Raw genomic sequence first — 72,089 nt, forward strand, 5'->3', positions numbered from 1 at the left:
CCTGTGTGCCGACTTCTTACATACCGCACCCACAGTGATCCAGGGAGCTGAGATATAGGGACACATGGGGAGCCATCTAGGAGCGTGTGACCTACCATTCATGGAGCCCAAATAATGCCAGTGCTCCTATTATATGGACAGGTCATATATATAGCGGTCATATGGGCTCCGATACGGCAAGTAACATGACTGTATATGAGAGTGATATCCGGCCTCCGTCACTATACTTTAAAGAATTTGTGGTCCTATAAATTATGAATTATGTGTCCTTATTATGTGGGTACTATTTAGCAATAATTTCTGGACAGTGGGCAGTGTATGGCGCTATTAGTGGGTTACTATCAGGTACTATTATTTGGTTAACAGATGACACTATTATTTATTATTATTATAAGGCAATATCACTTGTGTATGGCACTATTATTAGTTACTGTGTAGAAATATTATTTATTACAGTATAACGCCATTATTTGATTACTGTACAGCACTATTATTTATTACTGTATGGTACTAATATTTGTTACTGTACAGCACTATTATTTATTACTGAATGGTACTAATATTTGTTACTGTACAGCACTATTATTTAACACTGTATGGTAGTAATATTTGTTACTGTATAGCACTATTATTTATTACTGTATGGTACTAATATTTGTTACTGTACAGCACTATTATTTATTACTGTATGGTACTAATTTGTGTTACTGTGTAGCACTATTATTTATTACTGAATGGTACTAATATTTGTTACTCTACAGCACTATTATTTATTACTGTATGGTACTAATATTTGTTACTGTACAGCACTATTATTTAACACTGCATGTTACTAATATTTGTAACTGTATAGCACTATTATTTATTACTGAATGGTACTAATATTTGTTACTGTACAGCACTATTATTTAACACTGTATGGTAGTAATATTTGTTACTGTATAGCACCAATGTTTATCACTGTATGGTACCAATATTTATAACTTTACAGCACTTTTATGTATCACTGTATGGTAGTAATATTTATAACTTTACAGCACTATTATGTATCACTCTATGGTACTAATATTTATAACTGTACAGCACTATTGTTTATCACTGTATGGTACTAATATTTTTTACTGTGTAGCACCATTGTTTATTACTGTATGGTACTAATATTTGTTACTGTATAGCACTATTATTTATCACTGTATGGTACTAATATTTGTTACTGTATAGCACTATTATTTATCGCTGTATGGTACCAATATTTATAACTGTATAGCACTATTATGTATCACTGTATGGTACTAATATTTATTACTGTACAGCACTATTATTTATCACTGAATAGTACCGATATTTGTTACTGTACAGCACTATTATTTATCACTGAATAGTACCGATATTTGTTACTGTACAGCACTATTATTTATCGCTTTATGGTACTAATATTTGTTACTGTACAGCACTAGTATTTATCGCTGTATGGTACCAACATTTGTTACTGTACTATTACTTATCACTGTACGGTAATAATATTTTTTACTGTATAGCACTATTATTTATCACTGTATGGTACTAATATTTGTTACTGTACAGCACTATTATTTGGTTACTCAACAGCACTATTAATTATTGCTATATAGTACTTACATTTGTTACTGCACAACACTATTATTCGGTTAGTGTATGGCGGCATTATTTGGTTACTCTACAACACTATTTGTTACTGTATAGCACTATCGCTTGATTACTATACAGCATTATTAATATTATTATTTGCTATACAGAACTATTATTTGCTACTGTTTGGCCGTATTATTCATTCCTGAATGGCAGTATTATTTTTCATTATATGGCACTATTATTTATTACAGTATAACACCATTATTTGGTTACTGTAGAGCACCATTATTTATTACTGCATGGTACTATTATTTCTTACTGTATGGCACTATAATCTGGTTATTGTATTGCACAAATTTTTGGCTGCCATGTGGACATATTAAAATAGTAAAATTCTAAAGGATTTTATCAAATAAAAGCAAAAAGTTTGGGAAAGGAGTTGAATGTTCCTACTTGTGTCAACCTGTTTTGTGAGTCAGGACAATGAGTATGTACGTTCTCCTATAGGCAGGGGGTGTAGGTGTTATTCTGCCCAGTAACTAACATGTTCAGGACAATGGTCGGGGTTCCTTTTATGGTCCCCGGGGCTGATTGGATAACACAGAATAATAACCTGTTTTTTTTTAGCTTCTCCTGTTATTGAGAACACAGAATTTCCAGAGCTGCAGTTTCATGGTCTCTATTGTTGCAGCGGACAGCGAGGTTTCATCATACGGTATTGTGTCCTCCTGTAAACACATGAAGGATGTAAATCACATGGCACGAAACCAGAGTCTAAGGCCGCGTTCACACTGTGTTTTCGTGTCCGTTTAATGTATATATTTATACACTTGAAAAGGAAAAAAAAAAGAATACGTAAACGGATGCGGCTTTAGGGTATGTTCACGGTGCGGAATCGGAGAGGAATTTACTCGAGTGATTCCGCTCGCTTATTCCTCTCCAATTCAGTCAGCAGTGGAATATCCAATAGAGTTTAAAGGGGTTATCCAGGAAAAAACTTTTTTATATATATATCAACTGGCTCCAGAAAGTTAATAAGATTTGTAAATTACTGCTATTAAAAAATCTTAATCCTTTCAGTACTTATGAGCTGCTGAAGTTGAGTTGTTCTTTTCTGTCTAAGTGCTCTCTGATGACACGTATCTCGGGAACCGCCCAGTTTAGAAGCAAATTCCCATAGCAAACCTCTTCTACTCTGTGCAGTTCCCGAGACAAGCAGAGATTAGAAGTAAATTCGATTCGTCACAAACTTCTCGGCTCGGCAGTTGATGACTCATCCTGCGTAAATTAGTTCAGCCTTCCGGTGCTCCGGTGGGCTGGAAAAGGTGGATACATTCCTAGGAAAGAGTCTCCTAGGACTGTATCCACCTTTTCCAGCCCACCGGAGCACCTGAAAGCTGAACTAATTTATGCAGGAAAAGTCATCAACTGCCGAGCCGAGAAGTTCGTGACGAATCGAATTTACTGTAAGTTCACTCATCTCTAGCAGAGATGTCTGTTGCCAGACAGAAAACAACAACTCAACTTCAGCAGCTGACAATTATTGAAAGGATTAAGATTTTTTAATAGAAGTCATTTACAAATCTGTTTAACTTTCTGGAGCCAGTTGATATAAAAAAAAAAAAAGTTTTTTCCTGGAATACCCCTTTAACTGTATTTCCGCTCCTCAGCTCACACTGAAGAATTTCCGCAAGCGAAATTTCCGACGCTGAATTCCGTTCCAAATGAAGAATGAACATGTTCTTTCTTCATGCGGTATCCGCGTCTTTGTCCCATAGAAATCAATGACATTTTTTTTTCAGCCCGACACCGTTCCGCGCGGAATGTGCATGGAATTTGCGCAGAAATTCCTAAGTGTGAACATACCCTAATGCCATAGAGCTCAATTCATTTCCCATTGACTTACATTATGAAGCAGAGTTAAACGTACTGTAGCGGAAACAGAGGTAAAACGGCATTGTGAACACGGCGTAAGGGTGCACTTACATGTGGCGGTAAGGATCCGCGGCCGCCACCGCCGCACACGTTTGGCCATAGCAGCCGGCACCCGGAGTTGCGGTGGTTAAATGCGTAGTAGGTTCATACTACGTTAGTGCCGCCTTTAGTCATATCCGCTGGCATCGTGCCGAAAACGTGATGCCGACATATTCTATGAACAATGTTCAGAAGCCTTTTGCAAAAAGTGTGTCTCCAGCTGCTGCAAAACTACAACTCCCAGCATGCCCGGACAGCCGGAGGCTGTCCGGGCATGCTGGGAGTTGTAGTTTTGCAACAGCTGGAGACACACTGTTGCTAAACACTGAATGGAGTGCTGACTGGACATACAGGGACATTACACCTCCACCTACCCCATCGATCCCTGTCATATTAAAATATAATAATTAAATATATTACTCACTGGGTCCTACAGATGCTTTACATGTCTTTTTTATGCGTCTAGCATCTGTATTTGACTCACAAATCCCTCTGTCCAACTGCTCACTCATTCTAACATCCATTGCTCAGGAAGGGGCATGTCCAAAGGAAGCACTGAGCCCGCCCTCCCTCACCATGTGTTCACTTCCTCCCTGAGTCTGCTGTGCTGTGCTTGATCTCTTCATCCAATCACTGCAGGCTGCTCTGTAACCGGGGTTGGAGCAAGGATTTTTGCCATCCTAGGCATAAGCTAATTTTGCTGGCCCCCTTGACTCCGCCCATTGGCCTGCCCTTTGACACACTCAACCTTATGTGATGTCCCAGTACTGGATATAGTCCCGTACAGTACTTAGGCCCTGTCAGGTTGAGTCCCTCTGTGTACTAGGGGCTCTCCTGCAGTGTCTCCCCCATAGTAATATATATATTATGTATAGTATTATGTGTGTTATGTATAAAGGACCTTTAAGGACCTTTTTAGTTAGTCACATGATAATGTGTTCACATGACATGTTTGTTACCCAGAGAGCACCAGTTAACCAGGTGACCTGCAGCTTGACCTATGGGCTTCTGGCTCAGCCTCCCTTTATAAGAGGGGCAGCCATTACAATCTCTCTTCCTACTGGGGTACAGTAAAGACCAGACGTCTCAGAGCCAGTGTCCAGCACATCTGGAGGCCTCAAGCCAAACCTACAGCCACATGTCAGTAAGTCAAGTCCTCTATGCCTACTGTCACTACCTACAGTCAAGTCTATAGTCAAGTCTATTATAGTCAGCGTCGCTGTCCTAAAGTCTGTCAAAGTCACTACAAGTCCCAGTAAGCTGCGAGGTCCTTCTGTGTTACTGGCCACCTCTCTGGGATCCTGGCCGAGCTGTAAAGACTATTACCATCTGTCTTAGTAAAGCTACCATTAACCCTAACCTGGTCTTGGACTATTATTACCCTGCCTAACCTTGGGATAGCGGTGCTACAGTTAGTAAAACCACGCCCTGGCGTCACAAACATTTAGGGGTTAATAACACCTTGCCCCTGGGCTACAACATCTGCCCCATACACCTCACCTTCTCACCCCGATACACCACACTTACTACTGGGGTGACACACTGTAACAAGCCTCCTCCTCATGCTGCTGGCTGAGCCAGTGGTTTGGATGCTGGTTGTGCTCTAGGAGGCTGCCTAATTTGCCTATAGGCAGTGCTGGCCCAGTCTGTAACCCCCTCCTCTCTGTTTTCATGCTGCAGTCTGATAGGACAGGAGTGAGCACAGAGTTGTGCTAGTCCCGCCCTCACTTCCTGGACTCCGTCCCAGCCTGTGCTTTATCTGGGACAAAGATGATGCTGAAGCCGGACAGGATTATGTTCTGGATGGTATGAGGACCCCTAGTGGTCTTTTTTATAAGCCACCATTTCTATAAAAGGGAGACTACAAGTATATTAGAAAGGTTAATGTTTTGTCAAGATGTACAACATAGAATAAAATTAAGATTCTGACAGGGCCCATTTAATCTATGGGGGGGGGGGGGGGAGCCATATAAAGTTTGTCTATATTTAAAAAAAAAAAAAAAAACAGCATTTACAACTTTTATCTGTATGGCAGACCTGAAGCGCCCATTAAAGTCTATGGAGAGGGAGTAAAATATGGATGCTACCATATGTGTTCTGTATGTATTTTGTATGCAATACTGATGACCTATTGATGGGATTTTATCTGTAATATGTCCGTATCTCAGATCAATATTACAAACTATACCAATATGCTCATGTCAACCAGGCCCTATAGATAATAAGTTCTTGTGGTGACGCCAAGGTTTTGGTGTGACCAGGGGGTGTGAAGGGTGTAGGTGGATGGGGCAGATGGTATAACCCAGGGGCAAAGTGTTATTAACCCCAATGTTCGTGACGCCAGAGTGGTTTTTGGGGATCGGTAACCACCCAAACGATATCCCTGTTATCCCAAGGTTAGGCAGGGGAAGAAGAGTCCATGACCAGGTTATGGTTAATGGAGGCTTTACTGAGGTCAGACAGTTGTTATAGTCTTAACAGCTCAGCCAGGATCCCAGAGAGTCGATCAGTAACACAGAAAGGGCCGTGCAGCTTGCTTGGGGTTGTAATACTTTTGGATCAGACTTCCATGCAGCCACTCCGACTATAATTGACTTGACTGGTAACTTGACTTGGTTGTAGGTGGAGACAGCAGACATAGATGGCTGGACTTACTGACATGTTCAGGCTTGAGGCCTCCAGGTGGACTGGATACTGGATCTGAGGTGTCTGTTCTTGGCTGTACCGCAGCAAAGGTCTGGTGTAAGAGCATAAGAGGCAGATTGTAATGGCTCCCCCTCTTATAAAGGGGGGCTGAGCAAGAAGCCCATAGGTCAAGCTGCAGGTCATGTGTTTAACTGGTGTTCTCTGGGTAACATGTGATAACTCCAAAGGTCCTTTAGACATTTACATTGGTCCTCCAAAGGTCCTTTATACTTTATAAACACATAATACATAACCTTGTACTGGCTAGACATAGTAACACTAACTTCATTATGGGGGAGACACTGCAGGAGACCCCAGAACACTGAGGGACTCCACCTGACAGGGCCTAAGTGTGGTACAGGGATATATCCTGTACTGGGACATTACACTCTAATGACACAATGAGGTTTGGATGTTTCCTCTTCCACATTGTGGAGATCCTCCTCCGGCCCTTTGTACCAGGAGGACAAGGTGAGAGGTCATATTGCCGAAAGACAGAAGCCACTTGTGAAACAGGAAGCCATTGTGACCTGAGCTGTAGGGGGTTGTAGAGTCTTAGTGCAGACTGCATGAAATAATTCAGATCTTGTGTGAGGGGTTTGTTGTAGTTTTGGGGGGGGGGGGGGGGGCGCAGGATGTCTTGCTCACACTGAGGAAAAATTTGCAAACAACCCCCCGACATTATATGTTCCATTGACTAATGAGTTTTCCGGGCAGGTTTCACCAAAAGAACATGTAGACCATTTGGTGGAATCCAATTCCTCGCCAGACGTTCCACCATGCAACGTCCATCAAGTGAACAGAGCAGCAATCTCCTGCTGAGATCCATGGGAGACTGCTGCAAGAGGAATTTGTGTGGAATTTCCTCATGGAAATTTTGAGCAGAATGTCAGTAGTGTGAACCTGACTGGCAGCGATAGAGGACAAGAAGAAGAATGGGAGCCGCAGTGGAGGATTGGGGATAGGTAAGTATAGATATTTTTTCTATATTTCCACGGACCCAGCACAATATTATTTTTTTTACAATGCTAGAATACCCCTTATAGGAGGACTCTGCTCCTGGACATCTTATGCCTTATCCAAAGAACAGGGGATAAGATGTCTGATCACGGGGGGTCCCGGTATTCAGAACACTGGGTTTGGGCGGCCGTGGTCGTGACATCATGAACGCTGGGGTCCCGCCTGAACATATCAGCAACCGGATCCTCTGCAATCAGACATCTTATCCCCTATCTTTTGGATAAGGGATGAGATGTCCAGGGATGGAGTACCCCTTTAAGGGTTTGTTCACATGCCAGAATTTCCTGGCGGATATTCCGCAGGCTGCGTCTCTCCATAGACGGCAATCTACTTCCGAGAAGGATTTAACCGTCATTTAATTGTCATGTCAATTCTTTGTACAGAAGCTGGAAATTGAATTTCTGCACCTGATGTTTCCGTCACGGAAATTCTGCCGGTTACGGTGCTGCAGAATCCCATAAAAAAAAACTGCCATAAATCCCATAAAATCAGTCCCCGGAGCGTGTTCGCTCCGGGTCTGATTACCGTCGATCACGGGGACGGAGCGTTGTGACGTCATGGCTCCGCCCCGTGTGACGTCACGGCTCTGCCCCTCAATGCAAACCTATGGGAAGGGGCGTGATAGCTGATAGACTTGACTTGACTGTAGGTAGTAACAGCAGACAGAGATGACTTGACTTACTGACTTGTGGCTGTAATTTAGGCTTGAGGCCTCCAGATGTGCTGGACACTGACTCTGAGATGTCTGGACTGGACTTGACCTCAGGATCTAAGAGCAATGAAATGATCAAAAGAGACAGATTGCAGCTCCTCCCTTCCTTATAAAGGGGCTGAACAAGGAGCCCATAGGCCAAGCTGCAGGTCACCTGGTTAGCTGGTGCTCTCTGGGTAACAAAACATGTGACTTGAACATGTGATAACATTATCATGTGACTAACTCAAAGGTCCTCAAAAGTCCTTTATACCTAATACACCTAATATACAGATAACACAATGGGGGAGACACTGCAGGAGAGCCCTTAAGGCACAGAGGGACTCAACCTGACAGAGCCTAAGTACTGTAGGGGACTATATCCCATACTGGGACATCACAGAAATGTTTGGGAACACATGAATGCTTGGCTGAACTGATCATGCATGTATGGGGTTGTAAGAAAATGTTTGTCCAGCTATAGAAGCCAGCACTGTAGATACAGCACCACGGTAGGGAACACTCCTCCAGGTGGGGTTGCACTTTATGGTTTCCTGTCTGGCTTTGTTACTGGGAAACATTACTCTTAGTTTTGACAAAAAACACCTAGAAGATACAGGATGTTATAGGACAACATACCAAACATACTGAACGACGGCTGGGCACATTCCCTGTACAGGTGTTAGGTCCTCGCTGTCACTACAGATTACGGTATATTTATTGTAAAGTGCCTGTCGCCCTATTACAGCGCAGATCTTACACAATGTCATTGCCGTCACTCAGCACACCAGCCCAGATTCTGTTTTCCTGTAGCAAGTATTCACCCTTAGGGTATGTTCACACCGCGTAAAATGCGCTGGAATATTTTATTTTGTGCGTGCATATTTGTCAGTAACCGGCACAGATGCGGCTGCGTGAAAATGTGCGCGTCAAATAAAATATGCCAGCAAATTTTACGCTGTGTGAACATAACCGTAAGTTACACTTTCAACTGTTCTCTATGAGGGTATGTTCACACGGCAGAATTTTCTAGCGTAAGGGTACGTTCACACGAGCGGACCCACAGCGTATTTTACGCTGCGCATCCGCCGTTGAAGGACCCCAGCATGGTGGCTTTACATGTGCCTGCTTGGAGTGGCAATACGCCGCTACAAGCAGACACACTGCGATGTGCGAGTCGCAGCGCGCAGGCGCAGTATACTCCCACATCGCGGCAGCTCTCAGTCTAGCTCATGGAGCAGGGGGAGCGGCCGCGATGTGTGTGAGTACACCGCGCATGCGCAGCAACACCTGAAATTTTTCAAGAAAATGAAGTATTTCTCACAGAAAAGGATTGCAGTAAAACATGTTTTGCTATACACATGTTTATTCCCTTTGTGTGTATTGGAACTAAACCAAAATAGGAGGAAAAAAGCAAATTGGACATAATGTCACCAAACTCCAAAAATGGGCTGGACAAAATTATTGGCACCCTTTCAAAATTTTGGAAAAATAAGATTGTTTCAAGTATGTGATGCTCCTTTAAATTCACCTGGGGCAAGTAATGGGTGTGGGTAATATAAAAATCACACCTGAAAGCAGATAAAAAGGAGAGAAGTTCACTTAGTCTTTGCTGTGTGCTCCCTGCTGACATCTCTGTCCATTTTTAGAACTGTCCAGAGTAGGAGAAAATCCCCATAGCAAACACATGCTGCTCTGGACTGTGCTCGTGATGTCAGCAGAGAGCTATGTGTTCCAAAAAGAAGATAATTTCCTCTGCAGTATTCAACAGCTAATAAGTACTGGAAGGATTTTTTAATAGTTGATTAACAGTTGATTTAAAAAAATAATTAAAAAAAACGTAGTACCCCTTTAAATCTATGTTTTTAGTGGCATTTTTCAAACAGACTCCCTACATACTGTGAAACAAAAACACTGATAAAAATTAAAAAAAACACCCAGAGAATGGGTAATGGAGGACTTTCAGGGCATTTCCCAATGCATGGGCCATATATATGCCACAAACGTGGTGAAAAAAGAGCCTAACTAGAGGCACACAAGCACATTGGGGATAAGGAGACACTCTAGAATGGTGTTTCCCAAACAGGGGCCTCCAGCTGTTGCAACAGCTGGAGGCCCCCTGGTTGGGAAACACTGCTCTAGAAGTTGCCGATGGACAGCCACAGGTTAGGAACCACCAGTCAGACGGTCAAACGTGTCGAAGGATTGTTTTGGGTGGGGCTTTGTTCACACATTGTTTTCCTGGACTCTCTTTTGCATCTCAAAAACAACTTTTTCCCATTGAATTGCATTGAAATCAATGGATAAAAACGTCCATCGGGTCACATGTAGTTTAACTAAGTGCAGTTAAATGCCAGGGACTTCTTTTCATCCATTTTGGAAAACAAATTTAGATTAAAAAAATTTTTTATAAAAATTTAATTCAAAAAAAAAAAAAGAAAAAAAAATTATTTGGGATATTTAGTGTGTGTGTATATATATATATATATATATATATATATATATATATATATATATATAATGTGTACAAAAAAGAAAGTTGCAACAGCACTCTTGGTCAAAAAATGGAGGCTCTTAGCGCACTTTTTGATCAAAATGTGTCCCCCCATCCACCATGCGGAGGTGGCCTCATATCGGATATATATTTTTCCGCAAAAATGCTAAGAATAGATGCAAAAAACAAAAATCACAAATAACAAAAATCTTTCATTATAGTTGGCTGAACATTGATGTGTTCTCAATTGAGAGAGGCCTATCTCTGTGAGGAAAAGTTGAAATCAAACATGTCCGATCCTTCTCTCCCAACATCATCTGTGGATCATCCAGCAGCTGATAAGTACTGGAAGGATCAAGATTTTTTAATAGAAGTAATTTACAAATCTGTTTAACTTTCTGGCACCAGTTGATGTAACCCCTTAAGGACCAAGCGTTTTTTTTCCGTTTATGCACTTTCGTTTTTTCCTCCTTACCTTTTAAAAAATCATAACTCTTTCAATTTTGCACCTAAAAATCCATTTGATGGCTTTTTTTTTTTTTGCGCCACCAATTCTACTTTTGTAATGACATCAGTCATTTTATCCAAAAAATATACATCGAAACGGGAAAAAAAAAAAATCATTGTGCGACAAAATTGAAGAAAAAACGCCATTATGTCAATTTTGGGGGCTTCCGTTTCAACGCAGTACATTTTTGTTAAAAATGACACCTTATCATTATTCTGTAGGTCCATACGGTTAAAATAATACCCTACTTATATAGGTTTGATTTTATCGTACTTCCGGAAAAAATCATAACTACATGCACGAAAATGTATACGTTTAAAATTGTCATCTTCTGACCCCTATAACTTTTTTATTTTTCCACAAACGGGGAGGTAGGAGGGCTCATTTTTTGCGCCGTGATCTGAAGTTTTTATTGGTACCATTGTTTTAATCCGACCTTTTGATCACTTTTTATAATTTTTTTTATGGTATAAAAAGTGACCAAAAGGGTTAATACCGGACATCAACCCGATCGCTGTGTCCGGTATTAGCCGCGGTCCTGGTTGCTGATAGCAACCGGGACTCCACAGATACGAAGAGCGCTCAGCTTCTGAGCGCGCTTCACGCATCGGGAGGCGGCCACGGACGTCCGTGGTCGTTAAGGGGTTAAAAAAAACCGTTTTCCAGTGGAGGACCCCTTTAAATAGATCTATTACCTGTTTTACTGCCTTTATTCTCTCTTTCACTTTACAAAGTGTGAACACAGCCCAACGCCTTGGTCTCCACGCATATGTGTATATATCAGGTGTGTCTGTTTTGGAAATGTCATGCGTCTCATTTGTGTCTCAGTAAGGCGACGTTTATTTATTAGGAACCCTCTTTACATGCGAGTACGTCACAGCGGGCGCGTCTCTGCCACTCCTGGAACATTTATGTGTACGATCCTTCTATATATACTTCATGTGCTCCCTCAGGCCATGACACATCACCACCAGTAGCCTGCGGGTCTATAGACACCACCCATAAACATTACATACAGCAGTGATTTCCAACCAGGGAGCCTCCAGCTGTTGCAAAACTACAACTCCCAGCATGACCCTACCTGCTTACCTGCTTTCATTTTCAAATCTACACTGTGGAGGCCTGTTAGGTTGCTATAGGCAACGAGGCCTACTTGTTCCATCACAGCCCTGTGTGATTTACTACTAGACCAATGTTTACCAACCAGGGTGCCTCCAGCTGTTGCAAAACTATTACCAACCAGGATGCCTCCAGCTGTTGCAAAACTACAACTTCCAGCATGACCCTACCTGCTTATCTGCTTTAATTTTCAAATCTACACTGTGGAGGCCTGTTAGGTTGCTATAGGCAACGAGGCCTACTTGTTCCATCACAGCCCTGTGTGATTTACTACTAGACCAATGTTTATCAACCAGGGTGCCTCCAGCTGTTGCAAAACTATTACCAACCAGGGTGCCTCCAGCTGTTGCAAAACTACAACTCCCAGCATGCTGGGAGTTGTAGTTTTGCATCAGCTGGAGGCACTCTAGTTTGGAAACACTGACATACAGACTACATAGGACTATGGGATAAATTTTTCAAAAGGGCTTGTGGTATGCCTCCTATGTTAGGGTGCATTCACATCACGATTGTGTGATACGGCGGCCCGGATCCGGCGGGGATATGGCAGCGTCCGGTTTCGGCTCATTCTTGAATCATATCAGTTTTATTCCTGGACTAAAAACGTGGCATACCACAGTTTTTGGAACGGTGAGGGTCTGGTGGGGTGAAAAAATACTGTGACTCGTAGCCGAATCTGATCAGAGCTCCTGAGCTCGGCGCCCTCAGACCCTTCTCAGTGCTGATCGCTGTTAGGGTTTAGAATTAGGGATTAGGATTAGGGTTAAGGGTTAGTATTCGGGGTTAGGTTTATAGGTTAGGTGTTAGGGTTAGCATTAGGGGTTAGGGTTTAGGATTAGGGGTAAGGGTTAGGATTAGGGGTAAGGGTTAGGATTAGGGGTTAGGGTTTAGAATTAGGGTTAGGATTAGTGTTAAGGGTTAGGATTATTGTTTACGCTTAGGATTAGGGGTAAGGGTTTAGGGTTAGGTGTTAGGATTAGGGGCTAGGATTAGGGGTAAGGAATAGGGGTAAGGGTTAGGATTAGGGGTTAGGATTAGGTGTATTAGGGATAGGGGTTAGTATTAGGGATAGGGGTTAGGATTAGGGGTTAGAATTAGAGGTTAGGGTTAGGATTAGGGGGTAAGGGTTAGGATTTGGGGTTAGTATTAGGGATTGGGGTTTGTATTAGGATAGGGGTTAGGATTAGAGATTACGGGTTAGGATTAGGGTTAGGTGTTAGGAATAGGGGTTAGGACAAGGGGTTAGGATTAGGGGTTAGGCATTAGGGTTAGCATTAGGGGTTAGGGTTTAGGATTAGGGGTTAGGATTAGGGGTTAGGATTAGGGTTAGGGGTTAGGATTAGATGTTAGTGTTAGGATTACGGGTTAGGATTAGGGTTAGGTGTTAGGATTAGGGGTTAGGACAAGAAATTAGGATTAGGGGTAAGGGTTAGCATTAGGGTAGGGATAAGGGTTAGGATTAGGGGCTAGGATTGGGTAAGGGTTTGGATTAGGAGTATGGGTTAGCATTAGGGATAAGGGTTAGGATTAGGGGTTAGTATTAGGGATAGGGGATAGGATTATAGGTTAGGGAGTGAGAGGGAGCCGGTTGTAAAGCAGAAAATTGTGTCCCTGTGTGGAGGATCACATTCCCCTACAGGGACACAGTTTTCTTCATTACTCCGGTTTTTAAATTTCCCCACTGGATTCCGGCAGCCGTATCACACAATCGTGATGTGAATGTGAATGATCACACTACATTACCCAACAGGTCTGCAATGTGTGAACTCGAAGGAAAGCAGGGCTGATTTCTTACAAAAACAGTGCCACACCCGTCCTCAGGTTGTGTGTGGTATTGCACCTAAATTCCATTGAAGTGAATGGAGCCAAGTTGTAATACCACACGCATACTAAGGACAGGAGTGGCATTGTGTTTTAATAAAATTAGCTCTGTTCTGAACGGAGGACAAAATGGCACCTTTCTGACCTCTAGGACCTCTCAGAAATGTGCCATCTCCATAGAGGGCCATACATTTCCGCGCAGATTCCACAGAAAGAACTGAGTTGTCAAATGTTTCCTTGGGGTCTGGAATTAGAATTTTCGAGGCAGATGTTTCAGGTGCAGAAACTTTGCCGTGTGCACGGGGCAGCAGAGTCTTACTGATAACAATGGGAATCTTTAATCTTTCCACCGGATTCAGCTCTGAAATTCTGCCTAGTGAACAAGGCCTTAGGGCCCTATTAGGTCATGTTCACACAGCGGAATTCCGCAACTACGCATTGCAAACTTTGCCAAACTTGCGAAATTCTGCCAAAATAGAAGCAAAATTTCGTCGGAATTCCTGCAACTGTGCCATTTGTCTTTTTGAGTAGAAAGACCCCATTTGAGTAAAAAGGATTTTCATTGGCAAAAGTTGCAACAAAACAATAAACCAAGAGGCAGTGATTACCTGCACACTCACACTTAGTTAATGGCTTCCAGAATAATCAGCATCGCACAAAGTACAGGACACAGATGTGCAGCACGTTCCTGGAAATAGGATTCTAATCTGCTTCTATAGCTTAGATAAGATCAGGATGTTTTTTTTTTTTTTTTGGTGGTTCCAAAACCCAATACCCCGTTAGGCTGAATTCAGAAATTGACGTATGTCCATGTATGTTGTCGGGGTGCATGGAAGGCATCTGCTGGGGGAGAATCACATGGGCTGTGCACAAGTGTAGAGAGAAAGCAGAGCACCCACAGCAAACCGCAGAGGCTGTAGAAGAGAAACTAGGCAAAATCTATAGAAAAAAATTATATTGGCGCCATAAAAACAAAGCGCAAATAAAAAAGATGCTAAACTAGTTTGACCAGACAGGATGGGACACTAGGATTCCTGTTTTCTTGCCTGTCCACTGACATTACCACCCGCTACTGCAAGGTGTGTGCTCCACTCCCGCCTGCTCCTGGAAACATTTTGTCACAGCTTTTAGAGATAGGCCCCCATGCCAATTCATAGCCTCTCTGTAATTTCATCTCCCACTTCTGCCATTTCATCACCCACTGTTTCATTTCATCGCCCCCTTGTGCCATGACATTATCCCCTTCTGCCATTTCATTCTCCCCTTGTTCCATTTTATTACCTTCTGTTCCATTTCATCGCCCCCTTGTGCCATTTTATCATTTCCTTGTGCCATTTCATCAGCCCCTATGTGCTATTTTGTCACACCCTTGTGCCATTTCGTCACCCCCTTGTGCCATTTCATCAACCTCCCCCACCCCCTTGTGCCATTTCATCAGCCCCCTGTGGCACTTCAGATGTTAGCAGGACTGCGCAAGATTTTGCGGGACCCACTGTTTGTTCTGTGGCCACCCCTCATGCCCGCAACAACCTCTTTACTGCCCTACAAGTTATTTATTGGGTCCCTCAGGACCCGCAGGATCCCAGTCCAACTGCAGGGCTCTAGTCCACACTTTGGAGACATCTGACCTAGTCCCATAGATACTGAAGCCGAATCTACAAACATCTGATAATCTTTCTTTTGGATTTAAGAATCTTTATCAGGCAGGGGTCTTATCAGGCAGGGGTCTTATCAGGGGGTCTTATCAGGCGGGGGTCTTATCAGGGGGTCTTATCAGGTGGGGGGTCTTATCAGGTGGGGGTCTTATCAGGTGGGGGTCTTATCAGGGGGTCTTATCAGGCGGGGGGGTCTTATCAGGTGGGGGTCTTATCAGGTGGGGGTCTTATCTTGCAAATCTACCTCAACTCATCTTCCCCCACTCACCACCTCTTTCAGGTGGCTGTATACATAAGATAACTGCTGGCTCCTCTGTATAAATACACAATGTATTTTATTTCTATGGGGCAGGGGAATAAGCGGCTGCAATATCTGTCACCGCTTATTTCCTGACATAGGTTTAAAATCTCAGTAGTAATAAAAGGAACATGAGGGAGTTAATGTGCAGTTACCAAGAACCTATGTGGTGGCCCAGTACAGGAGTTGCCCCCCTGTACCCTTGCTGTCCTGTCAGGCAGCCTCCATACAGAGTCCCCTGGGCCCCCTTGCATCTGTTCCCCTTGTGTCTGTACTTCTATGCCAATGTTATGCTGTGTATTGTATATAAAATGTGTTATAGCTTTAAGAACAATTATCATGTGATTGTAACCCAGTGAGGTATCAGTGACCATGTGACCTAAGGGTGACCTATGGGACCCCTCAGAGTCTCCCTATATAAGCCCTGGGTGGAGCCTCTGCTCGCTCTCTCTCTTAGGGTGTATTCCCACCTGGCGTATTTTGCTGCGTATTTGCTGCTGCGTATTTTATCTCCCATTGAAGTCAATGGGTTAGAAAATACGCAGCAGCAAATACGCAGCAAAATACGCCAGGTGGGAACGTAACCTTAGTCTTTGATGAGTTGCAGTGAGGTCAGGTTCTAGGTGTGTCTGGAGTCCAGAGGAGCCTAAAGTCAGTCAAGCTGCCACTGATTATCAAGTCCAATACCCCACAGGTCAAGTCAAAGCCTGGTAAGCTACAGAAGGGGTGAAGTCAGTCATAGTCAAGTCAGTCCAAGTCAGTCCAAGTCATCCTGTCTCAAGTCAGTGTGGCCTGCATCCAAATTGTCCAAGTCCACTATAAGTCCCAGCAAGCCCTAAGGTCTCTGAAGTCATTGGTCACCTCCGTGGGCCTAGCCAAGCTGTGTAGACTGTTACACCTGTCTAACTCAGTAAAGCTGCCGTTGTTCCTTAACTTGGCATTGGAGTCATTATTGCCCACTATGCCTAGCCCAGGATCCAGCAGTATACCTTCGGGTGGTATTGATGATAAACCACACCCTGGCGCCATGAACATAAGGGTTTAATGCCATCTGCCACTAGGGTAATTCAATCTACCCTGTATCACACCCTCTAACACACTTATTTTTCTGTTTCTGGTTTTATAGCTTCTAGTTCTGTCCTTCCTGCTGGTTTTGTCATTATGGCTGCTGACTCCCTATCCTGTCTGCGACCTCTGGACTTGCTCCCGAGAGATCATACTGGGGCCCCCACCTGTAGAGTAATCCAGTACAGGAGAGGTTTCCTATAAGGATTTGTTCCTGCTCTGTACAGTTCCTGACATGGATCGAGGTGGCAGCAGAGAGCTCTGTGGTCAGACTGGAACAAACACATAACTTTCTGACGAGCATACCGCAGCTGATAAGTACTGGAAGGATTAAAGGAGAACTCCTTGATGTACGACTTATCCCCTATCCTAACGATAGGGTATAAGTGTTAGATCACGGGGGTGCGACTGCTGGGGCAGAACGCTGCGGCCGACACGCCCCTCCATGCAGTTCTATGGCAGAGCCAGCGATTGCCGAAAGCAGCGCTCCAGCTCTCCCATAGAACTGCATGGAGGGGGTGTGTCAGTGGTCGAAAATGCTTGTTTCTTGCAGGGAACCGTTGCTCTGTTCGGGAGATTGAGGAGGCCCCAGCAGTGGGACCCCCCCGCGATCTAACACTTATCCCCTATCCCCGTTGTGCCGATATCCATGTCCAGGTCCTCTGGTGCTGGTCTTCTTCCTGCCTCTTGGGAGCAATAAGTCATACTGCCCTCAGCGTATCACCGGCCGCAGTAATGTCCTGTCTTGGCTGGTGATAAGCTGAGTCGGGAAGCAGGGAGAAGGCGGGGGCCCAGACTCCTTACATGACAGTGCACTCAGCCTATCACCAGCCAAGGCGGGACATCGCTGCGGCCGGTGATACGCTGAGGGCAGTATGACTTATTGTCCCCAAGAGGCAGGAAGAAGACCAGCACCAGGGGACCTGGACACGGATATCGGCACAACGGGGATAGAGGATAAGTGTTAGATCGCGGGGGGTCCGGGACACTGATATCGGCGCAGCGGGGGAACGTCAGAAGATGAGTTTAAGGGATACTCTGTCACGCCCCCTCCCATAGACTCGCATTGAGGGGGCGGGGCAAAACATCACGAGGGGGCCGGGCTATGACGTCAAAAGCTTCCGGCACCGGCTCCAGTGTTCGGAACAGTTTGTTCCAAATGCTGAGCAGCGGAGTACCACTTTAAGGCTTTAAATGCATTATTTGATGCGGATCTTAACCACCAGGTGTGAACATGTCCTTATCCTGAGGACAAACAGCATTTGTTTACGTGATTACCTCTGCATGGATTTCCTGGTATTACATAAAAGCCGTTGTATTGTGACTGCTTTGCGGTATGTTGCTTTTCTTCCGTCTATTTCTACAAGAAATCCTGCAATAGACTAATACATGATGACTAGGTCTGAATACAATCTTATTAGACTCTGCATTCTGTAGTGTAGGAGCAGAAAAACAGAAGTTGTGACAGATCTGTCACCCGATAAACACCGGCTGTGTGACGGGCCTCATTGACTTATTACGCCATGTTTGCACGATGGCGTAATAAGTCTAATGTGGAATTCCGTACGGAAATTCCGCAGCGGCAGAGTCCCTTTGAGTTCACGGAGTTCACGGTGGAATTTGCGCAGCAGATGTATCTCATAGAAGCCATGCATTTCTGCCGGCTCCCCGCTGTCGGGGGAATGTCCACGCGGAAATTTTACATGTGGACATTGTCCCGTGTGAACATGGTCTAAGGCTATATTAACACGGCAGAATTTCTGCATGCGGAATTCCACACGGATTCCGCTTTAAGGGTGCGTTCACACGCTAGTAACTAGCAGCGGGTTTTCCACTGCTGGAAACCCACTGCGAGTTACGCTACCATTCATTTGAATGGGTCCGTGGACAGTCCGCAAATCTGACACTATTGAGGACTGTCTGTGGACCGATTTAAATCAATGGTAGCGTAACTCGCAGCAGGATTCCCGCAGCTAGTAATAGCGTGTGAACGCACCCTTAATTAAAGCATAATTGACTTCAATAGGATGTCGCACTCTCATTCACGCTTCAGAATTTACGCATGGGAAATCAAAAAGGAATCCGTATCGATTCCGCGCGGAATCTGCACACGTCAGAAACCACCCAAATTAATGTGGAAGCGGAATTGGCGCCGATGTGCGGACATTCTGCTGTGTGAATATAGCCTAATGGTGTTTGCTGGTCCGAGTGGTCCTAGTGCCCGCCGGATCACTCAAATCTGCAGAATTTCCTCCCGTGTTTTCCGGGCAAACATTCCGCACATCTTCGACCACGTGAAACCGGCCTTAGACTATGTTCACACATTTCTTTTCCTTATATATTGAGGTGTAAAACATCACTTCTATGCCTCAAAATCTGTCCATTTCGCATTTGTTTTTCCCCCACATTGAATTCAATGGAAAAACACCTGACAGTTCACAAATATATACATATTGGGGGAGATTTATCAAAACCAGTGAAGAGGAAAAGTTGCCCAGTTGCCCAATGCCATAGCAACCAATCAGATCGCTGTTTTCATTTTTGAAAAGGCATCTGAAAAGTAAAAGAAGCAATCTGATTGGTTGCTATGGGCAACTGGGCAACTTTTCCTCTCCACTGGTTTTGATAACTCTCCCCTATAGGATTTCTATTGAAGACATGGGGGACATGGGGGGACATAGAGGGAGATTTATCAAAACCTGTCCAGAGGAAAAGTTGCTGCGTTGCCCATAGCAACCAATCAGATCGCTTCTTTCATTTTTGAAAAGGTCTCTGAAATCGCGGCATCCTGAACAGCTGTAGGACATGAGGAGGGTCCCCTTACCTGCCTCCTGGTGTCCGATCGCCGAATGACTGCTCAGTGCCGGAGATCCAGGCATGAGTAGTCAAGCAGCAGAATCATCGATCAATGGTTTCCTATGAGAAACCATTGATCAATGTAAAAGATCAGCGTGTGCAGTGTTATAGCCCCCTATGGGAGCTATAACATTGCCCAAAAAATGGGGAAAAAAAAGTTAATAGAGATCATTTAACCCCTTCCTTAATAAAAGTTTGAATCACCCCCCTTTTCCCATTTAAAAAAAAACCTGTGCAAATAAAAATATGTGGTATCGCCACGTGCAGAAATGTCCGAATTATAAGAATATATAATGAATTAAACCGCACGGACAATGGCGTACGTGCAAAAAAATTCCAAAGTCCAAAATAGCGTATTTTTGGTCACATTTTTATATCGTGAAAAAATGAATAAAAAGCGATCAATAAGTCCGATCAATACAAAAATGGTACCGCTAAAAACTTCAGATCACTGCGCAAAAAATGAGGCCTCCTACCGCCCCATACGCGGAAAAATAAAAAAGTTATAGGGGTCAGAAGATGACATTTTTAAACGTATAAATTTTCCTGCATGTAGTTATGATTTTTTCCAGAAGTGCGACAAAATCAAACCTATATAAGTAGGGGATCATTTTAACCGTATGGACCTACAGAATAAAGTTAAGGTGTCATTTTTACCAAAAAATGTACTGTGTAGAAACGGAAGCCCCTGAAATTTACAAAATGGCGTTTTTTTTCTTTAATTTTGTCGCACAATAATTTTTTTTTCTCCGTTTTTCGCCGTAGATTTCTGGGTAAAATGACTGACGTCACTCCAAAGTAGAATTGGTGGCGCAAAACGCAAAAAAAAAAAATAAGCCATCATATGGATTTTTAGGTGCAAAGTGGAAAGAGTTATGATTTTTTAAAGGTAAGGAGGAAAAAAAAACTAAAAGTGCAAAAACGGAAAAACCCCGAGTCCTTAAGGGGTTAAAAAAATACGCCAATGCTAAAGTCTATGGGAAAAATAAATAAATAAACAAATAAATAAATAACCAAAATTTTCTGGAAAAAAAAAATAATAACAATTTTTGGTTGCTATGGGCAACTGCTTCACTCTTTTACACCTGTGTTTCCCAGTGTGTCTCCAGCTGTTGCAAAACTACAACTCCCAGCATGCCCGGACAGCCATCGGCTGTCCGGGCATGCGGGGAGTTGTAGTTTTGCAACAGCTGGAGACTCACTGTTTGGAAAACTCTCTTTTACCCACTGGCTGCTGTATGAGCTCAATGGGCGTGTCCTGCCTGGGGATATAGCCACGCCCACCAGTAATGGGCGTGTCCTGACACTATAAATACTCTCTTCCCCCGGGGTCCCAGCTTCAGTGGGTCGGTGACATCTGATTCCTGGGGGAACCGGGGCCGTGCTGTATCCCTGCTACTAAGGTAATGGCTTCTCTGAGGGGCATGGCTGTGTCTATGGGGTATGTCCTGCCACGTTGGCATCCTGTGCCATCATTACAGCTCTAGTGCATTAACTCCTTAGCTGCCAGTGGTGACCTGGTGACCAAGTTCTGTCTTGTTTGCTGCCATATAGTCAATATTTTTGCCCCTATAGTGCCAGGCTGGTCCCCCCCCCCCCCCCATGCCTTTGTGTTCTCCCTCCACCATTATGGTGCATACAATGCTGAGCCTATACATGTGCATCCATAGGGGAGCCTGGTGGGGGAGGCGAAGTGTATGTAGACATGGCAAGTCTACCCTGTAAATAATTACACAAAAAAAAATATTTAGTTAGTGTGATTTTGGGTGCATGAAGATTAAGGGGAGAATTTATATAATATATATATATATTATAGTAAATGTGTGTGTAATATAATACAACATATAATTTTTTTTTTCTTTAATCTTCATGCACCCTTAACACTAGATTTAGTGTTAAGGGTGCATGAAGATTAAGAAAAAAAATTAAAAAAATAGTAAATTTGAGTAGCCATATTAGTCCATTGATGCAGATGCAAATCATAAAATGTTGCAGTATCTTGTAATAACCTTTATTGGACTAACAGCATTTTGTAGAGACAAGCTTTCGGGATTCCTCCCTTTATCGAGTCCAAATAAAATTACTTTTTTTTTTTTTTTTTTTCATGCACCCTTAACACTATATCCTTCGGAATAGCAGAGCTCAGATTGTCTCTATTTGGATGCACAGTCACAGATATTGTAGTTGAAAAATGAGTTGTGCTATGTGACAAACTCATCACTACTACAGTGTGTGTGTGTGTTTTTTTTTTATATTTATTTATTTTTCCCTTCCTTACAATTGTCCCTAGAGCCAGACAGCCACAGGTTGTGGGACACCGGTCCCAGCATGCCCAAACAACATGTGACACACTTTGCAGCTTTTGTTACACTACATCTCCCAGCATGCCCAGACAACATATGGCACTCTCTGCAGTACACTACATCTCCCAGCATGCCCAGACATGTGGCACACTTTGCAGCTTTTGTTACACTACATCTCCCAGCATGCCCAGACAACATATGACACACTAGCTTCTGCAAAACTACAACTCCCAGCATGGACAGACAACAAAAGCTACAGAGAGCCACTTGTTGTCTGGCCATGCTGGGAGTTGTAGTGTTAGCTGGTTTTTGCCCTAATGTGGTTCTCCAGCTTCTGCCAAACTACAACTCCCAGCATGCCCTGACAACCTTTGCCTCTTTGTTGCAATACTACAACTCCCAGCATGCCCTGACAACCGCAGGGAGTTGCAGTTTTGCCAACAGGTTATGGTGATCCCTTTCCTAGAACATCAGTGTTGGGATAAATCAGTGGGCGAAAGACTCTAAAGTCAGATGTAGCAGAGCGGAGTTGGTTACTTTGCACACGTCGCTTTGCTGGTGACTGTTCTGACTTGTTGGGTTTTGTTTCTTTGTCGATAACATTGTATCATTGTGAAGTAAATACAGTATCATTGTTGGGATTGTTTCACTTACTGTGTGTTCACTTTGCTGGTTTAAGTGCCCTCTGGAATATGTTGGATACAGATACTAGCGCAGTGGGGGATGTTTTCCAGACCCCATTGTTATCCCTTTTATTGTCTCTGCTCTCTTGTTATCTCTAGAAGTGCTGGACACTTGGGACCTTACTGGTTAATACCCCCTCCCCCTTCACAATTAGTGAAGGGGGGGGGGGGGGGGGGTCTCAGGATTCTTGTCCTGCTGAAAACTTGTAGAACCAGTTGGTTCCGGTTCCAGTGTTCCACCAGAAGGGGTTGTAAGGGTTGGGTTACTGGAGATAAGCTCTTTAGCTATGGCGGGGGCTGCTGATTTCCATAGATTCCTTCCCCCCCCCCCCCCCCCCCCCCCCCCCCCCCAATAGAAAGATGATGATCTGCCCCATTGATCCCAAGCCCCTCCCCGATCAGACTGTAATGTGTTGTTGTTTTTTCGACTGTTTCTTTGCTATGGAGCGGAGTGTTAGCGTAGCATGTAGTACAGTGTATAGTTTAGGGATCCTGTGCTGTATATTGTACCGTCATGCTTTGTGTGATTGTAATTTATTGTAGGACTTGTAATGATGACTGACTAATAAAGCTCATTCAATAGAAAAATAATGGGTGGACATTGGTGTCTGACAGTCCTGCTGGTGTTTACCCTGAACACTAATGGTTAATAAAAGGTCTTAGAAATCGTAGCACTACTGGGTATGGGGGAGGGGAGGCTCGGGCGGACATGGTAAACATCTCACATTGTGTGCAAAAAGTTCTTGAAGGTGTGTGTATGTGTATATATCTCCCCTTAGGAATAACATTTGTTTTATATATTTATATATTTTTTGTAATATAAGGAATTGGTGATTGGAGTAGCCCCGGGGCAAATGCTGCTTTCCAAGAACCTGACTGTAGTCTACGGCACAGCTGGAGTTTGTTACAGTGTAAAGTGCTGTTGAGGATGGGTTATTTTTGCAGCTATATTTGCATAGGGAAGCAGTTTCCAAATGGTGTGCCTCCAGCTGTTGCAAAACTACAACTCCCAGCTTGCCCGGACAGCCAACGGCTGTCCGGGCAAGCTGGGAGTTGTAGTTTTGCAACAGCTGGAGGCCCGCAGGGAAATGCTGGCATAAGGGCTCTGTTGCAGCTGAACCTATGGGAGTCTTATACTTGGAATAAGAAGCTTGTAGAAATGTATAGGTCTGTAACTTACCAACCTATGCCTCTGACCACCATATGATGGCGCTCTGTGTCCATGTACAGGGCTGCCATATGCAAAGTAAACAATGGGCTAGTAAATAGATGGGGTGCACGCAGAGCCACGGTCCTCTGGTTCCTTAATTCATATAGTAGAAATATGCCGCACACTGGAGTAAACTTAGTGCTTTATTCCATGCTGTACATAAGCAACGTTTCGCCAGCCTCACGCCATGAGAAAGCTGGCGTGAGGCTGGCGAAACGTCGCTTATGTACAGCATGGAATAAAGCACTTTAAGTTTACTCTGGTGTGCTGTTTTATTTTGTATGTGTATATACATCACATCAAAAAAAACGTGCATGCTCAGCCAAGCTGAGTGTGCGTGAAAGGCTTGGGTAATATCAGGTTAACCAAACGTATACATTTTTTATGTAGTGAGAAATATATATAATCACTACATAACAATAAAAAAATTTATATGTTTGGTTAACCTGATTTTACCCAAACCTTGCACGCTCAGCTTGGCTGAGCATGCATGTTTTTTGATGGGGGTAGGACAGTGCTTTGCTAAGTGGACCCCCTAGCTGTTGCAAGCATTGGGAGTTGAGTGTTTTGCATCAACTGGAGGTCCAGTTTGGGGAACATTGGGATACACTAGTCAGCTGACTGTCCTCTAATATATACATTTAAATAAAAAAATATTTAAAAAAATAAATGTATGAGAAAAAAAAATTCTTGGAATTGATAAATAAAAAAATTAATTAAATTAAATAAATAAAATCGTAAAGTCAGCCAACAGTATGTATGGGCCCGGTTACGGTCTGATGGGTGATGCTCCTACTTATGTTGTCGGTGTCGGGAAGCCGCAGTTTCCTCCTCTAACCGGTTTCTTTCCCGTTGCAGATCAGCAGCCGCCATGTCTGTGTCTCACAGTTCCAGACTCAACAAGGGGGTAAGGGAGCAGTACATGAAGTTGCCCCAGGGGGATCAGGTCCAAGTTACATACGTATGGATCGATGGGACTGGAGAAGGTGTCCGCTGCAAGACCAAGACCCTGGACTATGAACCAAAATCTGTAGAAGGTAAGAGATAGAAACTCCCCCTCCCCCCCCCTCGTGCCACGTCCTGCTGTGAATGCCATCACCCCCCTCTTGTCTGGATGCGGCTCTATACATCTGAGGGGGGGGGGGGGGTTATGGTGGACATCTGGCTGCACAGTATGAAGGGACATTCCAGTAACCCTTGACCTTTTAGGTTGCCATAAAAGCCCTTGTGCTTCCTGCAGTCTGGACAATATATTGGGTTCTGGAAGAAAAAATAACTTTGCCATGAACATCCTGCCTAAAAAAAAAAAAAATTGTGGCCTTCAATAGTAGTTAAAGGGGTATTCCAGTAAAAAAAAATTAAAAAATGAATATCAACTGGCTCCAGAAAGTTACAGATTTGTAAATTGCTTCTATTAAAAAATCTTAATCCTTCCAGTACTTAGCTGCTAAAGTTGATTTGCTCTTTCCTGTCTGAGAACAGTGCTCTCTGCTGACACCTCTGTCTGTCTCGGGAACTGTCCAGAGCAGGAGAGGTTTGCTATGGGCATTTACTCCTGCTCTGGACAGTTCTTGAGACACAGGTGTCAGCAGAGAGCACTGTTGTCAGACAGAATAGAACTCCACTTCAGCAGCTAAGTACTGGAAGGATTAAGAATTTTTTTTCATAGAAGTAATTTACAAATCGGTTTAACTTTCTGAAGCCAGTTTGATTTGAAATATTTTTTTAAACTGGAATACCCCTTTAAAGGGCTATCATAAGATTACAACTACCCCATTGGTCCCAGGGCACCCCAAGTCCCTAAGCCATATCTGATCAGTTGGCTTTCCTAATGCATTTGGGTCTGTATGACAGATCTGTGATACCCAGTGATGGGCATAGTCCATTCATTGCAGGTTTCTGTAAATACTTAACTTGCTGACGTTCCGTTTCAGAGATCCCAGAATGGAATTTTGATGGTTCGAGCACCTACCAAGCCGAAGGCTCAAACAGCGACATGTACCTCGTCCCTGTGCAGATGTTCAGAGATCCATTCTGCCTTGACCCCAACAAGCTGGTCATATGTGAAGTCCTAAAGTACAACCGGAAACCAGCAGGTAATGGGTCCTGAGATGCCTACACCTTTTTAAAGGGGTACTCCAGCGCTAAGACATCTTATCCCCTTTCCAAAGGATAGGGGATAAGATTCCTGATCGCTGGGGACCCCATGATCTTGCATGCACCACCACGTTAAAATCAGTCCCCGAAGCACATTCGCTCCGGGTCTAATTACTGGCGATCACGTGGGTTGGAGCATTGACATCATGCTCTGCCCCTCAATGAAAGCCTATGGGAGGGGATGTGACAGCTGTCATGCCCCCTCCCATAGGCTTTCATTAAGGGGGCGGATCGTGACACATGGGGGCGGGGCCGTGACATCCCAATGCTCTGGCCCCCATGATTGCCATTAATCGGACCCGGCGCAAACGTGCTTCGGGGACTGATTGTAATGGGGTGCTGCATGCAAGATCATGGGGGTCCCCAGTGGCAGGACCCCTGCAATCGGGCATCTTATCCCCTATCCAAAGGATAAGGGATAAGATCTTCGTGCCAGAGTACCCCTTTAAAGGTGTACTCCACTGGCCAGCATGGAACAAAATGTTCCGAACGCAGTTTGCCAACCACCGCAGCTCAAAGTCCCCTCGTGACATCACAGCCACGCCCCTCAATGCAAGTCTATGGGAGGGGGCGTGACGGCTGTCACGCCCCCTCCCATAGACTTGCATTGAGGGGGCATGGTCGTGACTACACAAGGGTGCATGGCTGACACCACAGCTCAAACAGCGTTTGGAACATTTAGTTCCACACTGCCCAGTGGAGTACACCTTTAAGTTCTCCTGAAGTCTAATCATGGGTACACAGGGGTGTGTAGGACACGTCAGGATCTAGTTTACAGACTGATATGGGCAAAGCCTTTTTTTCCCAGTGTACACAGTAGGATTATGTGTTCTGGCAGCGGTCCGTCCTGTGTCAATAACTTTATGCTCATGTTCTTCAGAAACCAACCTACGTCTCACCTGTAAGCGGATTATGGACATGGTATCTGACCACGTCCCATGGTTTGGCATGGAGCAAGAATACACATTACTCGGCATCAATGGACACCCATATGGATGGCCAGAAAATGGCTTCCCTGGACCACAAGGTAAGGGGCTTCAGTCTCCAAAGATCAGTCATATCTACTACCATGCTGGATCTAGTCACCAGATCATCTGATCTCCTCAGACCATTTAAAGGGGTACTCCAGTACCATTTATTTTTTTCCCAACTGGTGGCAGAAAATTAGTCTTGTAAATTACTTTAAAAAAAATCTTAAAGTGGTACTCCTGTAAAACTTTTTTTTTTTTTTTTTTTTAAATCAACTGGTGCCAGGAAGTTGAACAAGTTTGTAAACTTCTTCTATTAAAAAAATCTTAATCCTTCCTGTACTTATTAGCTGCTGAATACTACAGCAGAAATGCTTTTCTTTTTGAAACAGAGCTCTCTGCTGACATCATGACCACAGTGCTCTCTGCTGACATCATGACCACAGTTCTCTCTGCTGACATCGGTCCATTTTAGGAACTCTCCAGAACAGCATATGTTTGCTATGGGGATTTCCTTTTACTCTGGACAGTTCCTAAAATGGACAGATGTCAGCAGAGAGCACTGTGCTCATGTCAGCAGAGAGCTCTGTTTCAAAAAGAAAATAATTTTCACTGTAGTATTCAGCAGCTAATAAGTACAGGAAGGATTAACATTTTTTTTATGGAAGTAATTTACAAATCTGTTTAACTTTCTGGCACCAGTTGATGTAAAATGTTTTTTTACCGTAGTACCCCTTGAAATCCTTCCAGTACTTATCAACTGCTGTATGCTCCACAGGAAGTTCTTTCCTCTTAAAATTTCTCTCCAGTCTGACAACAGTGCTCTCTGAACAGTACCTCACATGGACAGAGGTGTCAGCAGAGAGCATGGTGTTCAGACAGAAAGGAAATTAAAAAAAGAGATTCCTGTGGAGTATACAGCAGCTAAGTACTGGAAGGATTAAGATTTTTTTTTAATAGAAGCAATTTACAAATCTTTAACTTTCTGGCACCAGAAAAAAAATAATTCCAAAAGAGTACCCCTTTTATGCATGGTCTGTCTTCAGTAGTTGCAGATGGAGCTCAAATGGTTGACTTAACACCTGGTTACATCTGGTCAAGAGAATTGCATGGTCCCCCGTTTTACATAAGTGTGTGTGTGGGGGGGGGGGCGCGGATGGCAGCATCAGGCTTCTGCTTATTTTCAGGACCTTTTTCAAAATTCTTTTGGTACTCAAAATCTGCTTCCTGATCCCTTTAGGACCCTACTATTGTGGTGTTGGAGCTGACAAGGTATATGGCCGTGATATCGTAGAGTGCCACTACAAGGCCTGTCTGTATGCCGGAATCAAAATCTGTGGCACCAATGCAGAAGTTATGCCATCCCAGGTAAGTTGTGCCAAGCCACTTGACCTTTTGGGCGGGGGTGTCAAAGATCTTCTGGCCTGAATGACTGTAACCATATTCTTCTCTTATTACAGTGGGAATTCCAGGTTGGCCCTTGTGAAGGCATCGACATGGGAGACCATCTCTGGATGGCCCGATTCATTCTCCATAGAGTGTGTGAAGATTTTGGTGTGGTGGCAACTCTAGACCCCAAACCCATGACTGGCAACTGGAATGGAGCTGGATGCCATACAAACTACAGCACTGCAGCCATGAGGAAGGAGGGCGGCCTAAAGTAAGTCTTCTAAAGTAATGCTAGATGGCCTAGAGTTACTATGAGCCAGTCCTTACAGGCTGGACATAAAAGGGTTTACAGGATGTCTGGGGGTGCCACCGCAGAGATCGCAGGGGTTCCTAGTGGCGGGACTCCTGTGATCAGACATGATAGGGGATAAGATGTCTCACTGCGGGGGTCTCGCTGCTGGGGACCCCCACAATCTTGTGTTAGCCACCCACCTGTTTGAGCTGCACGCCAAAGTGCCAGCTCAAACAGCCGGGTGACTACCACAGGGCCGGAGTATAGTGACATCATGACTCCGCCCCATGTGACATCACCCCCCGCTATGCAAGTCTATGGGAGGGGGCGTGTCACGCCCCCTCCCATAGACTTGCATAGCGGGGACAGGTCTCAGGGCCGGAGTACCCCCTTTAAGCTTCAGGAGGCCCCAATGGTATTGTCAAACCAGATATCAAAGCCACAGGTTTCCCCCTGCCTTTTTACATAACTCTAATACGGTGTAGTTCCCCTTTAAGAATGTAAATGCCTCCATATATTCTAATTATCTCCCTTGCTCTTTAGACACATTGAAGATGCCATTGAAAAACTAGGCAAACGTCACGATTACCACATATGCGTGTACGACCCCCGTGGAGGAAAGGATAACTCCCGCCGTCTGACCGGTCAGCATGAAACCTCCAGCATCCATGAATTCTCGGCCGGCGTTGCCAACCGCGGCGCCAGTATTCGAATCCCCCGCCAGGTCGGACAGGAAGGATTCGGCTACTTCGAAGATCGTCGGCCAGCTGCGAACTGCGACCCGTATGCTGTTACCGAGGCCCTTGTGAGGACGACCATCCTGAACGAGACCGGCAGTGACACCAAAGACTACTTGAAGAATTAAACTGGGGGCTGGATCCGCCAAGAAGATTCCATCCGTCGCGTTTCTTCCGTCTCACAGGAGTTCTTTTTAAAGAAATGTTTGTTTTTATTGTCTACACTAGAGACTTCTAAAGTTCCTTCCGGTTTGGAAGGGTTAAGGGGGCATTACCCAGACTGTAGATAAGGGATTAATCCCCCTATAGTTCCTCTATCTACAGAAAGGTTTCCTTTCCGAACAGCTGTTGTCTTGGTGCCATATTTACTGCACTTCATATTGATATCCAATGTTATAAACCACAGGGGCCACAACCTGCAGGCAGTGTAAAGAGGATAGATATTGGGGTATCCTGCATTAGGAGATGGGGATCCTAAATAACTTCCCTATGGGGAAACTGAGTCCTTTGCAACTGTGGGGGGTCATGGTTAGGAATCTGCAGCTTCTTTTAATTGTGACTGTTCTTTGTTTTTATTGTTAAAATGATGAATAAATGAACTACATGGGTTGTATTGTTTCTTATGATGACTTCTATGTGTCGTGATTTCCAAACTACAATTACCAGCATGCCCAGACAACCAACGCTCCATGAAAGAGTTTCTCCTGGATGTGAGCTCTAATGTGAAGTACCTGTCATGATCCTGTTAAAATTTATAATCCTCCCAGGTCACTGCCCCATCATGATAAACCACCCCCTGCCTTTAATTATAATTCTTAGTTTTCTACCTTGAGATTACTCTATTTTCATATCAGTCAGATTCAGAATGGGAAGGCGCGTTCCCCAGCAGGCGTGACATCATCTGAAGCCATACAGGGGAGAACTTCCTCCCTCACTCTGCTACACACAGCCCAGAGCAGTTCAGTGTGATATGAGCTATGATTGGCTAAGGCTGCTGCCCCCCCTCCCCTTCAGCATTTCCTGATTTTGGACTTCTGCCAGGCCAGCAGGAGTCCAAAGTCTGCCGGGTGGGGGGTGGTTTAGTAGTGTTTTCCAGACAAGGAGGGAGACACCTAGTGGCTTTTTTCTTTTAATTCCCACAAACTTTAAAAAAAAAAAAAATTTAAACAGACTTTTTTTTTGTTTACCATGAGTGCAATAGCAATTTTTTTTTTTTCTTTTTTTTTTTTTTTTTTTTTTTTTTTTTTTTTTACGCAGTGCCCATATAAAAGAGTAGGGCAGTGAAAGCTAACATCCCCTACTGCTGCTCCGTGTGGGGGTTGAAATGCTCCATTCCAGCAATCTGCTGGGAGATTGCAGGGGAGGTGTCCCAGCAGTCAGACCCCCACAATCTTGAAAGGAAAACTGTCAGCTTGTTCCCCCTGCACTGACCAGCAGTACTGGCTGATAGTACGGGGGACGATGATTTTATTTATATAGCGCCTACAGATTCCACAGCGCTTAAAATTATGGGGTACAAACAAAGACAAGTATCAGACATAATATTACACAATAACTATCCAAACGAGGGTTGGGGATATGTTGGAAATATTGATATGTTGGGGATATGTTGAGAATATGTTGGGGATATGTTGAGGCCAATTAGAGACTGTTATAGGCCTGTCTGAAGAGATGTGTTTTTAGGCCACGTTTGAAACTCTGGATGTTGAGTCTGAGGGTTTTGAGGAATAGCATTCCAGAGAACCGGTGCAGCACGAGTGAAGTCTTGGAGACGGGAGTGAGAAGTTCGGATTATAGAAGATGTTAGTGTGAGATCATTAGCAGATTGGAGAGAACGTGTAGGATGGTAGACGGAGATGAGAGAGGAGATGTAGGGAGGTGCAGCATTGTGGAGAGCGCTGCAGCCGCTGATGTCAAAATGGCAGTCGTCCCCCCCCCCCCTTCCCCTAATTAGCATATACAGAAAAACAAAATTTTGGGCGGATCCGGGCACAGTATGCATCAAACTGATCAGCGTCCCCCACATCAGCCGGTACCGCTGGTTAGTGTTGGGGGAGCAAGCCGACAGTTTTCCTTAACTTATCCCCTATCCTTTTGGATAGGCGATAAGTTGTTTCACTTCAGAACTCTTAACTTCTATAGTCCATTGCTGCATAGATCTCCTCCAATAGAGTGCGTGCTCTCTGGTGCCACCTATTGGAGATGGCATGATTGACTATCTCCAATAGGTGGCACCAAAGAGAACTCTTCCTTCTGGAGGTGACCTATGCAGCAATGGATTATATCATTCCCATTATTGCACAAATCCCAGCAACAGGAGACCAGGATCCTGACTTCAGCACTGACAGAACATGTATTATACGGTGTATTTGTGTGCCTCCAGCTGTTGCAAAACTACAACTCCCAGCATGCCCGGACAGCCAACGGCTGTCCGGGCATGCTGGGAGTTGTAGTTTTCCACTGGCTGGGAAACGCTGCCCTAGAAGAGCAAATGGGTATAAAGGTGATCAGCCAGAGTCTGCCCTGAAACGCTGTTGGTTATAATCCCATCTGGATCCATTATGAGATCATATTAGCAATATATTGCTAAAAAAATATGATGAATCTAAAACTTTCATTACTACTAGCCCTACCCAGCCACACATCTCCAGAACTGGTCATTATACTGTACTTGTGCTGCTATACTGCACTGCAGGGAGGGGGGGAGGAAATCTAGAAGATGAGGGGCAGATCTATCAAAACCCGTCTAGAGTAAAAGTTGCTGAGTTGCCCATAGCAACCAATCAGATCTCTTCTTTTATTTTTCAGAGGAATTTTCAGAAATGAAAGTAGCGATCTGGTTGCTATGGGCAACTCAGCAACTTATCCTCTAGACGGGTTTTGATAAATCTCCTCAGTGTCCTACATGATTTTCCAAGGCAGTCGGGACTCTTTCTATTCTTCTCAAATCGAATTTGATGACCAATTCTAAAGAAGCAGAAATTTTTCCGCTCTATTTAAGATAAATGAGAAGGTGCAGATCTATAAAGAATAAGAGGGTTTTCGTTGTTAGAGGTACTCTCTGAAAACATCTTAAAGGGGTACTCCCGTGGAAAACGTTATTTATTTACTTTTTTTTTTATCAACTGGTGCCAGAAAGTTTAAACAGATTTGTAAATTACTTCTATTAAAAAAAATCTTAATCCTTCCAGTACTACTTTGCTGCTGAATACTACAGAGGAAATGGTTTTCTTTTTGGAACACAGAGCTCTCTGCTGACATCACGAGCACAGTGCTCTCTGCTGACATCTCTGTCCATTTTAGGAACTGTCCAGAGCAGCATATGTTTGTTATGGGGATTTTCTCCTACTCTGGACAGTTCTTAAAATGGACAGAGATGTCAGCAGAGAGCACTATGTTCCAAAAAGAAAACCATTTCCGCAGCGAATAAGTACTGGAAGGATTAAGATTTTTTTAATAGAAGTAATTTACAAATCTGTTTAACTTTCTGGCACAAGTTTGTTTAAAAAAGGTTTTCCACGGGAGTACCCCTAAAGATAGGGGATAAAATGTCTGATTGCAGCTGTCCCACCACTGGGGACCCCCCCTACGATCTCTGCCGTGGCACCCCAGACATCCAGTGCACTGAGTGAATGCCACGTACTATCCGTCACTACCCCTTCCATAGACATGAATGGAGGGGGTGTGGTGTGACATCATGAATGCGGAAGCTCCAAGCTTCGGTGTTAGACGCTGCCGGCCCAGAGATCGCGGTGGTCCCCAGCGGCCGGACCCCTGTGATTAGACATCTTATGAGAAGATAAGATGTTTTCAGCGGAGTACCCCTTTAAACTAGAACATGGGAATTTGATTCCATATATATATCTCTATCTGGTTCTTTTCAGCAAGATATAGAGAAAAAATTTGTTACCGCTAGCATGGTGTAGATGGCCAGATAGTTGGCACATAGGTGCCCAGGTAAGGCGTGAGGCCAAGATTTGGCAGCATTCCCTTTTCTATGACTACAACTCTCATCATGCACTGACAAGACTGCATCATACTACAGCAGCATTTCTCAACCTATGACTCTCCAGCTGTTGCAAAACTACAACTCTTATCCTGCCTTAACAGCCTTCTGCTACCAGGCCATAATAGGAGTTGTAGTTTTGCAACAGATGGAAAGTCACAGGTTGGGGAATAGTGAATGCCAGGCTTGGTCCATGCGGGAGTAGGGGACAAAGGTTGGATGGGGCGAGCTCTCTCTCTCTTTTATTAATATTACTACACATGACCACTAGATGGCACCCCAAATCTGTTTTTAACTTTCTCAGAACTTGCTGACAGTTAAAGGGGACCTCTCATCAAATAAACTTTTGATATATTTTAGATTAATGAATGTTGAATAACTTTCCAATAGCATGTTAATGAAAAATATGCTTCTTTCTATTGTATTTTTCCCAATCAGTCCTATCAGCAAGCATTTCTGACTCATGCTGGAGTCCTAAACGCTCAGAGCTGCCAGCCTGCTTTGTTCACAGCCAAACATTAGTTTACAACCGAAAAAGCGCATACGGCGCAAAAATGAGCCGACTGGACCGAACGTTTCACTCCGGCCGGCTCATTGAAATGAATGACATACGGGAGCGCATACGAAAGGCATACGGGAGCGCAAGGTTTTAGCTCCTCCCTGCCATATGCGCTCTCGTACGGGAGAAAACGTCATGTGAACCCAGCCCTAACATGGTTTTTGGTCCGGGTGAAAAACCGTATGAAACCGCATACATTTAAAAAAAAAACAAAACATGGGATTCAATAGTAACCGTACAGAACCGTATGTGCGTTCAGTTCCATACGGTTCACCATACGGTTTTTGACTTTGCACAGTTTTTTTTCTTTGAATTTCAAACAAGTGAAACTTTATTCATAATGGAGTGAAAAGTTAAAAACGTATCCGTATTTTTCTTTAAAAACGGATGCGACCGGACATCATTTTTCAAACTCTATACGGGTTAAAATTTGTACACACGTTTTGATACAGTTTAGTCAGGTTTTGAGGAATCAGTTTTTCATCAAAAACCTGATACGGGAACTGTATTGCAAAAACGTGGTGTGAATGCAGCTTAAAGGGGTTATCCAGGAAAAAACTTTTTTTTATATATCAACTGTCTCCAGAAAGTTAAAAAGATTTGTAAATGACTTCTATTAAAAAATCTTAATCCTTTCAGTACTTATGAGCTTCTGTTTTAGTTTAGGTTGTTCTTTTCTGTCTAAGTAATCTCTGATGACACGTGTCTCGGGAACCGCCCAGTTTAGAAGAGGTTTTCTATGGGAATTTGCTTCTAAACTGGCCGTTTCCCGAGACACGTGTCATCAGAGATTACTTAGACAGAAAAAAACAACCTTAACTTCAGAAGCTCATAAGTACTGAAAGGATTAAGATTTTTTAATAGAAGTAATTTACAAATCTGTTTAACTTTCTGGAACTAGTTGATATATATATATAAAAAAGTTTTTTCCTGGAATACCCCTTTAACTCTTGTCTGAAACCGGCCTAAGGCTATGTTCACACTCCATTATTGAGCCTCAGAAAAGGGTGGTGTCTGTAGGTCTGGTGGCGCAATTTCTAGTGCTTCGCCATCTATAGTAGATAATAGAGGTGCCTGGCATGTACAGGGCGTGAGTCACGTCATGGCACCTGACCCTGGCATGACTTGTCTCCGCGTACTCGTCGTACAGCCGCACCTGGGAGTCTCGGGTGAGGAGGAAGGAAACAAGTGACAGTGCGGGAAAAGTAAGAATACCGCACTGCGGCACGTGATGGGAACGGTGACTTCCTTGTACGGGGAAAAATAGATGACAAGACATTCCTGTATAGCAAATGTACATACCTGAGACACTACACCAGTGGTCTCCAAACTGCGTCCCTCCAGCTGATGCGAAACTACAACTCCCAGCATGCCCGGACAGCCTTCGGCTGTCCGGGCATGCTGGGAGTTGTAGTTTCGCAACAGCTGGAGGGACGCAGTTTGGAGACCACTACACTAGACAAACATTCACATGGCACAAGGAAATATACAGCCCCCCCCCCCCAAATCAAGTTGTACCTGTATCCATGAAAGCTGGGTGACAACCAATATGGCCGCCATGATAGCTGCCAATGAGGGTCAACACGCTAACCAGGTATCCTAGACAACCAGAACATAATCCTGTCCGGCTGCAGCATCATCTTTGTCCCAGCTGAAGCACAGGCCGGGACAATGTCCAGGACGTGGGGGAGGGGACTAGTGCTCCTCTGTGCTCACTCCTGTCCTATCAGACTGCAGCATGAAAACAGAGAGGAAGGGGTTACAGAGCATATCAACCTACAAAAACATCTGCCCAAGATTAATTAAATCCATATGACAAGAAAATAATCATGAAAAAATAAACTTAATTAAAGAAGAAAATTCATATATGACATACAATTGATAATCCCATCCTCCCCATAAAAAACACATACACATACAAATAAGACAATATTAAAGGGGTACTACCATGGAAAACTTTATATATTTTTTTTTTTTTTATCAACTGGTGCCAGAAAGTTAAACAAATTTGTAAATTACTTTTATTAAAAAATCTTCATCCTTTCAGTACTTTTTAGGGGCTGTATACTACAGAGGAAATGCTTATCTTTTTAGATTTCTCTGATGTCATGACCACAGTGCTCTCTGCTGACCTCTGCTGTCCATTTTAAGGGGGTTCTCCCTTGTTTATACTGTTTTTGTTATTATGTTTGTGTGTTTTTTATGTGTGTTGTGATTATGTATATATGTATTTTCTTACCTTTTGTGAAGATCCGGAAGCTGGCCCCTTTTTCTTCCAGCGGCTTGCTGTGTAACCTCGGCCTCCGCCATGTTGTGTTCGGTAAGTGGGATGACGGGGGGGGGGGTGTTCTTGCTTCTGTAATTCCTATCTTCTGACGTCCGAGGCAAATCTTTTCTTCCTGTTTCTTCCGTGGCTCAGCGACGAATCTGCGGCCTCTTCCGGCGCATGCGCAGATAGTTTTTTTTTTTTTTTTTACCAATAAAGTTTTTTTGGTCTAATTGACAAACTGTCTGCGCTTGCGCGAAGCTACGCTATTAGCGTAGACCTAACGTACGCTACGCTGTTAGCGTAGCACTTGCGTACTCGCGCATGCACAGAGAGTTTGTCAATTAGACAAAAAAAACTTTATTGGTAAAAAAAATAAAACTACCTGCGCATGCGCTGGAAGAGGCCGCAGATTCGTCGCTGAGCCACGGAAGAAACGGGAAGAAAAGATTCACCTCGGACGTCAGAAGATAGGAAGGACAGAAGGAAGAACACCCCCCCCCCCCCCCCCGACATCCCACTTACCGAACACAACATGGCGGAGGCCGAGGTTACACAGCAAGCCGCTGGAAGAAAAAGGGGCCAGCTTCCGGATCTTCACAAAAGGTAAGAAAATACATATATACATAATCACAACACACATAAAAAACACACATAACACACAAACATAATAACAAAAACAGTATAAACAAGGGAGAACCCCATTAAGAACTGTCCAGAACAGGAGAAAATTCTCATAGCAAACATATGCTGCTCTGGACAGTACCTAAAATAGACAGCAGAGGTCAGCAGAGAGCACTGTGGTCATGACATCAGAGAAATCTAAAAAGAAAAGCATTTCCTCTGTAGTATACAGCCCCTAAAAAGTACTGGAAGGATTAAGATTTTTAAATAGAAGTAATTTACAAATCTGTTTAACTTTCTGGCACCAGTTGATTTAGAAAAAAAAAGTTTTCCACGGTAGTACCCCTTAAAATAATGGATGGGGGAACATCCTGGACAAGCTAAGTAATGATGGTTCTCAATCTGATATACAGGTATATGTATCTAAGCACCTCACAAAATTGGAAAGGCACTATCTCAATATTGCACTTTGCCCCCAGTGAGAATGTAATGAATCACTCTAATGTATGGATCCAATATAGTTAAAGGGGTACTCCGGTGAAAAACTTTTTTTTTTTTTTAAATCAACTGGTGCCAGAAAGTTAAACAGATTTGTAAATTACTTCTATTAAAAAAATCTTAATCCTTCCAGTACTTATTAGCTGCTGAATACTACAGCGGAAATTATTTTCTTTTTGGAACACAGAGCTCTCTGCCGACATCATGACCACAGTGCTCTCTGCTGACACCTCTGTCCATTTTAGGAACTGTCCAGAACAGCATATGTTTGCTATGGGGATTTCCTTTTACTTTGGACAGTTCCTAAAATGGACAGAGATGTCAGCAGAGAACACTGTGCTCATGATGTCAGCAGAGAGCTCTGTGTTTCCAACGGAAAATAATTTCCACTGTAGCATTCAGCAGTTAATAAGTACAGGAAGGATTAAGATTTTTTTAATAGAAGTAATTTACAAATCTGTTTATCTTTCTGGCACCAGTTGATTTAAAAAAAAAAAAAAAAAAAGTTTTTCACCGGAGTACCCCTTTATTAATCTTAGTATGCTGCTCCTATATACAAATAAATCAATAATCAAATGACCACTGAAGCTATGATAAAATGGCCAGTGCATAAAAGACGTTGCAGCATAGGTATAGGGCAGTGGTCTTCAACCTGCGGACCTCCAGATGTTGCAAAACTACAACTCCCAGCATGCCCGGACAGCCGTTGGCTGTCCGGACATGCTGGGAGTTGTAGTTTTGCAACATCTGGAGGTCCGCAGGTTGAAGACCACTGGTATAGGGCATAGAGCAAAGCAGGATATAACTATGTTACATGGTGTCGAGATAAACAGATAAAATATACCATACCAATGAATATGGTGTGCACAGGGTATGCTCCAAGTTTCCCACCTCCACCTCACACACCGACGCGTTTCGCCAAGCTTCCTCTAGGAGTGGGGTTACAGAGCAGCCTGCAGTGATTGGATGAAGAGACCCAGCACAGCAGACTCAGGGAGGAAGTAAATGCATGGTGAGGGGGGCGGTCTCAGTGCTTGCCTCGGACACGCCCCTTCCTGAGCAGTGTATGTCAGAATGAGTGAGCAGCAGAACGGAGGGATTTGTGAGCCAAATTCATAAGCTAGACACCTGCAATCTGCATGACCTAGTGAGTAACATATAGAAGCATTATATTTTTTGGGGATATGACAGCCATACACTTTAATTATGAGACGTTCAAAGTGCCGCATTGCCCTTGTATAGGGCACAGTTCTCTCTTAGGGGGTGGTATCCCCGCCAAGGTTTTGGGCTTGACAGCTTTAGTCATGTGATGATCAGAGGTCGGGCGCTGTTCACATGTGTCTTACACAGCCAGAGGTCCTGTAAAAACTAGAGGCCTAGCAGTAATGAGTGAACAAACACAAGTGGGTGGTGGAACACCGAAGCAGGGAAGGGTTAGGGGTGGGGGGGTAGCCTTCCAGACACCCACAGCAGTACCGTTGGCTAGATGAAGAGCCAGAAGCCATCTTGGGCAAAACCTGAACACCTGGGGGCTTGTGGTATTGGTCCTCCTGGTCCTCTGGGCCCTGGTAAGAGATGTCTAGTTTATGATGGGTCTCATTCTTTATATATATATATATATATATATATATATATATATATATATATATATATATAGGACTCAAGTCCTGCAGGAACGCGTGGGAACTGAGTTCCTGCACTTTTTCCACAGCAGGAACACTGTTCCCATTAGCTGTACCAGCCCTTGAGTGGAAATCTTGGGTGAGTTCCCACACTTTTTTTTTCCAGGACTTGACCCCTGTGTATAAATATGTATAAAAAAAAAAAAAAAAAATATATATATATATATATATGTATATATATATATATATATAAATATATGTTGTGAGAGATTAGCCTCGTAAAGCCTGACAAATTTTTTCCCACACAAAACGAAATCCAGGCATGAACAAAAACACAATAAATCTTGCTTGTCCAGCACTAACTACACACACATGGTCCCTATCTATACAGGTGGCTTACTACCAGTCACCCAACACGACAGTCATCGACAATGGGTTACTCCCACCATTTAAAGTCACTGGAAACAGCAAGTTTTCGTACCAGTGCTCGCTGTGTATGGATCTCAGATAAGGGAAGATGGATTTATCCGGCCCAGTAATGCTGCCCATAGGGGGCCCAGTTTACATTGGCAAAGCTCATAGACTCTCTTTAGATAAATGGCGCCATACAGCCCCCCCCAATAACTGTAGACCGTCAGGCTCCCTAGCAATGGGGTCACGGGAACAATCTTGTGCTTTTTATAGGTGGTTTTCTAAAATTGGGAGGACTCGCCGCCGCCCACGCTCTGCAGGCTCAACGTATCGACACCCTTATCTGTACGCGCTGTGTCACCCCGGGCATGACTGACACTGGTGGATTTGCCAGGAATTTAACCTAGTTTTTTTTTTTTTTTCCACTGTGTCAGCGAAGGGTGTTTCACGTAAAGAAATGAAGAAGCAAACAACACACGAGGCCTGTTGTCACCCCGCCCGTAGCCGCCGCTCCCTGCGCCAGGTATTGCGGGCCGACAATAAAACGGCCGATAATAAAACATGTGATGGAGTAGGTGCAATAAAGATGGATTGATGTTGTGTGACTTATATGAAGGTGACGTCATCACAAAGATACGGTATAAACCTGGAAAAACTGGGACGATCAGAGCAAGATGGGCTCCGCCTTACATTATGCTTTTTCTACAGTGGCCACTAGAGATGAGCGAATTTACAGTAAATTCGATTCGTCACGAACTTCTCGGCTCAGCAGTTGATGACTTATCCTGCATAAATTAGTTCAGCTTTCAGGTGCTCCCGTGGGCTGGAAAAGGTGGATACAGTCCTAGGAGACTCTTTCCTAGGACTGTATCCACCTTTTCCAGCCCACCGGAGCACCGGAAAGCTGAACTAATTTATGCAGGATAAGTCATCAACTGCCGAGCCGAGAAGTTCGTGACGAATCGAATTTACTGTAAATTCGCTCATCTCTAGTGGCCACTAAAGGCAAAATAAGGTATTACAAGTCGGCCAAGATGGGAGTTGATCTCTTCTTCTATGCATAGAACAAGTGTTTCCCAACCAGGGCGCATTCAGCTATTGAAAAACTACAACTCCCAGCATGCCCGGACAGCCTTCGGCTGTCCGGGCATGCTGGGAGTTGTAGTTTTGCAACAGCTGAAGGCACCTTGGTTGGGAAACACTGGTCTAGAAGAAGACTTGAGATGGCATTGGTATTAAAGGGGTACTTTAATACGGTGGAAAACATTATTTTTTTTTTTAAATCAACTGGTGCCAGAAAGTTAAACAGATTTGTAAATTACTTCTATTAAAAAAAATCTTAATCCTTCCAGTACTTATTAGCTGCTGAATACTACAGCGGAAATTCTTTTCTTTTTGAAACACAGAGCTCTCTGTTGACATCACGACCACAGTGCTCTCTGCTGACATCTCTGTCCATTTTTGTAACTGTCCAGAGCAGCATATGTTTGCTATGGGGATTTCCTTTTACTCTGGACAGTTCCTAAAATGGACAGAGATGTCAACAGAGAGCACTGTGCTCGTGATGTCAGCAGAGAGCTCTGTGTTTCAAACGGAAAAGAATTTCCACTGTAGTATTCAGCAGCTAATAAGTACAGGAAGGATTAAGATTTTTGTAATAGAAGTAATTTACAAATCTGTTTAACTTTCTGGCACCAGTTGATTTAAAAAATTAAAAAATAAGTAAAAATGTTTTCCAGTGGAGTACCCCTTTAAGGTTCCTTGCCTGCTAGGACAAGATGTTGATGGCTCAGGGACCTATATTTGTAATATAATGTCTAGCCTTCAATGGATCTCCATCTATATATAGTGTGAGAGATTAGCCCAGTAAAGCCAGACAAATAACAGCAAAACATCAGTCAGAGACAGCGACACAGACATATAGTTCCCTGACTTTATTTTTTCCAGCACAAAACAAAATACAGGCATAAAAAAAAAAAAAAAAAATGCTTGTCCAGGTTTCTACACAGAAAACTTTCCTATCTATACAGGTGGCTTACTACCAGCCACCCAACACAACAGTCATCAACAATGGGTTACTCACACCAGGAGGCTGCCCACCTCAGGGCTCCAACTATCATCAGAGGTCTCTTACAGCTTCCCTTGCAGACTGACTGTCACCGAGTTTTAAATGGGCACTGTCATTAAAACTCATTTTTGCTGTTGCACTCTCTATGGTAAAAAAAAAAAAATTTCTAATGAAGTTTTCTATGTTTTATTTGTGTTTAAAAAAGCTGTCACTAGGTGTCTCCCTACTTGTCCAGAGCACATTCTCCCCCCCATCTCTTGCACAGACTTTTGGACTCCTGCTGGCCTGGCAGAAGTCCAAAATCAGGAAATGCAGTCTGGAGTGCTGAGGAGGGGGGGGGGGGGGAGGACCTTAACCAATCATAGCTCATCACACACTGAACTGCTCTGGGCTGTGTGTAGCAGAGTGAGGCAGGAAGTTCTCCCCTGTATGGCTTCCGATGATGTCACGCCTGCTGCGGAACGCCCCCTTCCCTAACTGTGAATCTGACTGAGACTGAGCAGAAAATACAGAGCAATATCAAGGTAGAAAACTAAAAAATAATAAAAATAAAGGCAGGGGGTGGTTTATCATGATGGGGGCAGTGAACTGGGAGGATTATAACATTTAACAAGATAATGAGAGGTACTCTTTAAAGCCCAGTGATAAGCTGTCTTCGGCACCTGTGCTGATCTGGGTCAGACTGGAAAGCTGGACTGGTCCAGGAAGAGGATGAAAGGCCCCACTACCAATCTGCTTTAGGTTTACCAAAGTCCTGTCAGGGTAAAGTCCCCATACCAGATAATCTGCAGGTTTTGGGCGAATTATTATCTACTGTGTATGGTCACAGTTTAGTAATAGTGATTCAGTATGGAGTCTTACTGTATATAGTACAGAATTGAATTGAATTGAATAAGGACAGACTGGAAATGGAACCCAATGGACGCCATTAGAAGTATCCATCACATGACTTATGTAAAAAGATATAGCACTTTTATGGTAGACCGTATGGCAGTGTTTTTGCCAACCAGCGTGCCTCCAGCTGTTGCAAAACTACAACTCCCAGCATGCCCGGACAGCCGTCGGCTGTCCGGGCATGCTGGGAGTTGTAGTTTTACAACAGCTGGAGGCACATTGGTTAAAAGAAAAACAGCAATATCGATGTACACTGTGTAAAAACTCTCTGTTCTCAGGGCTTTCTCCCCTCTCTGACACTCATCCAAAACAAGCATGCATGTGTACAGGTTGGCTGTCTGGGACACGCTGGGATTTTAGTTTTGCAACAGCTGGAGGCACTCTGGCATAGCGGGGGGCCTTATTGTAATTTCTGCCATGGGTACTCCACTGGAAAACATTTTCTTTTAAATCAACTGGTGCCAGAAAGTTAAACAGATTTGCAATTTACTTCTATTAAAAAAAATCCCAATCCTTCCAGTACTTATCAGCTGCTGTATAATACACAGGAAGTTCTCTTCTTTTTGAATTTCCTTTCTGCTTGACCACAGTGCTCTCTGCTGCCGCCTCTGTCCATGTCAAGAACTGTGGTTCGCTATGGGGAATTGTTCCTGCTCTGGACAGTACCTGACATGGACAGAGGTGTCAGCAGAGAGCACTGTGGTCAGGAAGAAAGAAAGAAATTAAAAAAGAAAAGAACTTCCTGTGTATTATACAGAAGCTGATAAGTATTGGAAGGATTAGGATTATTTTTTTTTTAAATAGAAGGAAATTACAAATCTGTTTAACTTTCTGGCACCAGTTGATTTAAAAGAAAATGTTTAAATATTAAAGGAGTACTGCAGTTTTAGACGCTTATCCCCTATCTGCTGAGACCCCCCCCAACCCCCACGATTTCCCTTACTGGGACCTGGCATTGCCGCGGCTCTGCGCGGCTAATGAACGTGTCGTCGACTTCACTGAGGTCCACAACATGCCCTCTCCATGCACAAATGCTGCATCTCCGCCTCTACCGTAGAGATGCATGGAGGGGGCATGTGGGCCGCGGCGTTCAGTCCCCCCGCGATCAGACACTTAAGTGTCTAGGGCTGTAGATCTCCTTTAAAGGGGTACTACCGTGGAAAACTTTTTTTTAATCAACTGGTGCCAGGAAGTTAGACAAATTTGTAAATTACTTCTATTAAAAAATCTTAATCCTTCCAGTACTTTTTAGGGGCTGTATACTACAGAGGAAATATTTATCTTTTTGTAGATCTCTTATGCCACGACCACAGTGCTCCCTGCTGACCTCTGCTGTCCATTTTAGGAACTGTCCAGAGCAGCATATGTTTGCTATGAGTATTTTCTCCTGCTCTGGACAGTTCCTAAAATGGACAGCAGAGGTCAGCAGAGAGCACTGTGGTCGTGACATAAGAGAAATCCAAAAAGATAAACATTTCCTCTGTAGTATACAGCCCCTAATAAGTACTGGAAGGATCAAGATTTTTTAATAGAAGTAATTTACAAATTTGTCTAACTTCCTGTCACCAGTTGATAAAAAAAAAAAAAAAAAGTTTTCCACAGTAGTACCCCGAAAAATCCCATAATTTAAAGGGGTATTCTGGCATTTGGAAAAAAAAAAAAATAAAAAAAAAATAAATAAAAAAAAAAAAAAAAAAAATATATATATATATATATATATATATTAAAATGCGGGGACGCAGCTCTGGATCTTCTGCTTCTGGTTCCCTGCTGCTCTTCTCTTCAGGATGGGGAAAACTGGCTGATCAGTGGGGGTACGACTGCTGGGACCCCACAAATTACATACAAGAATAGATGTCAATTGTCCCCTGAGTGAATGAAGCACGAATGTTCTTCCACTGCTCTGGAAAACCCATAATACAGTGTTTCCTAACGAGGGTGCCTCCAGCTGTTGCAAAACAACAATCCCATTGAAAACAATGGAAATTCCGCCGTGTGAATGGGGCCTTATAGCCAAATACCTAAGAGGTGACAGAAACCACAGTAAAGCAGTGTGGTAGAAGCGGCGCACTGTAGGTGATTACTCGGGTGGTTTCGAGGGGAAGAGGAAGTGAATGTGGCGCCGCGTGTGAAGTCAAAAATAGAAAGGGAAATGCATGTGATAGATGTCTGATTAAGACGCCGGCGGCATCGGCCCGGGGACATTTTCATGACAGTTGTATCAATAACAAAGGGAGGAAGAGGGGAATACAATTTCAAGAATTACCAAACGAAATTATATTATTATGATATTTATTTAATTATATTTTTTTTAGTGCACCTGTCGCTTTAAAAACATTTGGACATGTCCTAGAGCAGTGGTCTCCAACCTGCGGACCTCCAGATGTTGCAAAACTACAACTCCCAGCATGCCCGGACAGCCAACGGCTGTCCAGGCATGCTGGGAGTTGTAGTTTTTCAACATCTGGAGGTCCGCAGGTTGGAGACCACTGTCCTAGAGAACTGAGTTACAGAAAAAAAACAACACCAGAAACGCTTTTGTCTAGAAGACGCAGCACAATTTTATCAAAGATTTTTTTTACTGCATTATTATTATATCATTATTGTTTTTTATTATTATTATTATTATTACATTGTTGTTGCTATTATATTAATATTTATTATAATTATATTTTATTATTATTAATATTTTGTTTATTATTACCATATTATTATTATTATGTAGTATTATTTATGTTATGTATTTAATGTAATATTAATTACAATTATTATTATTATTTTAGGAGCCCCACTGTAGCAATAGGCCGAGGTCTCATATTGTAATAAATAATGCGGCTTCTTATTTGGGTCCAGTGATGCCACCGCCGAGTGATCCAGAAGAAGGCGAAGAAAAACCCCGGAGATCTCAGGGGAAAAAAATAATTCCTTCCTGACCCCACAAGTGGCGATTCGGATATCACCCTGGATCACGTCTATCGTCTGCTCAGCGCTGCTGAACACCCCCTGTGTAAGGGGGAACTGACATGTGCGTCACCTGCACCAACCGGCTGGTACAGGAGCGTAGGCCCAAGGTGCGGGGAGATCTCCAACATGGCCGACCCGGAGTGTCACAGCGCAGGCCCTGCTCCCAGGTACACAGCAGGTTAGTGCCGGTGACGCTGATGTCAGTTTCCCTTGAAAGAAGATTTTAATGTCTTGATGTTGTTATAGAAGACGCCTTTGCTCATGCAGATGGTCTCCTTAGCTCCTCCTCAGCTCCTCCACGGCTCCTCCTTAGCTCCTCTTCAGCTCCTCCTCAGTTCTTCTTCAGCTCCTCCAGGGCTCCTCCACAGCTCCTCCTCAGCTACTCCAGGGCTCCTCCACAGCTCCTCCTTAGCTCCTCCTCAGCTCCCCTTCAGCTCCTCCTCAGCTCTTCCTCAGATTCTTCACAGCTCTTCCTCAGCTCCTCCTCAGCTCCCCTGCAGCTCCTCCACAGCTCCTCCTCAGCTCCCCTTCAGCTCCTCCTCAGCTCTTCCTCAGATTCTTCACAGCTCTTCCTCAGCTCCTCCTCAGCTCCCCTGCAGCTCCTCCACAGCTCCTCCTCAGCTCCCCTTCAGCTCCTCCTCAGCTCTTCCTCAGATTCTTCACAGCTCTTCCTCAGTTCCTCCTCAGCTCCCCTTCAGCTCCTCCACAGCTCCTCTTCAGCTCCTTCACAGCTCTTCCTCAGCTCTTCCTCAGCTCCCCTTCAGCTCCTCCACAGCTCCTCCTCAGCTCTTCCTCAGCTCCCCTTCAGCTCCTCCACAGCTCCTCCTCAGCTCTTCCTCAGCTTCTCCATGGCTCTTCTTCAGCTCTTCCTCAGCTGCTCCTCAGCTCCTTCACAGCTCTTCCTCAGCTCCTCCTCAGCTCCCCTTCAGCTCCTCCTCATCTCCCCCTCAGCTACCCTTCAGCTCCTCCACAGCTTCTCCTCAGCTTCTCCACGGCTCTTCCTCAGCTCCTCCTCAGCTCTTCCTCAGCGCCTCCTCAGCTCTTCCTCAGCGCCTCCTCAGCTCCTCCTCAGCTCCCCTTCAGATCCTCCTCAGCTCTTCCTCCTATTTTACTGCAAATAAGCAGCCCCAGCTGCGTGTGTTGTGATGTCATAGGGGGTCATGATGTCATCTCATAGAGTTGCACAAGGTCATGGTATGTTAGGATGTTGTAGGTCATGTGATGCCACGTGCCGCCAAGGATACAAAAATAAACGGTGACCATTTTGTTAGTAGGAGTATAGTAGGCCCCATATACATGAAACAGATGGCTCCTCCTGTAAGTGCCCTGATAACATCCTGTGGGCTGTGGCGGTATGCCAAGCAATAAGGCAATGTTTGTATTTGTAGTGATGCGATTTTAATAACAGGTTTACTTTACTGCTAGGGTCATTCCAATTGAAGTGATATATATATATATATATATATATATATATATATATATGTGTGTGGTGGATGGGGAGATTCAATTTTACTTGATGTCCTATGTACTTAAAGGGGAACTTCAGACAAAAATGTTTTTGCAAATCAACTGTTGCCATAAAGTTCTACAGATTTGTAAATTACCTTTCTACATAAAAATCTTAATCCTTCCAGTACTTATCAGCTGCTGTATGCTCCAGAGGAATTGTGTAGTTCATTCCAGTCTGACCACAGTGCTCTCTGCTGCCACCTCTGTCCGTGTCAGGAACTGTCCAGAGCAGAAGTTTGCTATGGGGATTCGCTCCTGTTCTGGACAGTCGCTGACATAGACAGAGGTGGCAGTAGAGAGCACTGCGGTCAAACTGGAAAGAACTACACAACTTTCTCCAGGGCATACTGCAGCTGATAAGTACTGGAAGACTTAAGCTTTTTAAATAGAACTAATTCATTGGAGTATCCCCTTGTGCTGTTTTTGGACATTGGGGCAGATTTTAAAATGGTTTAAAACAAAACCTGTCTTTGTTGTCCATGGCAACCAATCCGAGTGCAGCTCTAATTTCATAAACTTCTCTGGTAAAATCAAAGTTAAGTTCTGATTGGTTGCTATGGGCAACAAGCCAGATTTTGTTTCAGGGTAGGGTCACACGTGCCGTATTTTCTGCAGCTGGTTTTACTGCCCATTGGCTTCAATGGGTAGAAATATTTGCAGCAAAATACGGCACGTGTGACCCTTCAATCGTTTTGATCATTGGGGGCACATTGGATTTGCTCATTTAATCCTCTCTCGGTCTCCATGACGACAGTGGAAGCCATGTTGCCTGTAGTTTAGGGGATCTTATCTCTGCATCAAAGAAAGATATTAAACCAAAGTTTTCGCATTATTCCCCCATAGAATCAGGTTATTGTTCTTGTTGAGGGTTATTCCAGGTAATGGGGGCTGTTCACGGTCATTCAGCCCTCACCGATGGCTACACCTAAAGGGCATTATTGGCGTTACCCTTCCTTTGGCTTCGTTCACCTTCCCTTTTGTTACCGCCAGAGACGTATCTTGAAGCTTCTGGGCCGGATGCAAAATCGGTAACCGGGCCCCATGTGCTATTTATAATACAGGTCTCTTATGGGGCAGATGTGCTTTGGGGCCCGGTGCGACTGCTACCTCTGCACCCCCTATAGCTACGCCCCTGGTTACCGCCGTTACCACAGACGCCACCAGAACCTGCTGTTTGGTGGTTAGACATCTGGCTCGCCACAGGTGGTCAATTCAGAAGGGAAGGTAGAGACTGCGGCGCCTGTATAAACAGCTACTTTGTGGTGTACGCCGCCATCCGTACACCTCTCCCGTTCTCCGTCATATTGTGTATTCATGTTTTCTGCTCCCCGGTGTGAGTGGAAGCACTCAGCACCCTGTCATTACAGCCGGGCAGGATTCCAAGAAGTATTATGAACACAACATGTGCTGCGAACAAAGCGGAGAGCGGAAGTCGATTCATGAATAAAACCAGTGAGGTTTATATACACAGCTGCTGACAAGGGACGGGGATGACAAGTGCTTGGTACATGGTTTATAGGGGCTGCGAATACGCTGCCCCCCCCCCCTATAACTTTTCTATGCGGCTTTGTATTATTAAGCCTCCTTTTATCAGTTCCTCCAATAGTCGTATGTTATACTTGAGGCCTCCATACTGCAGCCCGTTCATACTGCGCCCCCCCCCCCCATACTGCGCCCCCCCCCCATACTGCGGCCCATTCATACTGCGGACCCTCCATACTGCAGCCCTTTTATACTGCGGCCCTTTCATACTGCAGCCCCTTCATACTGCAGTCCCTTCGTACTGCAGCCCCTTCATACTGCAGTCCCTTCGTACTGCAGCCCCTTCATACTGCAGCCTCTTCATACTGCAGCCTCTTCGTACTGCAGCCCCTCCATACTGCGGCCCTTTTATACTGCGGCCCTTTCATACTGCAGCCCGTTCATACTGCGGCCCCTCCATACTGCGGCCCATTCATACTGCGGCCCCTCCATACTGCGGCCCTTTTATACTGCACCCCTTCATACTGCGGCCCTTTCATACTGCAGCCCCTTCGTACTGCAGCCCCTTCATACTGCGGACCATTCATACTGCGGCCCCTTTATACTGCACCGCTTCGTACTGCAGCCCCTTCATACTGGAGCCCTTTCATTCTGCGGCCCCTCCGTACTGCGGCCCCTTCATACTGCGGCCCTTTCGTACTGCAGCCCCTCCGTACTGCAGTCCCTTCGTACTGCGGCCCCTTCATACTGCGGCCCCTTCATACTGCGGCCCCTCCATACTGCGGCCCTTTTATACTGCGTCTCCTCCATACTGCGGCCCCTTTATACTGCACCCCTTCGTACTGCGGCCCCTTCATACTTTTCCCCCTTCATACTGCAGCCCCTCTGTACTTCGGCCCCATCATACTGCAGCCCCTTCATACTGCAGCCCCTTCATACTGCAGCCCTTCCGTACTGCAGTCCCTTCGTACTGCAGCCCCTTCATACTGCGGCCCATTCATACTGGGCCCCTTCATACTGCGGCCCTTTTATACTGCAGCCCTTTCATACTGCGGCCCCTTTATACTGCACCCCTTCGTACTGCGGCCCCTTCATACTGTGGCCCCTTCATACTGCAGCCCCTCTGTACTGCGGCCCCTTCATACTGCAGCCCCTTCATACTGCGGCCCATTCATACTGCGGCCCCTCCATACTGCGGCCCTTTTATGCTGCGGCCCTTTCATACTGCGGCTCCTCCGTACTGCGGCCCCTTCATACTGTGGCCCCTTCATACTGCAGACCCTTCGTACTTCATACAGGGGCCCCTTCATACTGCGGCATCTCCATACTGCAGTCCCTTCGTACTGCGGCCCCTTTATACTGTGGCCCTCTGATGTAGTAGGAAAAACACCCTATGAGGCTATGTGGTCCCAGGGTCTGTCCTTCACCCATATCATTGATGATCACCATGGTCTATGCCAGTGCTTCTCATTCAGTGGGAGGCACATGCTGGGAGTTGTAGTTTTGCAACAGCTGGAGGAACACTGCTTGGAAAACATTGCTTTAAGCCAATCCGTAGTGCACAATTACAGGAAGTTTGTTGTGGAGAGGAGCTAGCGCAGGTCCGCCATGTCTGAATGCGCACCTGCAATCTACGATGTTGCCCTATAAATCATGACCCTCATGGCCCCATTATAAGTGTCTAATTCTACAGGCAGTGATTAGTAAAATGGACGTTTGGGAAAATAAGGTCAATGAGCTGGAAGCGATTCTGGATAGAATGCCAAAATATACAGCAGGGTGCGGGACACCCTGGATGGTGCGGCCACCTATAGCCCTAATATACAGTATTGCCAGGTGGCGGTGTGTTTTCTTTAAAGGCGCGTGCAGTTTATTATGTAACTATTGTATATGTTACACAGGCCCTAAAGAATGCAGAGCGACAGCGTGCGGGAACGTGTAGGGACCTGGCGCACATAGCGTCCTTAAATCCTCTGCTCGCATCTTGTGTAATGCACATCTGAAGTCACCGCACTGATTCATGATGGAGTCCTTCAAAGCATCTACAAAGCTTCTCTATGGGCAGAATACAGGCAGCTGGCATTGTAATCTGTTGGGGTCTGTTCACAAGTAGATACGTCCTACGCGATTTATAACATATGTCTGATCTATACTGCAACCAGGGCCGGCTCTGCCTATAGGCAAAATAGGCAGCCGCCTAGAGCACCCTCTTGATGGGGGCACCGCTCTGCCTGCTGCAAGAAAGTTAGACAACCAGCATCCGAACCACTCGCTCAACCAGCAGCATGAGGAGGGGGTTTGTTACTGTTTGTCACCCCAGAAGTAAGCAAATTACACGAGGAGGGGGCTTGTTACAGTGTGTCAAAGGGGCGGGCCAATGGGTGGAGTCAAGGGGGTGGCAAAATTAGCTTTAAATTTAAACTTTTTTTTATATATCAACTGGCTCCAGAAAGTTAAACAGATTTGTACTTTCAGTGCTTATGAGCTTCTGAAGTTGAGTTGTTCTTTTCTGTCTAAGTGCTCTCTGATGACACGTGTCTCGGGAACAGCCCAGTTTACAAGCAAATCCCCATAGCAAACCTCTTCTACTCTGTGCAGTTCCCGAGACAGACAGAGATGTCAGCAGAGAGCACTGTTGCCAGACAGAAAACAACAACTCAACTCAGCAGCTGATAATTATTGAAAGGATTAAGGTTTTTTAATAGAAGTAATTTACAAATCTGTTTAACTTTCTGGAGCCAGTTGATATATATATAAAAAAAAGTTTTTTCCTGGAATACCCCTTTAACATAAATCATTGCACCAGCCCTGACCGCAACACAGTGCAAAAATAATACTGTCCTACAAGTGCTGCTTAATACTATCATCCATTGCCTATATAACAGAGTCATATTGGAAACACATAAAATTGCCATACCAGGCTCAAATTATCCAACAAAACCATTCTTATATAACACTACCACATATAGGCTATATAACGTAGCCATATAGTGTAGATATTACTTTGACATACGGTGTCTAAATAATAGACCCATACACCTCCTATATATTACCACATCTTTCAAGCTATGCCCATACAGTGAGCACATACCATTGCAATACCTTGCCCAATTATACTTCCATACAATTCCTACATAATACTACCAGACACTACCTACATATTAGACATAGTAAACATATAAGAGTGCTATCCAATGCTTAAATAACAGTTCTGTATAGCATCCAAATAGTACCACCAAACCATGCTAAATAGCAGTACTGTACAATACCCACATACTATTATATGATACTGAATAACAGTACTGTACAATACCCACATAATGCTACCATACAGTGCTAAATAAAAGTAATGTACAATACCCACATTCTACTACTATATGATACTAAATAACAGTACTGTACAATACTCACATAATGCTACTATACAGTGCTAAATAAGAGTAATGTACAATACCCACATGCTACTACTATATGATACTAAATAACAGTACTGTACAATACTCACAAAATACTACCGTACAGTGCAAAATAGCAGTACAGTCCTGTACAATACCCACATACTTCCACTGTGAAGTGCTAAATAACAGTCCTGTACAATATCCCCATACTACTACCGTACAGTGCTAAATAACAGTCCTGTACAATACCCCCATACTACTACCATACAATGCTAAATAACAGTCCTGTACAATACCCCCATACTACTACCGTACAGTGCTAAATAACAGTCCTGTACAATATCCCCCTAATACTACCATACAGTGCTAAACAACAGTCCTGTACAATATCCCCATACTACTACCGTACAATGCTAAACAACAGTCCTGTACAATACCCCCATACTACTACCGTACAATGCTAAATAACAGTCCTGTACAATACCCCCATACTACTACCGTACAGTGCTAAATAACAGTACTGTACAATACCCCCATACTACTACCATACAATGCTAAATAACAGTCCTGTACAATATCCCCATACTACTACCGTACAGTGCTAAATAACAGTACTGTACAATACCCCCATACTACTACCATACAATGCTAAATAACAGTCCTGTACAATATCCCCATACTACTACCGTACAGTGCTAAATAACAGTCCTGTACAATACCCCCATACTACTACCGTACAGTGCTAAATAACAGTCCTGTACAATATCCCCATCCCATACTACTACCGTACAGTGCTAAATAACAGTCCTGTACAATACCCCCCTAATACTACCATACAGTGCTAAACAACAGTCCTGTACAATACCCCCATACTACTACCGTACAGTGCTAAATAACAGTCCTGTACAATACCCCCATACTACTACCATACAATGCTAAATAACAGTCCTGTACAATACCCCCATACTACTACCATACAATGCTAAATAACAGTCCTGTACAATACCCCCATACTACTACCATACAATGCTAAATAACAGTCCTGTACAATACCCCCCTAATACTACCATACAATGCTAAACAACAGTTCTGTACAATATCCCCATACTACTACCATACAGTGCTAAATAACAGTCCTGTACAATACCCCCCTAATACTACCATACAGTGCTAAACAACAGTCCTGTACAATACCCCCATACTACTACCGTACAGTGCTAAATAACAGTCCTGTACAATACCCCCATACTACTACCATACAATGCTAAATAACAGTCCTGTACAATACCCCCCTAATACTACCATACAATGCTAAACAACAGTTCTGTACAATATCCCCATACTACTACCATACAGTGCTAAATAACAGTCCTGTACAATACCCCCATACTACTACCATACAATGCTAAATAACAGTCCTGTACAATACCCCCATACTACTACCATACAATGCTAAATAATAGTCCTGTACAATACCGCCATACTACTACCATACCGTGCTAAAAAACATTCCCGTACAATATCCCCCTTATACCCTGGTTCTGAGCCCCGTTATGCACCCGCTTCACTTTCATCCTGTGGCCCTATGACGTTGTTCTCTTTTCCACTATGACTAATGTTTGTGTACAGTGAGCGATGTGACGTGTTTTATTTCCTGCTCGTGACTCTGTGCACTATTATCTGGGCCACACCTGAGATTATGGTTCCACAGGTAATACTTATGTTTAAAGTCTGAGAGCTAATGATAATAGATATAATGTAACTATAATAAGCTTATAATGGTGGATACCTGATAATTGGGAATGAGCACCCAGCGACACACACCGCCATCGTAACCTCAGCTACATAAACCTCCAGACATATACCTATTTATTATTTATCAACTGCTATGTGAATGGTGCCACAATGGCAGCAGGATAATACCGCCCCCCCCCCCCCATAGAAGAAGAAACATTATCCTTGCTACTCTGTATAATACTAGTTATATTCTTGTATATATGGGCAGTATTATAGTAGTTATATTCTTGTATATAGGAGGCAGTATTATAGTAGTTATATTCTTGTATATAGGAGCAGTATTATAGTAGTTATATTCTTGTAAATAGGAGGAGTATTACAGTAGTTATATTCTTGTATATAGGGGACAGTATTATAGTAGTTATATTCTTGTATATAGGAGGCAGTATTATAGTAGTTATATTCTTGTATATAGGAGCAGTATTATAGTAGTTATATTCTTGTAAATAGGAGGAGTATTACAGTAGTTATATTCTTGTATATAGGAGCATTATTATAGTAGTTATATTCTTGCATATAGGGGCAGTATTATTGTAGTTATATTCTTGTATATAGGAGCAGTATTATAGTAGTTATATTCTTGTATATAGGAGCAGTATTATAGTAGTTATAATTCTTGTACATTGGGGGCAGTATTATAGTAGTTATATTCTTGTATATAGGAGCAGTATTATAGTAGTTATATTCTTGTATATAGGGAGGCAGTATTATAGTAGTTATATTCTTGTATACAGGAGCAGTATTATAGTAGTTATATTCTTGTATATAGGAGGCAGTATTATAGTAGTTATATTCTTGTATACAGGAGCAGTATTATAGTAGTTATATTCTTGTATATGGGAGCAGTATTATAGTAGTTATATTCTTGTATATAGGAGCAGTATTATAGTAGTTATATTCTTGTATATTGGAGCAGTATTATAGTAGTTATATTCTTGTATATAGGAGCAGTATTATAGTAGTTATATTCATGTATATAGGAGCAGTATTATAGTAGTAATATTCTTGTATATAGGAGGCAGTATTATAGTAGTTATATTCTTGTATATAGGAGGCAATATTATAGTAGTTATATTCTTGTATATAGGAGCAGTATTATAGTAGTTATATTCTTGTATATAGGAGCAGTATTATAGTAGTTATATTCTTGTTGTCACGATGCCAGCTGGCAGGTAGTGGATCCTCTGTGCCAGAGAGGGATTGGCGTGGACCGTGCTAGTGGATCGGTTCTAAGTCACTACTGGTTTTCACCAGAGCCCGCCGCAAAGCGGGATGGTCTTGCTGCGGCGGTAGTGACCAGGTCGTATCCACTAGCAACGGCTCAACCTCTCTGACTGCTGAAGATAGGCGCGGTACAAGGGAGTAGACAGAAGCAAGGTCGGACGTAGCAGAAGGTCGGGGCAGGCAGCAAGGATCGTAGTCGGGGGCAACGGCAGGAGGTCTGGAACACAGGCTAGGAACACACAAGGAAACGCTTTCACTGGCACAATGGCAACAAGATCCGGCGAGGGAGTGAAGGGGAAGTGAGGTATAAATAGGGAGTGCACAGGTGAACACACTAATTGGAACCACTGCGCCAATCAGCGGCGCAGTGGCCCTTTAAATCGCAGAGACCCGGCGCGCGCGCACCCTAGACAGGACAGACGGAGAGCGCGCCGGGACAGGACAGACGGAGAGCGAGTCAGGTACGGGAGCCGGGATGCGCATCGCGAGCGGGCGCTACCCGCATCGCGAATCGCATCCCGGCTGGAGACGGTATCGCAGCGCACCGGGTCAGTGGAGCTGCCCGGAGCGCTGCGGTAGCGAGAGAGAAGCGAGCGCTCCGGGGAGGAGCGGGGACCCGGAGCGCTCGGCGTAACAGTACCCCCCCCCTTGGGTCTCCCCCTCTTCTTAGAGCCTGAGAACCTGAGGAGCAGACTTTTGTCTAGGATGTTGTCCTCAGGTTCCCAGGATCTCTCTTCAGGTCCACAGCCCTCCCAATCCACCAAAAAGAACTTTTTTCCTCTGACCGTCTTGGAGGCCAGTATCTCTTTCACTGAGAAGACGTCAGAAGAACCGGAGACAGGAGTGGGAGAAACTAATTTGGGAGAGAAACGGTTGATGATGAGTGGTTTAAGAAGAGAGACATGAAAGGCATTAGGAATACGGAGAGAAGGAGGAAGAAGAAGTTTGTAAGAGACAGGATTAATTTGGCACAAGACTTTGAAAGGACCAAGATAGCGTGGACCCAGTTTGTAACTGGGGACACGAAAGCGGACATATTTAGCGGAGAGCCATACCTTGTCTCCGGGAGCAAAAATGGGGGGAGCTCTTCTTTTCTTATCGGCAAACTTTTTCATGCGAGATGAAGCCTGTAAAAGAGAATCTTGGGTCTCTTTCCATATGGTGGAAAGATCACGAGTCACTTCATCTACAGCGGGCAAACCAGAGGGCAAGGGAGTAGGGAGGGGGGGAAGAGGGTGACGGCCGTACACCACGAAAAATGGGGATTTGGAGGAAGATTCAGAGACTCTAAAGTTATACGAGAATTCGGCCCATGGTAGAAGATCTGCCCAATCATCCTGGCGGGAGGAAACAAAATGTCGTAAATAATCACCCAAGACCTGGTTAATTCTTTCTACTTGTCCATTGGATTGAGGATGATATGCAGAAGAAAAGTTTAATTTAATCTTGAGTTGTTTACAGAGAGCCCTCCAGAATTTTGACACGAATTGGACGCCTCTATCCGAGACTATCTGTGTGGGCAACCCGTGAAGACGAAAAATGTGTACAAAAAATTGTTTAGCCAACTGAGGCGCTGAAGGAAGACCAGGAAGAGGGATGAAATGTGCCATCTTGGAGAATCGATCAACGACCACCCAAACAACAGTGTTGCCACGGGATGGGGGTAGGTCTGTAATAAAATCCATACCAATCAGAGACCAAGGCTGTTCGGGGACAGGCAGAGGATGAAGAAAACCAGCGGGCTTCTGGCAAGGAGTCTTATCCCGGGCACAGACAGTGCAGGCCCGCACAAAATCAACAACATCCGTCTCCAGAGTCGGCCACCAATAGAAACGAGAGATGAGTTGCACGGATTTCTTGATGCCTGCATGACCTGCGAGATGGGAAGAGTGGCCCCATTTGAGGATTCCGAGGCGTTGGCGTGGAGAGACGAAGGTCTTTCCTGGAGGAGTTTGCCTGATGGAGGCTGGAGAAGTGGAGATCAGACAGTCAGGAGGAATGATGTGTTGCGGAGAGAGTTCAACTTCCGAGGCATCCGAGGAACGAGAGAGAGCATCGGCCCTAATGTTCTTATCGGCAGGCCGAAAGTGAATTTCAAAATTAAATCGGGCAAAGAACAGAGACCACCGGGCCTGGCGAGGATTGGGCAGACTGGAGATAGGAGAGGTTCTTGTGATCGGTGTAAATAATAACTGGAAATCTTGATCCCTCCAGCAGATGCCTCCATTCCTCAAGTGCTAATTTAATGGCTAGAAGCTCTCGATCCCCGATGGAGTAGTTCCTCTCCGCCGGAGAGAAGGTCCTAGAAAAAAAACCACAAGTAACAGCATGCCCGGAAGAATTTTTTTGTAGAAGGACCGCTCCAGCTCCTACAGAGGAGGCATCAACCTCCAATAGGAAGGGTTTAGATGGGTCAGGTCTGGAGAGCACGGGAGCCGAAGAAAAGGCAGACTTGAGCCGTTTAAAGGCGTCTTCCGCTTGAGGAGGCCAAGACTTGGGATTGGCATTTTTTTTGGTTAAAGCCACGATAGGGGCCACAACGGTAGAAAAATGTGGAATAAATTGCCTGTAATAATTGGCGAACCCCAAAAAACGTTGGATAGCACGGAGTCCGGAGGGGCGTGGCCAATCTAAGACGGCAGAGAGTTTGTCTGGATCCATTTGTAGTCCCTGGCCAGAGACCAAGTATCCTAGGAAAGGAAGAGATTGGCATTCAAACAGACATTTCTCTATCTTGGCATAAAGTTGATTGTCACGAAGTCTCTGAAGAACCATACGGACATGCTGGCGGTGTTCTTCTAGATTGGCAGAAAAAATCAGGATATCGTCCAGATATACAACAACACAGGAGTATAAGAGATCACGAAAAATTTCATTAACAAAGTCTTGGAAGACGGCAGGGGCGTTGCACAGGCCAAAGGGCATGACCAGATACTCAAAGTGTCCATCTCTAGTGTTAAATGCCGTTTTCCATTCATCCCCCTCTCTGATGCGGATGAGATTATAAGCACCTCTTAAGTCCAGTTTGGTAAAGATGTGGGCACCTTGGAGGCGATCAAAGAGTTCAGAGATGAGGGGTAGGGGGTAGCGGTTCTTTACCGTGATTTTATTAAGACCGCGGTAGTCAATGCAAGGACGTAGAGAGCCATCTTTTTTGGACACAAAGAAAAATCCGGCTCCGGCAGGAGAGGAGGATTTACGGATAAAGCCTTTTTTTAAATTTTCCTGGATGTACTCCGACATAGCAAGAGTCTCTGGGGCGGACAGAGGATAGATTCTGCCCCGAGGTGGAGTAGTGCCCGGGAGGAGGTCAATAGGACAATCATAAGGCCTGTGAGGAGGTAGAGTCTCAGCTTGTTTTTTGCAAAAAACATCCGCAAAGTCCATATAGGCCTTAGGGAGACCGGTTACAGGGGGAACCACAGAGTCACGGCAAGGGGTACTGGGAACCGGTTTTAGGCAGTCCTTGAAACAAGAGGGCCCCCAACTCTTGATCTCCCCAGTGGACCAATCCAGGGTTGGGGAATGGAGTTGAAGCCAGGGTAGTCCAAGGAGGATTTCGGAAGTGCAATTGGGGAGGACCAAAAATTCAATCTTCTCGTGATGAGGTCCGATGCACATTAGAAGGGGCTCCGTGCGGAAACGTATGGTACAGTCCAATCTTTCATTGTTTACACAATTGATGTAGAGGGGTCTGGCGAGACTGGTCACTGGGATGTTGAACCTGTTGACGAGAGAGGCCAAAATAAAATTTCCTGCAGATCCGGAATCCAAGAAGGCCATAGTAGAGAAGGAGAAGGCAGAGGCAGATATCCGCACAGGCACAGTAAGACGTGGAGAAGCAGAGTAGACATCAAGGACTGTCTCACCTTTGTGCGGAGTCAGCGTACGTCTTTCCAGGCGGGGAGGACGGATAGGACAATCCTTCAGGAAGTGTTCGGTACTGGCACAGTACAGGCAGAGATTCTCCATGCGGCGTCGTGTCCTCTCTTGAGGTGTCAGGCGAGACCGGTCGACCTGCATAGCCTCCACGGCGGGAGGCACAGGAACGGATTGCAGGGGACCAGAGGAGAGAGGAGCCGGGGAGAAAAAACGCCTCGTGCGAACAAAGTCCATATCCTGGCGGAGCTCCTGACGCCTTTCGGAAAAACGCATGTCAATGCGAGTGGCAAGATGGATGAGTTCGTGTAGGTTAGCAGGGATTTCTCGTGCGGCCAGAACATCTTTAATGTTGCTGGATAGGCCTTTTTTAAAGGTCGCGCAGAGGGCCTCATTATTCCAGGATAATTCTGAAGCAAGAGTACGGAATTGTACGGCGTACTCGCCAACGGAAGAATTACCCTGGACCAGGTTCAACAGGGCAGTCTCAGCAGAAGAGGCTCGGGCAGGTTCCTCAAAGACACTTCGAATTTCCGAGAAGAAGGAGTGTACAGAGGCAGTGACGGGGTCATTGCGGTCCCAGAGCGGTGTGGCCCATGACAGAGCTTTCCCAGACAGAAGGCTGACTACGAAAGCCACCTTAGACCTTTCAGTAGGAAACTGGTCCGACATCATCTCCAAGTGCAGGGAACATTGGGAAAGAAAGCCACGGCAGAATTTAGAGTCCCCATCAAATTTATCCGGCAAGGATAGTCGTAGACCAGAAGCGGCCACTCGCTGCGGAGGAGGTGCAGGAGCTGGCGGAGGAGATGATTGCTGAAGCTGTGGTAGTAGCTGCTGTAGCATCACGGTCAGTTGAGACAGCTGTTGGCCTTGTTGCGCTATCTGTTGTGACTGCTGGGCGACCACCGTGGTGAGGTCGGCGACAACTGGCAGAGGAACTTCAGCGGGATCCATGGCCGGATCTACTGTCACGATGCCGGCTGGCAGGTAGTGGATCCTCTGTGCCAGAGAGGGATTGGCGTGGACCGTGCTAGTGGATCGGTTCTAAGTCACTACTGGTTTTCACCAGAGCCCGCCGCAAAGCGGGATGGTCTTGCTGCGGCGGTAGTGACCAGGTCGTATCCACTAGCAACGGCTCAACCTCTCTGACTGCTGAAGATAGGCGCGGTACAAGGGAGTAGACAGAAGCAAGGTCGGACGTAGCAGAAGGTCGGGGCAGGCAGCAAGGATCGTAGTCGGGGGCAACGGCAGGAGGTCTGGAACACAGGCTAGGAACACACAAGGAAACGCTTTCACTGGCACAATGGCAACAAGATCCGGCGAGGGAGTGAAGGGGAAGTGAGGTATAAATAGGGAGTGCACAGGTGAACACACTAATTGGAACCACTGCGCCAATCAGCGGCGCAGTGGCCCTTTAAATCGCAGAGACCCGGCGCGCGCGCGCCCTAGGGAGCGGGGCCGCGCGCGCCGGGACAGGACAGACGGAGAGCGAGTCAGGTACGGGAGCCGGGATGTGCATCGCGAGCGGGCGCTACCCGCATCGCGAATCGCATCCCGGCTGGAGATGGTATCGCAGCGCACCGGGTCAGTGGAGCTGCCCGGAGCGCTGCGGTAGCGAGAGAGAAGCGAGCGCTCCGGGGAGGAGCGGGGACCCGGAGCGCTCGGCGTAACACTTGTATATAGGAGCAGTATTATAGTAGTTATATTCTTGTATATAGGAGGCAGTATTATAGTAGTTATATTCTTGTATATAGGAGCAGTATTATAGTAGTTATATTCTTGTATATAGGAGACAGTATTATAGTAGTTATATTCTTGTATATGGGAACAGTATTATAGTAGTTATATTCTTGTATATAGGAGCAGTATTATAGTAGTTATAATTCTTGTACATTGGGGGCAGTATTATAGTAGATATATTTCTCTCCATAGTGGGATGTAGATATAGCATTTGTCCGACAGGTATTGTACGTGTATGGGCGGCTTCAGACTGGCAAACTCTACCGCACTTCATGTCTCATCCTATCCCCTTACTTCAGCGCAGTCATTTGGAGAAACTGGAACTTCAGCATTTTTGACATTTTTCAGTCTGGGTAATATGACGGGACAGTCGCTGGATCCATTGACATTAAATTGTCAGGATCACTGAAATGTAAAATTCTCATCCAGTATAAGCCGTAGAAAGAGTCGGATCCAGCTCCTATTTATCACATTGTTGCCTCTATGGCGCTGGATGGCGGCAGGAAAATGACAGCAAAATGATTCTTTATTTTGTCATTTACAAATTCCTGAATTATTATTTTTGTATTTTTTTGTATTTTTTGGTGGCACACACATATCCTAGGCCTGTGGTCTCCAAACTGCGGACCTCCAGATTTTGCAAAACTACAACTCCTAGCATGCCCGGACAGCCAACGGCTGTCCGGGCATGCTGGGAGTTGTAGTTTAGTGATGACGATTGTGCACGATAAGCAAACATAATGCATTTTTCCACTGCTATATTATGACATCATTAACAAAAAGTTAAAAATAAAAGAAATATAGATAACTGGGGCTGCTTTATCTGCATTGACTGGTCTTATATTTTTCTTATATATATATATATATATCTTATATATATATATCTTATATATATCATGTTGTTTGTCCCACGTGGCGAACACTGGTGATAAGCGAGTTTCCTAAAATTTGTATTTCTGTGCCCTCCCTCCAACTACAATCCCCAGGATCCCTTGTTTGTAAGTGGGAGGTCACTTTTCTTCCTCCCACAAATCAGCCACCCACCCATTGCAGCACAGCTGAGTTCCCTTCCATGCTGTGCTGTGCTTGAAATTACAGTTCCTTGCAGCCCTGTGGAGAATGATCTCCCTCCCACCCAGCAGTTGCTCAACCCATTGAAGCACGGACACGCTCTCTTTCAACACCTGACCAGTGATACATTGTCTCAGACTGCACTGCAACCTGGGAAAGACTGCTAATAATTAACATCAGGGCAAAGATCACATAAGAATTGCAAGACCAGCCATCAAACACAGGTACAAACACTATATTATGAACTACACTAACTTTACAGCCCCGGTAGCATAGTCAAAAAATCCCGAAATACGGCTTTAATTCGGATTCAGAGGGCCCCATTTATTCCTGTATCCCACTAGAACTGTATCCAAATATACAGGAATTTCCTCAGAACGTTGTTCAAAATGTCCACAGCAGATCGCCTTCCCATTGACAAACAGCACTGCTCTGACGGATTTCACCAAAAGATTGAACATGTTTATCCTTTTGCCGGAATGCAATACCTCATGGGAAGTTCCACTATGGAACCATACAACGGAATCGCCATTGAGATCAATAGGAAGCTGCTGCAAGAGGAATCCACACCGAATTTCCGTAATGTGAACAGGGCCTTAGGCTGGGTTCACACTACGGTTTGTAACTACGGTTCCCGTATACGGCTGGCAGGAGGGGTGGGCGGGGCTTAATCGCGGCGCCCGCACTCAGCCGTATTCGGTAACCGTATTTAATGCATGTCTATGAGCCGACTGGAGTGAACCGCAGCCTCCGGTCGGCTGCTTTTTCGGCCGTATGCGGTTTCCCGACTGCAGGCAAAAACGTGGTCAACCTAAACTACGGTTCCCGAATACGGCTGAGTGCGGGCGCCGCGATTAAGCCCCGCCCACCCCTCCTCCCAGCCGTATACGGGAACCGTAGTTACAAACCGTAGTGTTAACCCAGCCTTATTACTCTTGGTCAGTATTATGTTTTTAGCGAGTATTTTTAGCGAAAACCTGGAATAGGTCCAAAACACAGATGGTATTTTTCTCCGGGTCGGTTCTGCTTCAGGTTTTGGCTACAAATAGTGAACAAAATACTATGGGGGAGATTTATCAAACTGTGATCTCCGGTTTAGAGCCCGGGCTCTCCTATACAGAGGTGCGTCATGGCCCCCTCTATATAGTTCTATGGGAGAGCCGAAGATTGCAGAACGGCTCTCCCATAGAGTTATATGGAGGGGCGCAGAGGCCTACGCTTTGGGTGGGGGTTGTGGCGTACCGCTGTATAGGAGAGCCGGGCTCTAAACAGGAGATCGCGGGGGGCCCCAGTGCTCGGACCACCCGCAATCTAAAACTTATCCCTATCCTTCGGATGTGGGATACCTTTTTTTATATGATACTTGCCCTTTAAGGTCCATAATCTTTCTTGGGATGGCTACAATGGTGGCTGACAGCGCTGTATACCGCATTCACCTGACTTTCACCCGCCAACTATCTATAAATGACTTATAGGCGTAAGAACATAGAAAGCACACAACACCCATAAAATATTTACATGTTCTAGAGCACACAGAGTACGCAGCGTCCGGCTCGGAGAGATCGATGACATGTTTGTCATGTGTGACTGGTGGCGGTATGTTCTGGCAGGGGTGGGCCCGGGGCCGTAGGCTGAATGGTCTCCTTCTGGTACTACATAGCGCCCAAATATTCCAGTCATACATTACAATGGCATAAAAACAAGCCTGGGCACCTGTCTCTCCATAGGCTCAGACACCATGGGTGGTATGGGGGGGGGGGGGGGGGGGTAGACTCCAGACCACTGATGCCAGTAAGGACCACCTTCAGTATGCGCCCTGTGGGACCACGCTGGTTACATGCCCTTGATCTCACAATGAGCCATTTTATAATACTTAGGCTACTGTACTACGGTGTGGACTTTTACATGAAGATTCGGGGGCTCTACAATACATTATAAGGGTATGTTCACACTCTGGAATCAGGAATTCTGCTCCAAGATTCAGTCTGAGCAGCCACCACCATAAACCTTCGGCGCTAGGACCTCGCGGACCTGCACCAGCACCATTGGCACCTATACAATCCGTGCGTAATTCCGCCCAAGAATGGGCAGATCAATTTCAGTGTCCTTCATAAAGAATCGTATACCTAGACCAATGTTTCCCAACCAGGGTGCCTCCAGCTGTTTCCAAACTTCCACTCCAAGCACTCCCAGACAGCCGTCAGTTGACTAGGATTTTTCATTCCGATTTATAAACCCTGCAGTAGATGTAAATGGAGGAGATTATATGTGTAGTTGATGCGCCCCTCACATATAATGCCCCCATCATGCGCCCCTAACATATAATGCCCCCATCATGCACCCCTCATCATCTGCCAGCAACACTGCGATGACAGATGATGGGGGTGCTACTGCTGGGGGGGGGGGCTTTGAAAGCATTAGGTAGGCAGAAGTTTCCCCACATTAGGTAGCATTGTGTTGCGCGCCTGCATATCGCGGATGCACATGAAGACCGGGGGGGGGGGGGGGTGTACTGGTGGCAGCGTGGACGCAGATGAAGACCGGGGGGGGGGGGGGGTGTACTGGTGGCAGCGTGGACGCAGATGAAGACCGGCCAGACACACACACACAGGGGGCGGAGATGCGCCCCCATCAAGTCTTGTGTGAAGTCTTTGGGCATTTAGCACTGCTTGCCCGGAGCAGGGCAAAATGCCTGAAGAAATCACCTGCCCGGCGCCCGGAACTGCATGTCCCGGGTGTCGGGCGATACAAATTACACATCCCTGGTACGGGCCACAAAATTTCGACCCCTGTTGTAGATGATAGGTGTAGTAGATGATAGACGTAGATGATAGGTATAGTAGTGTTGAAATTTATTATAATGATTCTAATGGCTGATCAATATATTAATACTTATAGTAGTAATAGCAGATGATAGGTGTAGTAAATGATAAGTGTAGTAGTAGATGATAGGTGTAGTAGTAGATGATAGGTGTAGATGATAGGTGTAGTAGTAGATGATAGGTGTAGATGATAGGTGTAGTAGATGATAGGTATAGTAGTAGATGATAGGTGGTGTAGTAGTAGTAGATGATAGGTGTAGTAGTAGATGATAGGTATAGTAGTAGATGATAGGTGTAGATGATAGGTGTAGTAGTAGATGATAGGTATAGTAGTATATGATAGGTATAGTAGTAGATGATAGGTGTAGATGATAGGTGTAGTAGTAGATGATAGGTGTAGATGATAGGTGTAGTAGTAGATGATAGGTGTAGTAGTAGATGATAGGTGTTGTATATGATAGGTGTAGTAGTAGATGATAGGTGTAGATGATAGGTGTAGTAGTAGATGATAGGTGTAGTAGATGATAGGTGTAGTAGTAGATGATAGGTGTAGATGATAGGTGTAGTAGTAGATGATAGGTGTAGATAATAGGTGTAGTTGTAGATGATAGGTGTAGTAGTAGATGATAGGTGTAGTATATGATAGGTGTAGTAGATGATAGGTGTAGTAGTAGATGATAGGTGAAGTAGTAGATGATAGGTGTAGTATATGATAGGTATAGTAGTATATGATAGGTGTAGTAGTAGATGATAGGTGTTGTAGATGATAGGTGTAGTAGTATATGATAGGTGTAGTAGATGATAGGTGTAGTAGTAGATGATAGGTGTAGATGATGGGTGTAGTAGTAGATGATAGGTGTAGTAGATAATAGGTATAGTAGTAGATGATAGGTATAGTAGTAGATGATAGGTGTAGTAGATGATAGGTATAGTAGTAGATGATAGGTGTAGTAGTATATGATAGGTGTAGATGATAGGTGTAGTAGTAGATGATAGGTGTAGATGATAGGTGTAGATGATAGGTTTAGTAGTAGATGATAGGCGTAGTATTATATGATAGGTGTAGTAGTAGATGATAGGTGTAGTAGTAGATTATAGGTGTAGTAGATGATAGGTGTAGATGATAGGTGTAGATGATAGGTATAGTAGTAGATGATAGGTGTAGTAGTAGATGATAGGTGTAGTAGTAGATGATAGGTGTAGTAGTAGATGATAGGTGTAGATGATAGGTATAGTAGTAGATGATAGGTGTAGTAGTAGATTATAGGTGTAGTAGATGATAGGTGTAGATGATAGGTGTAGATGATAGGTATAGTAGTAGATGATAGGTGTAGTAGTAGATGATAGGTGTAGTAGTAGATGATAGGTGTAGTAGTAGATGATAGGTGTAGTAGTAGATGATAGGTGTAGATGATAGGTATAGTAGGAGATGATAGGTATAGTAGTAGATGATAGGTGTAGATGATAGGTGTAGTAGTAGATGATAGGTGTAGTAGTAGATGATAGGTATAGTAGTAGATGATAGGTGTAGTAGTAGATGATAGGTGTAGTAGTAGATTATAGGTGTAGTAGATGATAGGTGTAGATGATAGGTGTAGATGATAGGTATAGTAGTAGATGATAGGTGTAGTAGTAGATGATAGGTGTAGTAGTAGATGATAGGTGTAGATGATAGGTGTAGTAGTAGATGATAGGTGTAGTAGTATATGATAGGTGTAGATGATAGGTGTAGTAGTAGATGATAGGTGTAGATGATAGGTGTAGTAGTAGATGATAGGTGTAGTAGTATATGATAGGTGTAGATGATAGGTGTAGTAGTAGATGATAGGTGTAGATGATAGGTGTAGTAGTAGATGATAGGTGTAGTAGTAGATGATAGGTGTAGATGATAGGTGTAGTAGTAGATGATAGGTGTAGATGATAGGTGTAGTAGTAGATGATAGGTGTAGTAGTAGATGATAGGTGTAGATGATAGGTATAGTAGTAGATGATAGGTGTAGTAGTAGATGATAGGTGTAGTAGTAGATGATAGGTGTAGTAGTAGATGATAGGTGTAGATGATAGGTGTAGTAGTAGATGATAGGTGTAGTAGTATATGATAGGTGTAGATGATAGGTGTAGTAGTAGATGATAGGTGTAGATGATAGGTGTAGTAGTAGATGATAGGTGTAGTAGTATATGATAGGTGTAGATGATAGGTGTAGTAGTAGATGATAGGTGTAGATGATAGGTGTAGTAGTAGATGATAGGTGTAGTAGTATATGATAGGTGTAGATGATAGGTGTAGTAGTAGATGATAGGTGTAGATGATAGGTGTAGTAGTAGATGATAGGTGTAGTAGTATATGATAGGTGTAGATGATAGGTGTAGTAGTAGATGATAGGTGTAGATGATAGGTGTAGTAGTAGATGATAGGTGTAGTAGTAGATGATAGGTGTAGTAGTAGATGATAGGTGTAGTAGTAGATGATAGGTGTAGATGATAGGTGTAGTAGTAGATGATAGGTGTAGTAGTAGATGATAGGTATAGTAGTAGATGATAGGTGTAGTAGTAGATGATAGGTGTAGTAGTAGATGATAGGTGTAGTAGTAGATGATAGGTGTAGATGATAGGTGTAGTAGTAGATGATAGGTGTAGTAGTAGATGATAGGTGTAGTAGTAGATGATAGGTGTAGTAGTAGATGATAGGTGTAGATGATAGGTGTAGTAGTAGATGATAGGTGTAGTAGTAGATGATAGGTGTAGTAGTAGATGAGGAGCCGTGCGGGGTGGACACTATCAGCCATCCTGACAGCTGAGGCGGGGGGCGTGTCCCGGCGGTGGGCGGGGCGGTGACGTCAGGCCGGCTGTGTGGTGCGGGCACAGGCTGTGGCGCTGCAGTCGTCGCTCGGCCATGGGGAAGGTTCAGCTCTTCGAGATCAGCCTGAGGGACAGCCGGGTGATCTACAGCCCGGGGGAGACCCTGTGCGGGACCGTCACCGTCAGGACCACCGCCCTGCTCTCCTACAAGAGTGAGTACACATGGCTGCCCCCCGGGCTCCACCTAGACCCGGCCGGACCCACAGCAAGTGCATAGTGCACCCCTATAGGAGAGGAGCGTCCATGTGCTCCCCCTCATACCAGGGCTGATTCACCACTCCTGGGCATAAATCTGATGTCTGTCACCTGCTGGAGAACCACAAGGTCCAGCATGTCTTGTAGCCCCACAGTGGTCAGGATCCTGTCTACATTTAGGGAAATATAACTACAACTCCCAGCATGCCTTGATAACATCCCACTACAATCTGTGACTTGTCATGACATGCTGGGAGTTATAGTTATACGTCCATCATGGGCTGTTAAAAAAACAAAAATGAACTATAACTCCCATCATGCCCAGATGACAACCTTCCCCCAACTTGTGGCTCCTCAGTTGTTGCAAAACTACAACTCCCAGCATGTCCTGACCAATATATGATTCAGGTATGATTCAGGTCAGGGCATGCTGGGAGTTGTAGTTTTGCAGTAGCCAATTGGGGAACATGTCTGTCGGGGTATGCTGGGAGTTGAACCCTAGTTCTATAACAGTGTTTCCCAAAGAGTGCGCCCCCAGCTGTTACAAAACTACAACTCCCAGCATGCCCTGACAAGCCAACGAGTGGGGAATGCTGCTGAAATATGATTCAGGTCAGGGCATGCTGGGAGTTGTAGTTTTGCAGTAGCCAATTGGGGAACACTTCTGTCGGGGTATGCTGGGAGTTGAACCCTAGTTCTATAACAGTGTTTCGCACAGAGTGCGCCCCCAGCTGTTTAAAAACTACAACTCCGGGCATGCCAGGAGTTGTAGTTTTGCAACAGCTGGAGGCGCACTCTTTGGAAAACACTTATAGAACTGCAGCTCCCATCATGGCCTGATAACGCTGTCACCAAAACTGTGGCAAAACTACTACTCCCAGCATGTCCAGACAAGCCACAGATTGTGGTTCCCTTCGTGTCCTCCCCTCTCCTCTCCGGTTAATCCAGATTAAAGCCTGTGCCGGATCCACTCTCCACCTCCCACATTCCTCACAACAACACCCAGACCCCCCCTTCACCCCACAGGGGTCACCACAACACCCAGACCCCCCCCCCCCCCTTCACCCCACAGGGGTCACAACCTGTTCTTCTCACCTTGTTCTAGCACACCGGTGGGCATGCAATGGTTAAATCCAGCACACCCTGTGTCACCTGACCTGCCCTTTGTGCGGAGTTCTGTATCCCTTACTATTGCGCCACCCTTGGGTAAGAATGTGCCGTACCTGCGCTCAGAGTTTTTGGGGATTTGTTTTGTAGCTGTTATTTTGATCTCTTCCTGTTTCCAGAACTACAACTCCCAGCATGCCCTGGCAGCCAGTGGAGTAGCGGTCTCCAACATGTGGCAATACTACAACTCCCAGCATGCCCTCACAGCCACTGGAGTAGTGGTCTCCAAACCATGGACTGAGCACTGTGGTCAGACAGAAAAGAAATTAAAAAAAGAAAAGAACTTCCTTTGGAGCATACAGCAGCTGACAAGTACTGGAAGGGTTAAGATTTTTTTTTTTTTTAATAGAAGTAAATTACAAATCTGATTAACCATGGAGGTATTGCAAAACCAACTCCCAGCATGCCCTTGATTAAAGGGGTTAACCAAGATTTCTTCCAAAAACAGCACCACCCCTGTCCTCAGGTTATTTGTGCTATTACAACTCTGCTCAATTCACTTCACTGGAAACGAGCTGCAATACCGCACACAACCTGGGGACAGGGGTGGTGCTGTTTTTGGAAGAAATCTTGGTTAACTTCCTTTAAATAGTTAATGGTTAAGGCATGATGGGACTTATAGTTTTGCCCCAGTTAAAGGGGTACTCCATTGAAAAACATTTTTTTTTTTTTTTTTTTTTTTTTTTTTAAATCAACTGGTACCGGAAAGTTAAAAAGATTTGTAAATTACTTCTATGAAAAAATCTTAATCCTTCAGTACTTATCAGCTGCTGTATGATCCAAAGGAAGTTCTTTTCTTTTTGTATTTCCTTCCTGTCTGACCACAGTGCTCGCTGCTGACACCTCTGTCCATTTTAGGAACTGTCCATAGTAGAAGCAAATCCCCATAGCAAACCTATCCTGTTCTGGACAGTTCTTAATATTGACAAAAGTGTCAGCAGAGAGCACTGTGGTCAGACGGAAAGGAAACTCAAAAAGAAAAGAACTTCCTCTGGATCATAACAGCAGCTGATAAGTATTGGAAGGATTAAGATTTTTTTTAATAGAAGTAATTTACAAATCTGTTTTAACTTTTCTGGCACCAGTTGATTTAAAAAAAAAAAAAAATAATTTTTCCAGCAGAGTACCCCTTTAAAGAGCCACATGTTAGAGAACACCCCAGTGTGAGGGCATGCTGGGAGTTGTAGTTTTGCTACATGTCTGTGTGGTATTGAAGCTTAATTCCATAGAAGTGAATAGAGCCAAGTTGTAATACCTCACACAACCTGAGGACAGTTGTGGTGCTGTTTTTGGAAGAAATCAGATGTTTATTTTTTGTTCCTGGATAACCCCTTTAAATCAATGTCCTCCAACCTGTGGCTCTTATGCTGTTCTCAAACTACAACTCCCATCATGCCTTGGCAGCTACTGCATCAGTGGTTTCCATCATGTTGCTTTATAACTGGCAAAACTACAACTCCCAGCATGCCCGGGCAGCCAGTGGAGCAGTGTCCCCAACCTATGGCAGCTGTTGCAAAACTACAACTCGGCATGCTGGGAATTGTAGTTTTGCAGCAGTTGCCGGTTGGAGACCACCGATTTAAAGAGACACTCAGCCTAATGTACCTTCGACTGTCGACCTTTGGCTATCTGGGCATGCTGGGAGTTGTAGTTTTGCAACAACTGAAGGTGCACTGGTTGGGAAACATTGTCATAAAGGGGTACTCCTGTTGAAAACATATATATATATATATTTTTTTTTTTTATCAACTTTTGCCATAAAGTTAAACAGATTAGTAATTTACTTCTATTAAAAAATCTTAATCCTTCCAGTACTTATCAGCTGCTGTATGCTCCACAGGAAGTTCTTTTCTTTTTGAATTTCTTTTCTGTCTGACCACAGTGCTCTCTGCTGACACCTCTTTCCATGTCAGGAACTGTCCAGAGTAGGAGCAAATCCTCATAGCAAACCTATTCTGCTCAGGACAGTTCCTGACATGGACAGAGGTGTCAGCAGAGAGAACTGTGGTCAGACAGAAAGTAAATTCCAAAAGAAAAGAACTTCCTGTGAAGCATACAGCAGCTGATAAAAAATCTTAACCCTTCCAGTACTTAGCTGCTGTATGCTCCACAGAAAGTTATTTTCTTTTTGAATTTATTTCCTGTCTGCTCTCTGCTGACACCTCTGTCCATTTTAGGAACTGTCCAGAGCAGGAGAGGTTTGCTATGAGGATTTGCTCCTGTTCTGGACAGTTCCTGACATGGACAGAGGTGTCAGCAAGGGAGCATTGTGGTCAGACAGAAAATAAATTAAAAAATAAATGAACTTCCTGTGGAGCATACAGCAGCTGATAAATCCTGGAAGGGTTAAGATTGTTTAATAGCAGTAAATTACAAATCTCTTAAACTTTCTGGCACCAGTTGATGTTGTTTTTCCACCGGAATACCCCTTTAAGCAGTCCTCCTCCAGGTGGCCCTCCCTGGTGCTCTGTCACTGTGATCCCAGCAGCACGGGCAGGAATGCACCGCACAATGCTGTCACCCTGGTGATGGTTTCGGTCTCCTCCTTGACCTGTTGTGGTCAGGAATGTACAGGGGGGGGGAGTGTAGGGTGAGGCGAGCGCAGCAGCTGCAGCCAGGGAGCGGTCTGACCACAGACTGCTTGTCTTGTTGGTCATGTGTCTCAACAGATGCGACAGAGGGAGACATTAAAGGGGTTATCCAGGAAAAAAACTTTTTTTTTTTTTTTTTTATATATATCAACTAGCTCAAGAAAGTTAAAAAATCTTAATCCTTTCAGTATTTATGAGCTTCTGAAGTTGAGTTGTTCTTTTCTAAGTGCTCTCTGATGACACCTGTCTCGGGAAACGCCCAGTTTAGAAGCAAATCCCCCATAGCAAACCTCTTCTACTCTGTGTGCAGTTCCCGAGACAAGCAGAGATGTCAGCAGAGAGCACTGTTGCCAGACAGAAGACAACAACTCAACTTCAGCAGCTGATAATTATTGAAAGGATTAAGATTTCTTAATAGAAGTAATTTACAAATCTGTTTAACTTTCTGGATCCAGTTGATATAAAAAAAAAAATATTTTTTTTCCTGGAATACCCCTTTAACCTTTAGGAGCAACTACACTACTGGGTAGAGCGGCCTTTTCCAACCTGCGGCCCTCCAGCTGTTGCAACACTACAACTCCCCAGCAGGGCATGCTGGGAGTTTTAGTTTTGCTACAGCTGGAGAGCCGCAGGTTGGAGTAGACTGTAATGTTAGAACAAGTTGGGTGTAAGTTCTGCGGAGCTTTAATTCAGCGGTCTATATACCGCCATACGTAGGTACGTTGGATTTCCTATCACCGTGGCACCATGTGGCGGTAGATTTCTGTGTTTTCGTATTCTGTGTATATGAAGCCTTTCTGTTCAGTATAAGTGCCCATAAGAGCAAAGCCATCGAAAACTCCCCAACTTCGGTGAGAGCCGGGACCGACCATGGTGTGGCGGTATTTTACACAGCGGCGACTTT

The 72,089-nt window shown here is 44.5% G+C and overlaps 2 protein-coding genes across 3 annotated transcripts in view; both read left to right on the top strand.

Moving 5' to 3' along the window:
- The first annotated feature begins 11,724 nt into the window (after positions 1–11,724).
- Positions 11,725–30,149, top strand: LOC130290731 (glutamine synthetase). Of its 2 annotated transcripts, none has more exons than XM_056538768.1 (7): positions 11,725–11,767; positions 24,852–25,030; positions 25,928–26,089; positions 27,031–27,177; positions 28,359–28,486; positions 28,579–28,778; positions 29,343–30,149. In XM_056538768.1, exons 2-7 carry the CDS (start codon positions 24,865–24,867, stop codon positions 29,662–29,664), a joined length of 1,125 nt encoding a protein of 374 aa, XP_056394743.1. In that variant the 5' UTR covers positions 11,725–11,767; positions 24,852–24,864; the 3' UTR covers positions 29,665–30,149. The 2 variants fall into 2 exon arrangements, with proteins under 2 accessions (XP_056394743.1, XP_056394742.1); XM_056538767.1 differs by lacking the exon at positions 11,725–11,767 and adding an exon at positions 21,053–21,200.
- Positions 30,150–67,233: 37,084 nt separating this feature from the next.
- ARRDC1 (arrestin domain containing 1) overlaps positions 67,234–72,089 on the top strand; it is a 37,434-nt gene continuing 32,578 nt past the window's right edge. Inside the window, exon 1 of the mRNA XM_056538314.1 lies at positions 67,234–67,384. Within this exon, the coding sequence (XP_056394289.1) occupies positions 67,267–67,384 (118 nt within the window). The 5' untranslated portion in view covers positions 67,234–67,266. The remainder of the gene's footprint in view (positions 67,385–72,089) is intronic.

The sequence above is a fragment of the Hyla sarda genome, chromosome 9, assembly GCF_029499605.1.
Source record: "Hyla sarda isolate aHylSar1 chromosome 9, aHylSar1.hap1, whole genome shotgun sequence".
NCBI classification, from domain to species: Eukaryota; Metazoa; Chordata; class Amphibia; order Anura; family Hylidae; genus Hyla; species Hyla sarda.

Coding starts and splice junctions, on each gene's coding strand:
- LOC130290731 (XM_056538768.1), top strand. CDS start 24,865: ATGTCTGTGTCTCACAGTTCCAGACTCAACAAGGGGGTAAGGGAGCAG. Junction 27,178..28,358: donor TGGCTTCCCTGGACCACAAG/GTAAGGGGCTTC, acceptor TGATCCCTTTAG/GACCCTACTATTGTGGTGTT. Junction 28,487..28,578: donor CAGAAGTTATGCCATCCCAG/GTAAGTTGTGCC, acceptor CTCTTATTACAG/TGGGAATTCCAGGTTGGCCC.